The sequence below is a fragment of the Podarcis tiliguerta genome, assembly GCF_965153285.1.
Source record: "Podarcis tiliguerta genome assembly, chromosome: 2".
Taxonomy (NCBI): Eukaryota; Metazoa; Chordata; class Lepidosauria; order Squamata; family Lacertidae; genus Podarcis; species Podarcis tiliguerta.
Genome location: NC_139535.1, coordinates 61,039,208 through 61,098,491, shown reverse-complemented (window position 1 = coordinate 61,098,491; position 59,284 = coordinate 61,039,208). Strand labels below are relative to the sequence as shown.

The window sequence follows — 59,284 nt, the reverse complement described above, 5'->3', positions numbered from 1 at the left end:
TTTATAGGGTGCCTTTAGAGGGTACGGAAGCCATTCACACAATGACCCTTTATGACAACTCTAAGCTGAGTCAGTATTCTTCCCATATATAGAGAGAGGCTTGCTTAATGCAACCTAAAGAGCTTGCTATTTAGGTGAAAATGGAACAGAAAGGGTTTCTGGTTAGAGCTCATCCTTTTTTGCTCTGTGTTATCATACTAAAAACTGCCCGTTAAAGAAACCAGCTTTCCCACTGCAAAACTGTGTTATAGCATTAGAATCTGACATCCTGAATCCATTCTGTACCCAGTTGCCCTGGTTGAGGCAGTTTCCCCTTGGTGTTCACTTCATGCAAATATAGATTCAAAGAGAAGATAAAATACACAAGCACACAACACACACACACACACACACAGAGAGAGAGAGAGAGAGAGAGAGAGAGAGAGAGAGAGAGAACTTGGATTTTCTCTTTCACTTTTTGCACTGTGGATCAGGGGTAGCTAACCAGTGGCTGAACTACAACTCCCATCATCCCTGATCCCATAGCCCATATTGCTTGGTGCTAATGGGTCCAACATCCAGAGGACTATTGGCTCCCCATCTATGCTGTGCAGGGAATTATTTCTTACAGATGATGAAGGGAAATATCCAACACCCTGACACTCATCCTCTTTTCATTTATGGCAATTCAAAAGGCATCTAATAAATAGCTCCGGATAGCACAAAGACACATTTCACTTCGACATAACACTCCAGGGACTGTAGATCACAGGGGGGGTGGGGGGGATCACACTTTATTAGGAATAGAATAAAATTAATATATATAATTAATATCATTTTGCTGAAACAAAATGTCTCTAACATTTATACAGTAGGAAGATCGGCAAGCAAAAATACTAGGTGTTACTATTTAGAGTGATGTGTACAGTAAATTCTAATCAGGATTTCCTTCACCTCTTTCTTTCCTATGACAGAAAGAAAAGGGGGGGTTACAAGTGCCCCCGCCATAACATCTATGTTTGGGGTGGTATGCATTGATCTTGCCATGTAACGTTTTGTAAATTGTTATTCTTTTCTTGTCCTCTGTGAGGACAAGAAAAAAGGACCATCCTTTATGGTTACTTCCCAAGGAAAGAGTTTTCCCTGCCGAGTTTGATGGCATTAACCATTTGAGCAGAGGCATACCTAAGTTCCCGGGCACCCCTGGCAAGGAGCTCTATTGGCCCCTCTGAAGCCAGGAGATCCCATGGACCAGAAACTCAAAGAGTTTGCCTTTCACGCTCCACTATTGACTTCCTTTGTGGCCATCAGGGTCAAGTCCACTTTGCTCAGCTTCCCTACCACCACCTCCTCCACTGATCTCTCTGTTTGCCTACCCGCCTTTCTTCCACCCTCCACTCACTGCTTCCTCTTCTGCTTCCTTCCTTTTCGCTCCTCTTGCAACTCATGTCTTTCTTCCCTCCAAGCTCACACCGGGGGCCTGCCAAGGTGCCCAGAGCAGTCTGTGCACCTTGTCCAGCCACCCAAAGCAGTGGAGTGGCAGCCCAGGGAGCGTGCCAATGGGCAGAGCGCCGGAGTGGAGGGGCACGATTTTGGTGCCACCCTGGGCCTGCACCCTTGGCAAGGGCCAACCCCTGATACACCCCTACGTTGGAGTATTCCAGTTATTACAGCAGCATGTAACAAGCCATTTGTACCACCTCTTGCATAGCACACTTTGAAAGAAATGTTTATGACAATTAGGTTAGCTGGATCAGCATTTCAAAACAGTTTTTTTTTAAAGCAATCTGTGGTTGAAACAAGTGTAGGTTTTACAGAAATGTCAAAATAAAGGGCACCTTTGTTTCCTTAGGGATTATCATGCTGAGCAACAGTGAACAGTGGAAACCTTACTGACCAAAGTCTTTGCAGGTTTTACAGACTCTGCCTCAGCCACTTTCTATATGCACTTATTTTCTTTTTCATCCTACCTATTCACCGTATGGTGCACCCTCATAATTAATTTGTCTCTTAAAAAGCAACAACCATCACTTCCCTGTATTTCATCTTTCACTCATTCACATTCAAAGGTCCCTCCCATCTTAAAATGAAGCCTCTCCACTTCCACAAGGATGCTGCTGCTTTGTTGGAGAAACCAGCCTCCGTGCGAGGAGGAGATTGGGGAAGAAACCGTATATCGAGCCAGTGTGCAGAATGCCTATAGAAAGCTGAGCCCCAACTGCATCCAAGCTGTTTCATTATGCCATCAATGCTCTTTTAAGAGTAACACAGCTGACCACAACACATGCAATCGGTGGCCACACAGCTGTGATTCCTTCCGACTCATGTAAAACAGTGGTAACATCAGCAGTACCACTTATAGCAGAGTTTTTAAACTTTGATTTTATGCAACACATATTCCTCAAAAGCCTTTGCTGGTCACTATTGCCCTGCACCAGGAGTGCAACTCTTCTTCGTTTTTTTTTACTAAACTACCACATTTATAGCACAACCTTATTCTGGAGTGAATCCCACTGGCCTCAAGTGGACTTACGCCAAGGAAAGTGGATTGCAGCCAAAGATTAGCTATTCTCGTTAGCACATCCAGTCCATCAGGAATCATTTAAAAACTGCCTTGCTAGATCAGACTGGAGGTCCATCTAGTCCAGCAAGCTGTCTTCAAGAGTTGAGAGAGAGAAGCTGTGCAGCAACACCTGCTAGCCTGTTTGCAGACCACATTTACATTGAGACTAATGGGTTCGATTTCATACTGTGGGATCGAAAAGAGACAGGAACAGAGTTTCAGGCTCAGGAAAACAATGCAGGAAGCTGCCAATACTAAGAGGAGGGTAAGTTAAGGTATAAACTGAGTATGTGGCGCAATACACAAACAAATACTAGTTTTAACCATGCTGAACAGCACAACTCAGTGGAAGCATGATGTTTCCTTGGGCTAAACCACTGGACTCGACATGCAAATTAAAAAATATATATCCAGCATGGGAAAAGTATATTTTACTTCCTATACACTATACAGGGATTGGATTTCTCCTTCTCCCTACCCCCTTGCAAAAATTCAGTGTCTGTAACCTGTCCAGGCATTGGCCACAACAGCTGCTCTGCAAAAGTCATTTTGCACATAGAATGTTTCCGCTGCCACCAAATGCAGATGCCGTAAATGTAAAGCTGTCACATCACAGGGGGAATCAGCTAGATATAGGTTCTGTTGACACAGGGCTGCCAGTGTTTGCCACTGGAATCTGATAGTAGATCCATGGCAGTTGAATCCTTGAGGTCAGAAAGAGTTATTCATCCAAATGCTGAGTGAGTGAGAGGGAGACCCAGTAGTTATTTCCAGTGGTTTTCCCCATAATACTGGGCCACTGTCACTCCTTGGCAGTATCTTCCATACGTCTTCAGAAAATCCTGCTAAAGCTGCTGTTAGCTCAAGCATCCAAGTGTACATGTATTCCACGTACACAGATAAATGTGAATAGTGTCCAGGAGCACAAGGAGGCTTTTATCTGTACATGCAGACTCACATACGTATATCACAACTCCATTTTTTATGCTCTTGCACATGGCCATAGAGTTAGGCGGGCCTTTGGTTTTTAGGTAACCCAAGGCCTGTAGGGTCTGAAAGACAAAAACACACAAATATTACAAAAAGTGGCAGACAGGTCTTTGATCAACAATATACTATGGTGTTCAGCTCACAGAGATTTGAGCTGAACTGAATCCACCATCCCAATCCTCACCAACAGCAACTGCTGAGAACTCCATAGCCAAATGCCCGGTGGATATTTAAAATCTGGCCGATGACATTTAGTATATTTCAGCCGCATCTGCACAACACACTAAACTGTGGTTTAGTGCATGAGCCGCCAGTTTTTGGCAGGTCATCAGCAGTTACAAACTGTTGTGGGCTCCACGCCTGCCCACCCACCCGGTGAAGAGAGAGCTAGGCCCAAAGACACACACCTCTGGCTCCCTGAAACACGGAGGTGTAAGTTTTCCATGAACTTGAAGACCAGTTAGATCTCTGTGAACTTGAAGACCAGTTAGATCTCTGTGAATCGCATACATCAGACCTTACAGGCATGACAAAGATGTATACCTTCAAGGATCCCGCCTCCTTTCCTCCTATTTGTTCAGGGCCCGTTTGTGTGTTATGATAGGCAGGCGAAGGCAGCTTGAAACAGTGCCCTCACAGCACACAGGGTGGCTGCCGCAGAGTGAACCTCCCCAGTTTTGTGTGGCAAATTGGCATGTCACCACAAAGCTACCAATGTCAGGTGCTGGTGATGGCATGAAGGCGCCCCTGCAATGGAAATGATCTACCATGTGGAGCAGCCAAACATTTCTGCACTGTTATCATAGCAGATAAGAAGACCCTTCGAGGAGAGGAAAGAAAGGCAGCATTCACAACAGCTCTCGGGAATTTCACCAAAGAAGTTTGAACCTCTTTCTTACCCGATTCCTTGGGGAGTTGTTTCCCACCATCTGGCGCTTGCGCGTTCTGATTTTGTGAAATAACACACGGTGGATACCAGGTATATTCTGGCTAAAGTGAGTAAGACATAAACAAACAAGCATAAACATGGCGCACAGCTAATGCGTGCTTTAAAATGGAAACTTTGCTTCTCCAAACTGAATGGCCCCACTGTGCAAGTAGGAGGGGCACTGGCAATAGGCTAAGCAGAACCGTTCATACTGGGGTGAACATGCCCTGGGCTCCTTCGAGAGGAAGAACTTAATATGAATTCTATAACTAAAGAAAGAATCAGGACATGCAACAAAATTTTGAGCACAGATTCTGGTAGGCAAAGCCAACAATTTCAGATTTTGGAAAATAGGAGAAGCAGAGCTGCTTGTTCTGGGGATTCACTTGCACCTGGAGTTTTGCACAGAATCTGGGACAATCCTGAGACTCTGATCTTCATTTATTGTTTAAAGAGGCAATGGGTGGCTTTATACTTATAGCCTCCAGTTCCCAGCTGCCTTTTTTCCACAGCCCTGATGCCTTCTGATCTGGTTAACTCACAGGAGGGAATCGGTGGTAGTTCTGAACCGGAGGACGCTCATTTGGCATTGCCGCTGGTGGGTAACGGATCTGCTGCCACTCCTCGTAACCATGATACATGTGGGGCTGGACTGGAGTGGGGCACTGGAACTGGTACATGGGGCAGACTGGGGCCACTGGTCCTGGCTGCGGCTCTGGTTGAAGCCTGTCACCAGAATGCTGTAAGTGAGAAAGCAGGAGGCTGAAAATGATGCAAACACAGATAAGCCATACACAAGGCTAATGATTTACTACTGGAATATCTGGGCATGTGGAGGCGGAGGCATTATTGTTTTTGGTTATCCTGTACTTTTCATCCAGGGACATTTCATCCTGGGCTGACTGAAGGAACACCATGCCCCCTTCACAGTATTTCGATCTCACTGTTGCCAGGCGGAAAAAGTAAGAGTAGGCTGAGAAAAAGGAGTTACCTTTTAAATAAAAGCAGTGGGTAGTAAGAGAAAAATGACTCAGATCTAATCTGGACCTACATGTAGAAGCAGATTTGATCTCCCTGGAGAGGTAAACAGAAAGCCATCTACAGACAACTCTGACACTGTCAGTTTAATGGGATATCATGCCCTATAGTCTGTGGGCCAGAACCAGTCCTTACCAGCTGGGGTGGATTAAAGAGGTAGATCTCTCTCCCTCCCCCCCCCCCCCCGTGTGTGTCTGATTTAAAAGAGAGGTAGAGCTGGGTGTCGTCTGCATACTGATGAACACCCAGCTCAAACCCCGATGATCTCTTCCAGTGACTTCATATAGATATTAAAAAGCATGGGGGAGAGGACGGAACCCTGAGGCACCCCACAAGTGAGGGCCCAGGGGTCTGAACACTCATCCCCCAACACCACTTTCTAGACACGGCCCAGGAGAAAGGAGTAGAACCACTGTATGACAGTGCCCCCAGCTCCCATCCCCTCTGAACAGTCCACCTAGCCCTCAGTTCAACTGGCTGTGACCTAAATTTGGTATTGCCTGGGCAGTCCTATCTTTCAGCACAGTGCTTTTCCTAGCATGGCGTTCTGTACCTGTTTGTGCTGCTTGAGCAGCTTCTTGAACTTGTCCTTCTCTTCCTTCTCTTTACGATAGTCCTCTTTAAAAATCTGCATCTGGCAGGGAGAGAGAAGGCCACAGGTAAGCGAGGAGCTCAAGGCTTCCCTGTCAACTGCACGCTGGGAAGGAGGCCAGGCAAATCAAAGGAGACCATATACAAACATTGTGCTCAAATCTGCTAGAGCAGCTGAGCTCCATCCGAATCTAGGTGCCTTCGTGGAGCACAAAAGGCGGCACATAACACAGTTCTTTGGCTCTAGGCCTCTGCGTGGATATAAGGAGAGGTTGCCCCAGCATACTCTTACAAAGGTCCAGTGAGGTCACATGACTGAGGGAAGTAAGAGGCCATACTAGATTTTGACGGACATGCTAGACAGCAAGAACCACCTGGCTGAGGGAGCAACTACCCAATCTTACTTGAACACACCTTGTCTTTGCTTACTGGCATGCCTCTTCCCCCTCTCCCTCCAAAACAAATGACACAATTATCTCTTAAGGATAAAACAGGCAGCAGATGTGAGCAACCTGTGGAGCAGGGATGGGGAACCTGTGGCTCTCCATGACACTGCTGGACTCCCATCAGCCCCTGCCAGCATGACCAATGGGTAGGGATGATGGGTGCTGTGGCTCAGCAACACCTGGAGGGCCACAGGTTCCCCAGCCCTGATATAGGAGTGAAGTGACTGAACTGTGGTTTGTGAACTGCATCCAGATTCTGAAGAACTTCCAGAAGATGCCTTCGCTTTCTAAGTAAGATTTTGCCTCTTTGTTCTCCGGGCTACCCTCTGGGAGAAGGGGGCAGTCTTAGTGCAGCAATGCAGGATATAGCAAGGGATCCCCTGAAGATCATGGCTAGGCCTAGGAGAAGGCAACGGGAAGCAGGCTGATAAAGACGGGGGGGGGGATAGAAGTGGAAGTGCCTAAATTGGACACTGATGTGGGGGGAGGGAACATGGGAGATGAAACTAATGGTGGATAGAAAGGGTATGTAGCAGTCTTTTGGATTTTGGAAAGCACAGGGCAGCTGGATCAGTCAGCAGGCTGGGATTTCAGAGTGGCCTAATTGCCATCCCCTTCATTGCACAGCTTCCTTTTTGAAACCAGAATGTGCTTTCCGGGTTCCTACCTGGCTGTTGGTGAGCACCAACTGCTTCTGAAGCTTCTCCAGCTGCTGCTTCAGCTCCTCCTTCTCCTCATTCATCCTTTCTCTGTCGCTCCGCTCCCGCTGAAAGTCCTCCTCAAAAATCTTCACCTGGCAGGGAACAAGAGGCAGTGAAGTCCTTGGTTCACAGAGATACAATCCCAATGTATGGCAAGCGCCAAGTGTCCCAACGCTGATGTCAGGAAAAGGCAATGGGCACAACCGTGTTTTGAGCCCAACTTCAAAGACGTTAACAACAACAACAACAACATCGTACCCTGCCCATCTGACTGCGTTGCCCCAGCCTGGGAGGCACAAGCTTAGGAGGCAAAAGGGACACTGTATTTTCTGGAAATAACTTGGCGTCAAACCAAGGGGAGTCCTAGCTTCATGGAAGCCTGCCATACCTGTTGCTTTAGGAGCTCATTCTGGGTCACCACCTCCTGATGCCGGACAGATGCTCCAGGTTCAATGGGGCTGTTGAAGGCCGAAGGGGAAGGAGCAGAGGCTTGAACATTCAGGGCCTCTTCTAAGGCCTGAGGGGGGTCAGGAACAGAGAGGACAGTTAAAATGGTCTTTTCTCCACAGCAGCTTAGCATCAGTAAACAATATGTTTGCAGATATTGTAAGAGATTTAAGGCTATCTTACTGTCCAGGAAAGCTCATAACCTGGGGTAGGAAAAACTGGCATGGCTACAGAGAAGCAGAAGTATATTACCCACCTTATTAAGCCGTAAAATCTCCTTCTCCTGGTACTCCCTTTGCCTGGTGACTGGAGCCAACTGATCCTGAAGGAACTTCACCCTCTGTTTTAGGTCTTTCACCTCACCGGCAAGTCTCTCCTTTTCTGCCTGAGAAAGACAAAGTCATAAAAGTCAAGACAGCTGTATACCTTAGGACCACAGATCCTCATTCTACCACCCTCCCTCCCTGCCTCAAAACCAGAAGTAGAAAAACTGGAAATGAAATGAATGAGAATTGGGAGAAGATTTAAAAAATAAATTTCAGGCTCCTGCCTTGCAGATTCCTTTACCTTCTTGAGAACATACTGTCACAGACCAGGTGTTGCTGTACTACAACTCCCATCAGCCCCAGAAAGCATGGTCAACGGCCAAGGGATTATGGGCGTTGTGGTTCAGCAACATCTGGAGGGCCAAAAGTTCCCCACAGCTGCCACTGACTAATTGTCTATAACTGGGTAGCCTGCTGAAATCTCAACAAATGCAAGTGGCTATAGCTTTGCCATAATTCAACTGCCTGTCCATCCCTCTAACCCATGTCCTATCCTCTCTGGTCAAATATACTATCTAGCTCATCTACCTTCACACTAGACAGGCTCGGTATCCCATGCTCAGTATCGTTGGTCTCATCTTTTATAACAGGGATGCGGAACTTGTGAGTGGGACTACAACTCCCATCATCCCTGACTATTGGCCACGGTGGGTGCTGATGCATTTCCAGGGAGTGTCGGACCTCTTATCAGACTCACCTCCTCCTCTTCAATCTTGGATTTAGCCAGCAGGAGCTTACGGTCAAAATCCCTCTGCTTCTGCTCTCGTTCTGCCTCCAGCTCCCCCAGGGCTTTCTGGGAGTCGGCAAGCTTCTGTCGTAGATCTGTTATCTGCCAGGAGGGGAAGATGACATGAAACATGAAACAAACCACAGAACAGAGCTAGAAATACTGCAAACATTTAAAAATATGCAGTATCTCTTGTCTGACTCTATGAGAATACTATAGAGAAATGAGAATAAAAATGCTAATAAAATGGGACATCTCAGACAAAACACACACACACACACACACACACACACCCTAGAGGCCTTGCCCTGGTATTCCAATGTTTTGAAGTCAAATTAAAAGAAATATTGAGAGGACAACCGGTTATGAATTTTTATTGGAATTAAAACCAGTTCAACTGGAAATCTATCATGAAAACATGCCCACTCAATAGGTAATGATCTCTGGTTTATTAACAGCTTCTCAGCTTGTTATAGCTAAAAATGGGAAAAGTTCTAGGATCACAACGCGTAAGGAATGGGTAAATAAAATCTGGCATATAGCACAAGCCAAGCTAACCGAAGTAATGAGATTAAGAGATGGCAGACAACAACAATCTGCTTGTTCTGGCTGACTGTCAACAGTATGTTGAGTTTGGTGCATTGATGCAGGCCAGTAAGATGGAAGACAAACATTTATCATAAAAAGCATTAAAGCCAGAGAGAAGATGTCAGTGCCATAGAGAGACCCAGCTTTCCTTCTAGCAACATGCCTGTTTACATTCTTCCTCTCCGACAAGGCATATGAGAGAAACGCAAAGTTCTCTGGGTGTCGTATTATGTGAAATAACTATCACCTATAAAATTTGATTTGTGCAAGGCATTTGGTACCCTGCTATTACCTTCTGCTCGTACTGCTGCTTCATGGACCGGAAATGATGATCCCACTGCTTATTTACCTCCAGCAGCTAGAAGGAAAGGCACAGAGTTATCATAGGACAGAATCTCAATTCCCTACTGATGTAGCCAAAGCACTATATTGCCAGCGCTTTCTAGTCTGTCCAGCAACTCTCTTACAGGAATAGCCTCCTTCAGGCTCTGCATAGATTGCCAAACCTGATAGCACTCAAAGCTGGTTGACCTTGGGCCTCTCTTGAACAGCAGGAGCAGCTTTTCTGCAACAATAAATGCCTAGCAGCAGACCTGCTGCTGCTGATCGGAGGCAGGAGGAGTGGAGTGACAGTGGTAGATTTGGAGTTGAGCAGCAGCGGCACTGGACTGGCTCCACTGCTGCACCAATGCAGCCCCGACCTTGCCACCTCTTTTGGACACATGGCAGCGATGCTGCTGCCTGGATGCTACTGTTGCAGCTCCATCCCACCTGGCATCTCCAGTTAAAAAAGGTGATGCGATGTTAAAAGGGAAGATCTCAGCAGGAGACCCCAGAGAGCCATTGTCAGCAGACAATCCTGGGCTGAACAGAAAAAGGCACCTGACCCTGCTGCTAATGCAGGCTACCATTGTGGGATCACAGTTTAGACCACATGACAACATCATGGAGCAGCAGCTCACTCAATATGTCGAGGGTATGAATCAGATCTCGATGTTTCCAAGGAAAGGGGGGGGGGGGCAGATGTCAGGTTCCTGGAGATATGGGAGGCACTGTCTAGTCCCCACAAGAATCAGCCTGACATTTAAGACCGTCTTCAGAGGTCCTCATCAGGCTATCCCTATCTTCTCAAGTGAGGCAAGTAACTGGTAACAGGGCCTTTTGGGTTGTGGCAGAATGTAGGAAGCCAGACCAATGGTTCACGGAGTCCAGTATAGTCTACACCAGACATAGGCAAACTCGGCCCTCCAGCTGTTTTGGGACTACAACTCCCATCATCCCTGACCACTGGTCCTGTTAGCTAGGGATGCGTTGTAGTCCCAAAACATCTGGAGGGCCAAGTTTGCCTATGCCTGGTCTACAATGACTGGTCCGCCATGCTTTCAGACAGGGGTCTCTCCTTGCCCTACCTAGAGATGCCAGGGCTTGAACCCTGCAAGATGATCCACCTCTGTGGCTCTTCCCTGGTTCATTTCCCAGGCTTCCTTGATGCTCACCTCTCGGGGGTGAGGGGTGGGAATGAAAGCACTGCTCTTTGCTCTGACACTTTCAACGTGATCCGACACTGCCCTGCCTTGTGGTTTGTGGGTTCTCCGCTTGCCGGGGCAGTATTGTGACTCGTTACAGTTGTGAGTTGCCTCAGGAAACTGTGCATTTAAGGGGCAGGAGATGTAACATTTAAAATAATAAATGTGTGGAGCTCTCCTCTGGCCTTAGGTCACTTGGGGCAGGAGTCCTGCTTACCTCGTTGCGTTGGTGCTCGAGGATCTTCACTTTCTTCTCACTTGCCCCCAACATGCTTTTCCCTGTGGCTTTCTCCTCTGCGGCCCCCTTCTGAAATGATGGCACACAAAAAGATCATGAGAAGAGGCTAAGCCGATCATAGCAAGCAGCTCACAATTCAAGAGCTTCTCCTTCCCAAAGCCAGCATCCAAAGAACTGGACAGTAAGGCCTATTTTCTCCCACAACAACCACGATCCAATATACATTGGAAAGGCAAATAAGAGCAATCACTATTTAACAACCAGGGTGGTTTTACTGTCATGCTTAATGCATGCATGCATGCATGTGGGGGTGGGGAGTGGGGGTGGGGAAGAGGCTGGAGCAGGAAGTCCAACAGCCACTCCACTCCAGTTCTGCGCTCTTGAACAGTTACCCTGCAAGATCAGGCCCAGGGTAGCGGGCCAAGATGAACAGACTATCTGGTTTTAAAACACAGCTGGGGAATCTCCAGATGTGGTTGTACTCCAGTACTCCTCATCCCCAAGCAAAATGCCAAGGGTCAGGGATGATGGTAGGTGCAGTCCAACAACTTCTGGAGGGCCTCAGGTTCTCCATCTCTGTTTCAAAGGGAAAAGCCTCCCACCTGTTGCTGTCCAGCACATTCTACGCCTTCTGCCTTGACTCCTTCTTTGCTGCCCATCATCACCATCTTCCTGAGCTCCAGATTCTCACACCTACATTGGGAAGGAATAATATTAGCAAGATGAGCACCAGGGAAGAGAAATCATTCTTCTGGCTGGAGCTGACCAAAGACATTTTGCCAGCTGAGGCATGGCAGAGCCCCTCTGCCCCATGGTGTGTGCCAGGGCTGCCACTTACTGTAAACGCCATGGTGAAGCTGCTCCCAAGTCTTGAAAAGGTTCGCCACAGTGCCCAGCCATGCAGCTGCCAGCAACTGAACCTCAAATGGCATGGGAGTGTCTCACTTGTTCTGGCACACTGGCGGGAGTATGTGCAGGGGGCTGCTTGCTTGGCTGCCCCTCTGCCACCTGAGACAAGTGGCTCAGTGTTACTTATGATAGGCCTGCCTTAAAAACTCTAGGTTCCTATCTTAAAGGGAAAGATAAGGCTTCGAAAGGGCTTTCTGTCTCCACCCACTTCCCTTTTAAACCTCTGAGATCAGAGCACAAGGCCAGGCCAACTTGTCAACCATGTGATGTCATAAGGATGGCATGTGATTGACAGGTGGGCAGCCCCAGCCACCTGTCCTGTTTGGCTTGCGAGGCAGATCCTGCTAAGGATGCCCTCCCTGGCTACATACCACCAGTTAAGGGTCTTTCAGTGCCAATGAGGATCTCATTATTCTAAAGTAACATAACCTATGAAGGGAAAAAAATGAGTCTCTTAGTTCACTTTTATGTTAACAATGGCAGTGTTCAAATCAATACAGTGTCTACATCCCCATGGTACCTGGTAAAGATTCTTCTTTACTAAGATCTGCAAGTAAATTAAAAAGAGGACAATTGCCCCTGAAGTTTGAAATGCAAGACTTCTATGTTTGTTCTGAATTTTTGCTTGGTATGGTGGCTAGATTTTACGGGGAGGTTTTCCTGGCGTCAAAGTCTTTTACATTCTAAAGCTTGCACCCCCTCAGCAACAGAATGTGACGCAGTACAAGACTTCAGGACAAGATTTCTTTCCTGAGGGCCAGCTCTGCCCTTATAGACCACAATGGAGAACAGCTCAGAGAGCGCATGGAAGTCACAATCAGGCAGGGCCTCTAGAGGGCAGCATCTCATCTAGGAAGACCAAGGGACAACTTTTTAAAAGGTCTTTTGACTGGAAATATCAAGAAGGTGAAAGCCCAGCTATTCAGAGAAGCTTGGGTCTTCCCCAGCCAAAGCAATCAGGACACCAGTGTCTGCTGTCTCTAGGGAACTGCTGGTTGGGTCTTAGAAGGCCAAAGGACTTCATGATCTTCAGGCTAGGGAAAGGTGTTTGCCTGAGCCCAGGGGTGTTCGAAGTGTGTGGAGGGGCAGGGGCATGCATGCAAACCCTGCTGCATCCATGTTTCCAAGTCCACTTGCTCCTTTTAAAACTTCATGGCTTGAAGGAGGCTGCTATGCAGGTTTGACTGAAGGCACTTAGAGGCCTCTGTGCAAATAGAGAACCAGACTTTATCGGGAATCTGTCATGTAAATACTTCTAAGTACATTCCGTAAAATGAACTTCAGACGGTTGCACTACATGGCAACTTGAGGATGGGGCTTGCTTAGACAAACACTTGCAGAGTTTTGGGGGATTACTTATTGGGGGGAAAGGGCAACACCAAGGTGGGCCAGCACTGGTATTAGGGTCTCTTTTCCAAGGCTCACCCTGTGCTACCCAATGCAAGGAAATTCCCCTTATCCTTCTCTGGGATTTCCCACCATTATTGTTACTTTTCAGGGAGTGGCTCCACTCCTTCTGTTCCTTACTGCAAGGTGGGTTGGACTCCCAGTGCTTGGAATGAACTATTCAGATTAACTAATTCACCAAATTATTTTTTAAAAAAATAAATATCCGAATTACACCTGAAAGTAGTTTTGGGTCAACTGAACATGAATTAAATTTCCTTTGCAGTGAAATTTGGGAGATTTAAAAATCATTTTAATTATATATGTGTGCGCGCATGTGTTTCATTGCACATAACTCCGTAATTGTGGCCACTGCATTTGCCATTTTTACCTATCTGAAAAGTGATGCTGCTGTTTAAAGCTTAAAGATCAGAACTGTTGGGAAAAATAAAATGCTTGCATGTTCTGATGTTCTTGCAGTGTATTTTTTACTTTAGCAGGACAGCTTGCAAAATTCTGAAGGCTGAAAAATATATGCCAAGCACCATCACAAGCGAACCGTGAAATGAACTGGAATGGAATTAGTTCTTTTTTTTTTTTTTTTGCAAGGGATGAACTAGAATTAATTCCTTTTCTAAAATGAACTTTCTAAGCACCAGTGTTCTCTACCATAACTGCACTCATCTCTCAAATCCAAGTTTCTTCTGGGCTCTTTAATGCTTGCTCAGGGTGGCTGTACAGTGTGATGGGTCTTAAGAAATCTCCCTAGGAGCAGAGCAGGGCAAGGGGCGGGGGCCGGTTTCCACCAGCTTCAGGTTTCCAATATTAACTTCAGAGTCATCACACACAGACACACAATGAAAACGCCTAGATCACTGCTCTGCCCAGCATGACTGCATTCTCCTTTCCCACCTGACATGCCCTCACCTCAGCTTCTCTGAAACCTGGTTCCTTTGCTCTAGTTCCTTCTCCAACTTTGCCCTCAGCTCCTCATTCTCGTTCCGCAGCTCCTCACACAAGGCCTGTATAAAAGAAATGGGAGAGGGGTATGAGAAGCATCAGCAGTGGAAAGAGTTATATCATATTAGCCAAGGGCCATTTTCTTGGTCATAAACAGCTCCTGGAAATTGGCCACCTGCTCTTAGCTAGCTGTCGATGCTGAAATTTGAATTTCCTAGTCCCCAATCCCATGAACCCTTTCCTCAGATGTTGACAGGAATGCCAAAGCTATATTCCACCCCGTCTTCCTTGCTATTTATATCCCACCTTTCCTTCAAGGAACTCAGGACATAGACTGGGTCTCCCCCACCATTTTATCCTCACAACAACCCTGGGAGCCAGGTTAGGTTGAGAGATGGCCCCTGGTTCAAGCTCATCCAGTGAGGTTCATTTGCACTTACATAGCCTTAGTATGACACTGTAACAATTCTGGTTCTCTCTAATGTTGAGGAAAGATGGGAATAAGAAAGCAGGAATTATATCTGCCTATTAAAACTGCAGGGCCAAAGTAAACAGGATATTATTCATGTGGACCTTGCATGACTTTTTTTTGGGGGGGGGGACTAATAGTTGCTACAGGTGTGGGGAGATGGATTGGGATCATGGGGGAGCATCACGGTTCTGCCCCATCACGGTTCTGATCAGAGGCAGCTCCTGTTGCCCTGCCCTCCACACCTGCTATTTGCAATGGGGTGAAAGTCGCAAACGGTAGGTTGAAAGAATATCAGCCACTTTAGTCAGGATTAGAGGCAGCCTGTATTTGCACCTCTTTGGGACTGACTGGGACAAAAGGGTTAAAGTCCTCCAGATCCCCATCTGACAGCCCCCCCCCCCCCCCAGCATGCTGGTTATTTGTCATGGTGTTTTGCAAACTGCGCAATGCCAAATGACACGGAATAACATCCTGTTCAGTTTGGCCCACAGGACGCACTTCTGGGCATCACTGCCAGGGAATAAAAAGGAATAAATAATGCAATTCTCCTTCCTCTTGAGGACTTCCCTCGTTTAATTTACTGAAACAAAGTATAAATCACCCTTTAAATGGTCAATTGCACAATGGCTTGCCCCAGGGAAAAGTCTTTTAGTGGTGAGTTTATGACCTGAAAGGTTGTGGGGGGTGTCTGATGCCTTACTAAGGGTGTGTCATATCCTCAAAGTTTCCCTTCCTAGCTGGAAAGGGAAGAAGAGTTGACGGAAGAAAAACTAAAGTGAAGCTTCATTCAAAAATGCCAGTGCTTTCCCCATCGACAACATTGCGAACGGTGGTCAGGAACCTTTATGAGGCCAACAGTGTGCCAGAGCATGGGTGGCTTTAGAGAGTACTTGAAAGCAAAGCCTGGTGGCAACGTGACTGGAAACACACATATTCAACGGGGCTTAATTGCTGCTATCAGTACAGTAGTGGTTAAAGGTGGAACTGTGATCTTGAAGTTCCCAGTTAAAGACTCAGCTCAGCTGCAAACACACTGCTATTTCCCAGGCGTGGTTCAACATCCATCACATGGGAGTGAAAATACTGGCCACATGTTGTTGTTTTTAGAGGGGGGAGTGAGTGAAAAGGAAGGCAAAGAAATAGCCCTGGAAGGAGAAATTAAAATGTGATAAAATCACAGGGCCAAAACAGCTATGTGGCTTGTAATATTTCTTGGTTGGTTCAATAGCTGATCTTAGGTTCTTTCTTCTGCTTACTTGTATCCTGATCTCCTGTTTTGCTTTTATATGTTGGGGAAACCCAGCCAGACGGGCAGGGTATAAATAATAAAATTATTATTATTATTATTACAGTGGTGCCCCGCAAGACGAATGCCTCGCAAGACGGAAAACCCGCTAGACGAAAGGGTTTTCCATTTTGGAGGTGCTTCGCAGGACGAATTTCTCTATGGGCTTGCTTCGCAAGACGAAAATGTCTTGCGATTCCTGGGGTTTTTCCCCCCCCCGCTCCCCACCCCTTTTCTAAGGCACTAAGCTGCTAATAGCCTTTTAGCAGCTAATCCGCTAATCCCTTAAACCTTTAATAGCTGCTAATAGCCGCTAAACCGCTAATCCGGTAATGGGCTTGCTTCGCAAGACGAACAAACCGCTAGACGAAGAGACTCACGGAACGGATTCTTTTCGTCTTGCGAGGCACCACTCCATTATTATTATTATTATTATTATTATTATTATTATTTATCTGCAATGTATGTTGAGCTTACTTGTACTGAGTTGCACATTTGTTGTAATGGATGGGTGTCATGGGTGGAAGGCGTGGACATGTCTGGTGCCCTGTATTGCACCAGGAGCCGTACACTATGGAATAGAATCATAGAATTGTAGAGTTGGAAGGGACCGCGTGGGTCATCTAGTCCAACCCCCTGCAATGCCGGAATCATAGCTAAAGAATCCCTGAGAGATGGCCATTCAACCTCTGCTTTAAAACCTCCAATGAATCTTCCAAGGGAGTCAAACAGCTCTTACTGTCAGAAATAAAAATTATTTTTGTGGGAGGAAAGTGTTGTGGGTAAGTGCATCACATTGCACATGTGTTTTGGCCACTCACTGGGATCAGGGGTGGGGGGTGGGGAGAGAGAAGAGAGGAAGCCAAGACAGTTGCTCATGAAAACCGAAAAGCAAAATGAACTATGCACATCTACCAGCAGCCTTCGAACCTGAAGGATGGATGTTCTCTGCTCGTTCTTGTGCACCTTGGAGGCCAGCCGGTTGAACTCCAGAGCCATGCGCCCCAGGTGGGCAAAGAGCTGCGTTTTGTCCGACTCCTCAGCAAAGAGACTCAGCGTGTTCTCCAAGCGCTGGAGGTGCAGCATCAGGTTGCCGTCCTCTTTCTGAAGTGGCTCAATGTCCTGCAAAAGACACGGAGGCGCAGAAACATTGTAATCTGGGAGGAGGGCAAATAAGGGCTAAGTTTAGGCAGGCTCAGAGAAGCAGCTTGCCACCTTTTCCTTCCTTCATCCGAGGCCTAGAGTGGGCGACACTTTTGTCTCAGGATGAGTTACTCTGGACTTATTTAAAGAAATATCAGCTACAAAGTAAGCACGCTGGATAGAGTCCCCGTGATTGGGGGGCGGGCACGGTTTGCTTCTCCTGGACAAGGTATTTCCCCTCTGAAAATCTCACCCTGAAGCTGCACTTTGCCCCCATGCTTCAATGGCAGGGTGGGGGCGAACAAGATGGCATAGGAGGGAAGAGGGGGACTTCCCCTTCTCACAGTCCCACTCACCTGCCCTGGCAACCTTGAGTGGTGTTTTTTTCTAAAACAAATACATAGAAAGCTGCCTTTTACCAAGTCAGCCCCCTGGCTGTGGCTCTCCATGACTTCAGGCAGGAGTCTTTGTCAACCCTACTTGGGAGATGCCAGGAATGAACCTGGGACTTTTTGCATGGAAGCCAAATGCTTTGCCACTGAGCCACAGCCCTTCCCCAAACACTTCAGCTTCTCCAATCCCTTGGTCCTTTCGGTTGCCGTTGCCTGCAGCTCTTCCACTTAAAAAATAATAATAAATTCCTCTCTCTTTTTTAAGGTGGGTTGACCAGGAGTGTGAACAGTACAAAACTGCTCTCATTTTATGGTCTAAATGTTCTAAGCATAATTTAATGTCCAACTCCAATTCCTCAAAGGGAACCTAAGTTGGGCTAAAACACCAAGGCCAGTGTTTAGTCCTTGAGGCCCTGTATGAGAGATGATTCTAGAGAGATCCAGTGTCTTTAAGGGACTTGCCTTTGTCTGTGGTATTCTGCACCTCCAGAAGAACTCATTGCATTACCCATGCCCCTTTCACCTTTGCCCTGTTTCTATTATTGCTGAAAATTCCACCTGAATGCACCTTAGCTGTAAGCAGCAAATGGAGCCTGCCCTCCTATTAAGGCAAAGTAAGATTACTGCCTCAGGAGGCACATGCTAAGAACAGAAGTGGATGACCCCCTGGCTGTTCTTCTCTTTGAAGGACAGAGCTGTGTGTCTCACATGGCCTGTCCCACTCCACTTAATAGTTTAGTACCTGCTACCCTCAGGCGCAGAGTAAGACACCCCCTCATTGCTGGCACTGAAGAAAAATTCAACTGCTAGTCCAGTTGTGTATGTGCCATTTTTCCTTCACCTCAGACTGCTAAATGTTTTAAGCTAACCTTGCCAGTAAAAAAAAAAAAAAAAGGATTGCCAGAACTAGTTTGCTTCCAAGCTCCTAATGTCACCTAAAAGTAGTGCCTAAAAATAATCCCCTCTCAGTTTTTTCCAATTGCAACTCATTTAACATCTAAAGGGCTTTAAACCAACTTGGACCAAGTTCCTGACAGCCGTTTTGAGAGTGCTGAAAAATTCCTTTGACACTTCAACACAGAAAACAGCCAGCATGTAATGTAGGAGAACTCCAGGGATGCTGGAAATCTGGAGCAGAAATCTACAGATTTGGGTGGGTGTCTGCCCCCCCCCCCCGGCCATGCCACACACTTTAAGGACGGAAGATTCCGGCATATCTTCTGGGCTTGATTTGTGGCTGGGCTCCCCAGCACTCAGTTTCAGAGCTCATTTTCCATACTAAATATACGAAGGACGAATGAATGAATAAATGAATGAATGAATGATAAATAAAGTGTCTCTGATGATTTACTTGGTGTCTTTCCTTCACCACTGAGCAAGGCAGCATGTCTTTGGTCTGTATACTTGGAATTATGGCACATGGCTTTCTGGGAAGACAGTGTAGTAGCTTACATAAGAATAGGCTGAATCAAGCCAATGGCCCATCTAGTCCAGCATCCTGTTCTCACAGTAGCCAACCAGATGCCCGTGGGAAGGCTGAGCAAAAGAGTACTCTCCCCTCTTAAGGATTCCAGCAACTGGCATTCAGAAATGTTCTGTCTCCCACAAGGAGTCTGGAAATGGGAGACACTCCTAGGAACCAGCTCATCAGACCTGCCTTATACCAAGTCAAATCATTGGTTCCTTTACTTGAGCTTTGCCCTCACAGACCGACTGAGGATTTCAGGCAGGGTTCTCTTCCAGTCCTACCCAGAGATGCCAGGGGTTGAAACTTCTGCATGCAAAGCAGATGCTCTGGCCCTTCCACAAGCACAGGCAAAAACTTGACAACCAATGAATAACAACAAAAAGCTGAGCACACCTCTTTACTCTCTAGCAAATGCCTCTGAATAAGGACTCTATTCATTCCATTCTCTGTAATTTCTACATTGCTAATGAAAAAAAAAACACTCCTGCAACTTGGACCACCACTTCCACCTGAACTTCACTCCCCCTTTCCCCACCTCTCTCACTCCTACCTCTTGCTGTTCAGTTCCAATGGGTTCGATTCCAAAGTGCTGGCGGCACATGAGTCCCTCTGTCAGAAGCTCTACAGCTGAAATGCACCCACTTTATACGAGGCCCTGGGTTTATGGCACACCTGCCCTTGACAGGCAGCCGCAGAGCCACACCCTCCTCCCTGACGTGGTTGAGCCAGGCATAGTGGAGCACTAACCTGGTCTGGGTTGTTATGGCTGATTAGTTACTCGGTTGCCTTGGAGACGAAAGCCACCATTCACAGCCAAGCAATCCAGGTCAGGAAAGGGATGTCACCCTGCGTAGATGTAGCAAGCATGGCCAGATCAGGCTGCATGCCAGCTCAAAGAGTCACCTTGCAGGCAGCCCATCAGAAAGGAATCCTTGAAGGTAAAAGGCAGGGAAAGAGCAGCTTTCACCCAGGACTCATGAGCTGACTCATCCTCTCCGCCTCTCCGTGAACATGCCCCTATGAACTTGGTCCACAAAATGAAAAACCCCAGTCTTGCAAGAGACTTTGTCCATCTCTGTTGCTGCTGACTCATAAGGGAAATACACACAGGAATCATAGTGTGTCTTTGGTGCCAGATCTTTATTGCCTCATCTGTTTCTAGCTCAATAGAAGTTACATCAAGGAAGACAACTGTACTCTGGGCAGGTTCCAACCAGTTCTCCCATAGCAGGGATGGGGAAAACCAGAGCCCTGCAGGTGTTGCTGGACTACAGCTCTCTGACTACGCCACGGCCAGTCGTCCCTGCCCATTGGGTGTACTGGCAAAAGCCTTTTTCAAGAAGCAAAAGACCTTGCACTATCTTACTCTGATGGCAACAGCTATCCCAAATATCTAGGAAAATGTTTCAGATGCTACTTGTAGTAATCCTGGTTAATATTAAAGCTTCAGTCTCATTTGGGAGCAGTAGCAGTACTGTCAAACCTTGGTTGTTGAACATAATCCGTTCCAGAAGCCCGGTTTGACTTCCGAAACGTTCGACAACCGAGACGCAGCTTCCGATTGGCTGCAAGAGCTTCCTGCTCTTAAGCAAAAGCCGTGTCAAAAACCAGAGCATTTACTTCCGGGTTTTCGGTGTTCGGGAGCCGAAACGTTAAAAAACAGAGCCATTCAGGAACCGAGGTTTGACTGTAGTAGAAATTGCTTGTGAATCAATCTCCCAGCCTGCTCAAGGTCTAGATGCTTCCCCCTTAAGTTCTCTAAAGTTTCTATACTTCCCATCAATTGCTTCTACACCTCCCCATGAATTCATTTCAGTAATACCATATTGCACGACAAGCTTGATGCCATTTTTGCAGTCACAGCTCTTCCGGTTGTATGCACTGGTTTCTGCTTGTGCTTCCTGCTCACAAAACCTGGGATACCTTTTACCTGGGGGCAGTCAGATCCTGAGAACGTCCAATGGACATTCATAACACAATTTATGCTCAGATTAAGCATTATAGATTCAATGTAATAGCATCACAAGTGGCACAGGACTGCGCAGCCTAAGGCAGACGGTGCACCTTTTGGGGCATCACAACTTTTACTGGTTGCCAGAAGAATTCATAAAGCTTTGTGATGTACCAGAGTTCACCAGCTGCTGTTTCTGCCAGCAGCAAAGCATGGCAGAGAACCGCTCACAGCCGCCTAACCACACCAGCTTGGAGATGTGGCAGGAGCCACATTGGCTGACACAACGCCAACTTATCTGGGGGAAAGGCTCTTTAATCTACTGCAAACCCTGGGAAGCAGTTACTACAGGCAACTAACAGCAAGCCAAGCTGTTGACATTACAACAACCACCCCCATTGTGTGCCTTAAATATGCACGGCTGTTTGCCCCACCTAGTTCCTCAAGCACTGATGCTGGGCCTGTTCCACACCTTCTCCAAATCTTTTTTTAAAGGACATATTTTTATGTAAGAGCTGTTTCTTTTAGCCTTCTGTTTCTTGTGCCTCGCCCATGCTGGCTCAAGAGCAACGCACGAAGGGACTTGTTCTGCGACAGCTTTAAAATAATTGAGTTAGGATTCCCCCTTCGCTCTGCATAATAGCCCTAGGAAAGTCATGGGCAAGATCGAGGAGGAGGCACTTGGCTAGGGAACAGAAGTCACTGGCTAGGGAAAGAGGGTCTGATTCTTGCTAAGAAACAGCTATTTAAAATTATTTCTCTGGAGGAAGAGTCCCTTTTCTCCCTCATGGTTATCACTGGTTTGGACAGGAATGTATACTTTGTTCTGCCACTGGCCAGATCCAATTTCAAGCTGGGTTGATGTGACAGGATGGAGGCAACTCACCACCACAAATGAACAAGGCAGATTGTTTGCGGGCTAATGTTTTAACAAAATATTTTCATGTATCTATTTATTTATTTATTGAATTTATATACCGCCCTATACCCAGAGGTCTCAGAGTGGTTCACAGAAAAATAACCAAAACATAAAACCACAATATATATAATCAAGATTAACCCCCCCCCCAAAAAAACCCCACATTTTAAAAGGGCATAGGATGTCAATTGAATCAACCAAAGTCTGGTTAAAAAGGAACGTTTTTGCCTGGCGCCTAAAGGTGTATAATGAAGGCGCCAGGCGAACTTCCCTGGGGAGAGCATTCCTATTTAAGAAGATAGGCTTGAGAAGCGAACAGATAGCCAAATCCAGAGATATCTGTCAGATCTCCAGAGCTCCTCGCTTATGAAGGTGAAGTGAGAGCTCTCATTCACTGCATTAAAAGATTGTAAAACTTTCAGAGAGGTAGGGTGCTATTTAAAGCAGGTACTAAAACCACCGCCGACATTACACTGGTTCACGTGATCTAGAAGGATTCGCTAGATTGCTCCAGTCAGTTTCATTTCATCACTTGGGTTTTTTCCCAGCCCCTTTCCTGAGAAGTGCTGTCTGGATATAAGCGGAGTTCTCTGCCATCCTGTTGGCTGACTGCCCAAGCCTGTGAGCCTGCACATCTCTCAGAGGAGAAGGAAGTAGCTGGCCACCACACAGCTTTGCATATGTGAGCAAGAAGGGGGGGGGGGGGAGAGAAGCCTCTTGACAGCAGCACTTTCAGATTACACTTCTCAGTAGGAGAGTTCCCATCAGCTTGTTCTGGGAAAGAGGCCAAATGAAAAAACTGCGGCACGTGCCTGGTTTGTGCGGTTACAGCCTCTGCGAGTGGCAGCGCACCAGCGCAAGGAAACTCAGCTGGTGGCCCAAGTCAGGTCCTGAAACAATCACCTATTTAGGGGCAAACTACACATACTGCAGGATGCGGGTGGCGCTGTGGGTTAAGCCACAGAGCCTAGGACTTGCCGATCAGAAGGTCGGCGGTTTGAATCCCCGCGACGGGGCGAGCTCCCGTTGCTCGGTCCCAGCTCCTGCCAACCTAGCAGTTCGAAAGCATGTCAAAGTGCAAGTAAATAAATAGGTAGCGCTCCGGCAGGAAGGTAAAGGGCGTTTCCGTGCGCTGCTCTGGTTCGCCAGAAGCGGTTAGTCATGCTGGCCACATGACCCGGAAGCTGTACATTAGTTCCCTCGGCCAATAAAGCGAGATGAGCGCTGCAACCCCCGAGTCGTCTGTGACTGGACCTAATGGTCAGGGGTCCCTTTACCTTTTTTACACATACTGCACTCAGTTGCAGAAGCAGCAACCTGGAGCAGAAAGTTCTACAAAGAGGGAGCAGCTCTCTCTTTCTTTCCAGTACCAATTTCCCCAGCATCAATAACTTCCCAGCTGATTTTAGCTCTATGAAGGAGGAAAACAGAGGGGTATGGATATAATCATACTGGGACATAAGGAAACTGAGGGTTTTGTGAAAGGAAAGGTCCACAGCAAAAGGATTGAGCACCCCTTCTGCGCCACAAGATCCGTGGCTACAGATTACAGCAACTCATTGCTGCTTCCAGTTCAAGACCACAACATGGGGAGGGGAAATATTCCAGTGACTGAGCACCCCTTGTCGTTTCTTCCTCAGCACATCTTTCTTTCTCCTGATGTTTTCTCCATGTGAAAAAAAGAAGATTGCGAGTGGCTCACGGCAGATGCCTCTGTTGTTTCTTTTCTTTTGCTTAAATTACTCTGTGAAACGCGATATAAAATAGTTCAACTGCTCTATAAAACCTGCTGTCTAGTTTAGCTTTCATCTTCTGGAGATCTTTATATTTCCCTGTCTCTGAGCAATCAAACCACACAAGGAGATTGTATGAAAAAAATACATCGGAACTGAACGCACAAACAAAAAGTTAACAAACAAAGGAACTTCCAAGACAACACGACCCATAAAACATTTCCCCCCGTTTTGCGTCTCAATCTAAACAAGCTGTTTGGATTAACATACCGATTTTTCGGTGCTTCCCTGGGAAGACCTTTTATCCTCAGCTCCAACAATTTCAAACTCAGATGAAGATCCCTGTAGAGAAAATGAATGAATGTAGAGTTATATACCCCAAATTCCAATGTGCCACTTACAGGAAAAAAACAGAGCAGGGATTAAATGAGTAATTTGGGTTTCCCCGCTGACTACTGAATGTGTTTAAAAAACAAACAAACAAATATATGGTGTCCTGCTTACTTAGAAACAGGATAAAAAAGCAAAATACCTGCAACAAAATATTGCCATAAATCCTCACCTCCCAGCATACTGATCTTCAAAAGGTGGGTTGCTGCCTGATCCAAGATAAGTCGCAACAGGAACCACCACCACTATGCAAATATGCAATTAAAGATTAAGAAATGGATCCCCAAATGCATGTTTGGGTCAAAAGTGGGTCCTGGGTCTGATAAGGTTGAATATACCTTTATATACACTGGTCCAATTATGCCTTCCTCCATGATAATATGGGCTGTCAAGGGTTCAAGCAGGTTTTTGCTTTTCTGTTAAGTCTTTCCCACCTAATCCTCAACTTTCCTGAGCTCCTGGAGGTCAATCTAGTCTTTGCTGGGCTCCTTTGCAGTTTTGTTTGCTTTTTTATTTTGTTTGTTTGTGGTTCTGCAAATCTCTGGGTTTCTCTGAGTGCGCCAATAACTCTCTAATGTTTCTCTGTGACCCTCTATGGCCTCCAATTCTGTCAGCAAGAGGCAATGCGTTCAAAGTCAGAGAGGAGTGGGACTGCATCTTTCACTGGATGGAGCCGTTTCCAAATGTTGCTTATTTCTTTGATCTAAGAAGGTCGTGTGGGAAAGGAAGATAGCATCTTACACCCCAAACTGGAGGCGTAGCGAGGTCAAAATCTACCTAATAACTATTAGAAACCACAGCAATCTGTAACTGTCCGTGATACAGGATGAAACAGAGCTACATGTTTTCTCAAATAATACAGTATTCCAAACTACAACACTTTTATGGGAAGGGCTGGAGCTTGGCGGCAGAGGATTTGCCTCACATGCAAAAGATCCTGGGTTCAATCCCTGGTGTCTGCAGGAAGGGCTAAGAAAAGTTGTTTCCTGAAGCCCTGGAGAGCTGCTGGCATCAGTGTAGGGCATGGTGAACAAGATATGCCAATGGCATAAGGCAGCTACCTCTCAGAAACAATCTAAGAGGGATCTCTTTGTAGTTAAGTAGCACTCAACAAAGCCAGGCAGTTTGGGATCAGACACTGAACCATGGAATGGACTCTCCCTGCAGCCTCACAAGACTTAAATAGATGTAGCTTGGCTCAGGAATAAAAGCACCAGCCTTGGACCTCAATGACTATCACAGGGCGGTTTAAAAGAGAGTGCCCTTTCAGCTCCAGTTCTGCAAAATAGAAAGCACCTCCCAAAGTACTTGGGATGATCAACTTTACCGTAGAGCATGTGGCTCATTAAAAGTGCTATGCAGCAGTCTTCTAGTTCAGAAACTTCCTTCCAGTTACACAGACAGACTAAAAATGCCAGAGTCCTCAAACCTGAGTAGTTCATTGGAAGAAAAAGTCATTCTGATATCATTCCCCTCACTGCCTTTACAATGTGTTTAGCATTCTCGCAGCCTAGTTCTATACATATTCGGAAATACTTGCCGCTGAATTCATTGGGACTTACTCCTGTGTCTGCCTAGCAGGGCTTGCAGCTTTAATCATCATTTTTATTTTTATGTATTTTTTAAATATACATAATATATGTATTATTTTTAAATATTTATATATTTTTTAAATATACTGGCTATTTAAAGTCTGATTTCTTACACTGCTGGGTGGCTTCTGTGTGGGTTTTTCCATCTCCTTCTGATCTTCACCCGGAACCTCTGAGGAAGAGCAAAGATCTGGGATTCCTCCTGGGAGGAAAAGAGAAAAGAAGCAAGTGAACATTTCTCACTGCAGAGATCCAACTCTGCCAACAGAAACAACAGCAGCAAAAGTACAAAGAAGAAAAGGGAAAGTTGGGGAAAGGAGAAAACAGGTTGCTAGGCAGGATAGAGATCTCCCATTCTGCATTAACAGGAAACAGGTTCAAGAGCAGGAGGGCTGGTAGCAGCTATTACCTGCCTAAAACAAATCCATTTTATAACCAATTTAAAAACACACACCAGAGAGTCTACAAGAAACAGTACTTGCCCTTTTCCATCTTGTTTTAAGTCCCCATGTACAAATTACACATACACTCCCCCCCACGTCAAGCCCCACCTTCCCCGTGCAAGAACCAGTAGCTGGTCTCTGGGGGCACAGAGGCGGCAATGTTTGGTGTGCGATGCAAATGTATATAAGTGGCCTTTGATGAGTGTCAGCTGGAATTTCCCTCTTTCCTCCTGGGCTCAACATACGGTAATACTGAAAGATCAAAAATCACCCCTCAGCTTTTCCATTTGAAGCCCATCTAGTTCACAAGAGGGGTGGTAGGTGGGAGAACAGAACAGTCACTTTTTTAAAGCGCACTGCATCAGCCTTTGCCAAGCTGGCACACTGCAGATGTTTTGGACTAAAAGCTTCATTAGCTCCAGCCAGCAACAGGTTGATGAAGGTGAGAGTGTACCATATCAGAATGATATGGTGCATATCAGAATGACAGCCACTTTTTCTAAGGTTAAAGGAGGCTGCTCTCAGGGCTTTCACGCTCAGATCGATCAAACGTGTGATCCCAGGTACACTGCAAGGCTCCCACTAGTCCCAGCCAGTAAGCTCCCTCTAAGTAGCACCCCCAATAATGGTCTAAACAAATAAATCAAGTAATTGACCATTGGGTGCTCTTTGGTATGGAAAATTCTACCACCCAAGGCAGTTGACCAAGCCCTGAATTGGGGGTATGTGCGCAATGTGTGTGGCATGCACATAGTTACACCCAGACTTTGCTAGTATCAGGTGGGACTCAAACGCAGACCAGCAAACCCAGGTTGTGCAATTACAGTTGAAGGGGAGATTTTGCACAACAAACCCACTCTCCCCCAGAAGATGGACCTCCCCACCAAGAAACAGGAATGAATGCTCGATAAAATCAGTCACCTGGAAGCACCCATGATTTTTTTGAGACTCAAAAAGAAAACTCACCGGGACGGGGGGGGGGGGGGTGTCTAGGAAGCTGGCTCAAACCAAGGCATATGTGTCTACCTAGCCCTCTACTGTCTATTCTGACTGGCAGTACTTCTCCAGGGTCTCAGACAGAATGAGCTCCTGCCCCATCACCTGCCTGAAGATGGAAAGGATTATTCCTGGGACCTTCTGCGTGCAAAAGTGTAGGCCGTGAGCTGCCCCCTAAAACCACACAGCCCTCAAAGAAGAAAAAAGTGTTTGAGGGCAGGGGTGTGGAAGGAAGAGTTCTGTTGCAGAAGCAAAAATTTATTCAAAACCTTTGGTTACTGGTCATTTGATCTCATGTTTTTCTCGGGGAGGGGAACAGCAGTGAACATGAGCAAAAAGCATGGCCAAAACTTCCCTCATGTTCCACCGTCTAAAAGCTGTTCGATTTATTTTTGCATATGCATAACCTGCCCAGAAAGTAGCATGCAACAAGACAGGACTGATTCAATCCAAGGAGGCTGGGCTGTAGCTAAAACCATGCGAATGGAGTTCTACCCACACAACGGAACCTCCCCTTCCTCTCCTCTCGCCAAGCATCCACAGAATCTGCTCTGGAGGTCCCACAACCTGCTGCAGCAGATTTTGATGGTGCACAGGGGGCTGCAGGGGAGAGGAGAGGTGCAAGTTCTACTGTGAAGTCTGTTGCATGAGCCGGACACCCCTAGGAACTAAAATGACAGATTCAGGCTGCAGACCTGAAGATGCAGGTTGGCTGCATAGATGGCCCAGTGATATCAGAATGTATATTTTTTTGAAAGGGCTTTTTACACTTAATGCAAGACAGCTGACACCAGCACTGGAGGCTTATTACTCTTCCTTCCAACTTCCTTCCTTCCTTCCTTCCTTCCTTCCTTCCTTCCAACTTGCAACTCCCTTCCAACACGCAGTGAAAATCTAGGTCTGCCAAAGAACGTGTTACTGGGACATGCTAAACAGTTGGTCCTTTGATGCTCATACCTGCCATTTCCGCAAGTTTGTCAAGAGAGGAGGTGGACCTTAGCATTTCGTTGTCCTTCACTAGGTCCTCCACTTTCTGACGCAGCCTGGAGGCTTCTAACTGAGACTCTTCCAATAGATCCCCTGGCAAAACAACAAGGGCACAATTTAACACTCCTTTGTATTTGCAGGTTCTTTCTTTACAGCAGCACGTTCAGCATAGTTATCAGAATTAGCCAAACTCTAGCAATTCTAGCCTAACTCCACTGCATTTCAGTTCTAATGACTGCTTTATACACAGTACTTTTACCACACAGAGAAGATCTCTGTGCCATGGGGGGCAGGGGATGGAACTGTGAATGATGTATATAGCAGCCACATAAATTTTTGCATAGATTAGGGAGCAGGCACGAGCATGGAGATATTCCCAACTGTAGGAAAAAGTAGTCAGCTGAACTGCAATGTTTTGCCTTGTCTACTTATTGGCGAGCACCTCAGCCACACACGTGCAAAGCTCAAATTTTATGTCAGTATTTTGGGCTTGCTAAGAAATGTATCGCTATCAAGATCTCATTTTAAAGGGCTTTGGAATAAAGAGCAATGAGTGTTTAATATGCATTGGTGAAAGCTTTTGGAGGCACAAAGAATTCTCCTTTAGGCTAGGTAATATGAACTACCCCTTTAAAAAAACTAAAAACTTTAATAGAAGTAAAGAAATTCCTAATATATACCTCCAATTCAAAACCCTATCTACAGAGAGGTGCATCTGTGGAATGAAACGCTGCTGAGTTGGAACCCATTGACATATTCAGGACTGTTTCTCAGCCTCTGAAAACGATTATGTTCTCAGACGGCAAACAGTAAAAGATTCTTCATGTGATGCTACTACATCCGGGACCTGTGTACAATTTTCACACTTACGATGTTCAGCATTACTGAAAAACCCTTAAGATCTTCCACTGGCTGCCACAATATTTTAAAAGGTCCATATCCCACACACAGCCCACGTGTGAGCAATGCCGGTAAGTCATCACCTGGGACGTCTCTTGAACAACATGCAGACAAGAGGCAAAGGCCTTTTGAGCAACAGCAATAACACAGAGAGCACCCCCAGAAAGACTTTAGCACACAAGGGGCAGCAGGTCCAAATCACAGACTTGGCCTTTAATGCTCACCACCAGTGAGACTAGGAGGCTACTCCCAATGGAAGCTCACGTGCTGCTACAACTATGCCTCTATGGTGCCACAGAGGTTTTAGAGGTTTCCTGCTAAGTACACAAGAAAGCAGCTTCTTTGAAGTTTGTCGCAGACCTGGGCATTCTGGAAACAGCAACAATGAGCAACTTTTGCTTTTCCGCTTCCATGTCATCCTCACCGTTACCTAGAGACTTAATTCCCTGCATCTTCTCCTTCAGCCGGGTATTTTCCTCCACCAGCCGTTCAAAGGCAGCAGATGCTCCCTTTTCCATTCCCCCACCCGGGTCATAGATACGATAAGGCCCCTTTCCTTCCATGGGTGCAGCTTAATACTCCAGTTTCCTGGTAGCTGTGCCTGAAACAATGGAACAGGAGGTTAGCATCCCCAGTGTAAATCCTTTAAGAATGCTAGAATAACCAGAGGGATTTAACAGAAGGGAGAGATAATAGTGTTCATCTGTTACTGGGACTTCAGGGGTTTTCCAGATAGGGTGGCCTTGGTCAGAGGCTACAGTTTCCATGACTGATATAACGCTCCCATTATTTTTAACCTTGGTTAAGGGATTATGAGCAGGTGGTGCAAGTGTATATCCTCTTGCCTTCCTTTGCCCCATTTCCCTTGCTCTTCCTGAACCCTGTCTGAACTGGCTTTAACCAATAATTTTATATATATATATATATATATATATATATATATATATATATATAATATTTTATTAAGATTTTCACAAAATAACAGAAAAAACACACAAAAAAAGAAAAAAATACCAAAAATAGAAAAAATAAGAAACAATTAAAAACAATTCCATCTTTCAGAACATATCTTACATTTGCTTGTTTCTCGGACTTCCCCACACCTCCCCTCTTTGTATTCCAATTCGGTTGTTTATTCAGCAAATCCTTTCCCTCTTTACCTTTATCTTAATTATGGCCTTAATATATTTTAACTTTAACTTTCCATCTGTTAACATTCCATTTTTACATATTCTTTCATAACATTATTGCTAAAAACCCCTTAACCTCAATCCAACATCATTCTATCATTCATTGGCTTTAACCAATAATTAGTCCTAACGGAGACATCGATCTTAGCCAAGACTTGAAATATTGGGAGTGGTCTATATGCATAAGATCACGGCAAAATATGGTCCTTATGATACTCTGCTGAGCACTGTTCTTTCATTATGCTTGTGTTTGTAGAGAAAGGACCGGCACCCTGATTGCCACAGCAAATTTCTCCATTTCTGCAAAACAAAAGGTTTTTAAGCAGAGGTTGGATGGCCATCTCTCATGGATGCTTTAGCTAGGATTCCTGCATTGCAGGAGGTTGGACTAGATGACCCTTGTGTCCCTTCCAACTCCAAGAGTCTGTGATTTTATGGAAACACCACAGCAAAAAGAAAAAGGGGAAAAAATAAAAAAGAGCTGGGATATACAATTTAAGTAACATATTTCTATACCATCCTTAATAAAAATAGATTTCAAGGCATTGTACAACAAACCAGAGTACTAAAATTAAAACCAAATAAAAAACCCACTAACACTGTGCAGCCATAACATATTTTTTTAAGCAGCAGATAAAAAGGATAAAAGCAGGCTGAGTGAGTATACAAATTAAAACGCCATGGTAAATACAAATGTCTTGACCTAGCGCTGAAAAGATTGCAAAGTAGGAGCCAGGTGTACCTTTTATGGGAAGGCATTCAAATACCTCTCATTTCTTATTACAGAGAACACTACCACTTGAAGATGAACTCCTGTTGAAGATCTCAACACACGCAGGCAGGTATGGGGGAAGAAGCACTCTTGCAAGTATTAGGGAATAATAATAATAATAATAATAATAATAATAATAAGGAGTTAAAATTCTGGCAGCCAAATTCTGAACTAATTGAACTTCTGAGTAATCTTCAAGGGCAGCCCCAAGGATTACCAGACTATGGAACACTGTAACCAGTCTATGCCTGTTGAGGAATGGCACAGCTGGTAAAAAGGTAGTCTGTGGCAGCAAAATCATCTGGACTGACTGGTAGAGACAGAAGTGAATCTAAAAGCGCACCCAAACTGCAAACCTACTCTTTCCGGATGAATGCAGTCTCAGCCAAAACATCATGGTCAATGATATCAAATGCTACCGAGAAAGCAAGAAGAACCAATAGGGTTGTGCTCCCCTACCTTTCTACTCACAGGCCATTCACCTGATTGTGGATAATCTATACTCTCCAAAGGATGCATGCCTAAAGGTGCTCTCTGATATACACTCAAATGATACTCCAGATAAGACAGAGGTTTAGAACGACAACAATGTAACTGGTTTGCCCTAATCAGCATTGGCATGTAGCCAAATATGATTCGCTTTGTGACGTCATCACATTCACTACCAGATCACTATTTGAATGAGATGGTGTAGTTAAGGAAGAATATAGGAGGTAGCAATCCATTATGAAACACACACACACACACACACAGAGAGAGAGAGAGAGAGAGAGAGAGAGAGAGAGAGGTAAAATGAGATCCACCAGTAAGTCTGTGGGTGCCTTGCAGTAGATTTAAGGGTTTCTAACTTTTCTAATGCCAGAAACAACCAGCTAAAAGGCCTTTTAATTTCAAATTAGGTTGCCGATAAAGAACATTTGGGAGAAAACCAGGACTGGGTTTTTTGTGAGAAATAATGTATAAACTTGGTTCTGGTACTGCAATACTAATGCCCAGTCTGAATATGTGCTCAGAGGCATCCTGCTTACTGATTCTTGGTGTATATGCCTGCCCACTTGACCCAGTATTTTACTCTGGTTCATACATCTCAGTTTTCAAGCAAAAATGAACAAACAAACGAACGAATGAATAGATCTACTCCATTAGCACAAGTTGACTAGGTTGGGGAGAAAAATGCCCAAAGTGATGGAACATTCAGATCTAATGCACAGAGTGTTCAACTCCCCATGCACATCTTGTGCTGCAAAATTTAATCCTGCATCATTTAACGATGCTCATCACGCACCAAACAAATGAGAGTTCAGCTAGGTTACTGCACTCTGGGTCAACAGAGAACAGAACTAGGTCAGCAGGCGTCATTAAAAAGTGCACACACATTCTTCTTGAATGATGTAGGAACAGCTCCGGGATATTTAGTGTGCTGATACAAACCTTACTTCAGTTCAAACCGTGTGAAAGAAAGTGTCATAAATAGATAACAGACCAGTGAAAGTGTCTGAAACTAGAACAGGCTTGCTGATGCTGAATAATATACATATCTATTAAATTATCAGTACGGGAACAGAAAGGAGGGGTAAGTACATTTAAATACTATTTCTTAAAACAAAAACACTATTCAAGGATCCACAAATACACTGACAAATGCACTATCATTTTAAGCTGGTAAAGGCAGAATCAGGGAAAGGCAGCACCCTACTCCTCATCTGGTGCCACACTGGTCACATCCACACAATGCATTCAAAGCACTCTCATGCCACTTCAAAAGGCATGGCTTCTCTTAAAGAATCCTGGGAACTATAGTTGAAGGGAATTGTAGCACTGTGAGGGTCTCCTAACAATGCCCAACACCTTTATAGTTCCCAGGATTCTTTGGGGGGAACCATGTAAGAATGCTCTAAACGTACAGTATGGATGCACTAAGTCACTAAGTCTTGCAGACTCTCAGGAAGCAAGGAGATGACTCAGTGCTTAGTGCATCAGGGATTATGTTCCCTGAGGGTCACTGGAATTTCTAGAGTTTGCTGGGTGATCATGCTCCTCCTTTACCCCTGGTTCAAGGTATGGCTAGGGCTACCACCCAGAATTTTATCCTCCTTGAAATGCCCCATGGGCACTGAGACAAGTTAGACATGGCTGGAATGTGGGAATGTTCAGGGAAGCAGGAGAGGATATAATGCTTATTAATATCCTTCCTAATTTGTGCTAGCAAGTTTCTTTACTTAGCAGATTTTCCTATTCCCCTTTTAAACACATAGCGGGTAGCTGGTTGCAGGCTTGTGTAAGCCTCTCACTATTAGGTTCCTGGTAAGTTCCCTTATATCCCTCTTAAAAGAATGAACTCGTCACAATCTTGTGTAAATTATATAATAGTATACTCACATTCTGTTCACAGTTGGATCCCTGAAGGCAGGCTTAGTTACAAAGTATATTCATGTGGAGCTATCCCACATGGGGATAATCCCAGTGTCCTCTGCTGGCTAGCTGAAAAGCTGCTCCAATAACGGATGAAGTCAAAAAGAGAAAGAGTACTGTGTACCTTGCCTTTTTGTTACCTGGAAAGGTAAGGCCACGCCCACCTCTAGTCACATGCAAAGGAAGTATGTCCCAGCCAGGAGGAAACAGGAAGTTTTCAACTGGCTGGACCAAACATTCCCCTCCATGTCCACTCTAGGAAAACAAGGAATGTTGTACTTGACTGCTACTTATGTATCACATCCCACATGGAAAGCAATGCATACCCTTTTGTTGCGTTTTTATGCAGAAGCTGGATGAGCACCTATCAAAGATGCTAGAGCAACAGATAAGGACATCTAAAGTCCCTTCCATCGTTAAGATTCTGTGAAATCTCTTCTGCTAGGACAACTGTGATTCACTTCTCAATTCAGAATGCATAGCTTCTACGCACCGCAGATGCCAAGGCATATTTTGAACTTTTGACAAGCCATTGATGGAAAAATTTTATTTTCCCTGTGCTGTTTTGACCCAATGAGCAAAGAGCTTCCTGATTTTCAAATCAGAGGATAGGATTGCTGCAGTCCATGAATACAGAGCACAGCAGGTGAAGTAGAAATTAAAGCAACACGCAATGTGGAGGCAAGAAACAGTCCTCAATAGGAGTGTTACAAGCCTGCCACTGTCTTCATCAGTAACACATTCAAGGGTATGTAGATACAAGACCATAATAAGAGCAGTGCTAGACCAGCTGCCTGTTCCCTATAGCAGCCAATGATTCCTTTGGGAAGCCTACCTGGGAGGAAATATATATCCATCATCACAAGCAGCCATTGATGACCAAAAACTCCATGAACTTCTCTAATCTCCTTTTTAACGGTCTAAGTTGACAGCACAATAAATTAGTTCAAGAAAGATGCCTTCTCTCCTCCTAAAAGGGAGAAGGGCTTTTCCTGCAAACCAATGCTTCGAAGTTAGAGCTTTTTTTCTTTAGCTTCAGGGAAAGAGTAAAAAGATACTGCTGTGAGACCCAACAAAAGCTCACAAAATAACAAACTTTATAGTGTGATTGACTACTGGGTTCTGTACAGGACTTCGTAATTTATTTGCAAGGCTACATTTCATTATTTAAAAGCATCATCACATTTCTGATTATGGACTTGAGGTGAATTAGTATGCTTCATCTCTAGTCTCTAGATAAATGAGAATGGTAATAGTCCCTCCCGAATGCAGATTGCTATCGTTTGCACTGGGAATGTCCCGATTTAAAGATACTGTATTGGCATAAAAACATAAATACTATCTCTGCAGGGACTTGTTACAAAGTATCTTTAGAACGGTTAGTCAACTTGTTGAACTATTTCAAAGGTGTCAGCCTGTTGCGTCTCAGTATATATATAGGTTGCTTCTAGAAAGCTGACACAGTTAAAAAAATTGGAAGACCCCAAATCTCCTTCAGCTTTAGCTTTGTAGGGTTTTTTGTTTGTTTCCATACAATTCTATGTGCAGAAATGAAAATGCTTGCAGCGTGTGTATCCTGATGGAGTATACTGTGTAAATATATATGTGTGTGTATATACTATCTTGAAAGATGAATACACATGGCACCATGGGTGAAATCCATTAGTGACCATCCACTCACAGAGCAGATACTGCTGGCAGAAGGGATTCCCCTTTTCCTGTTTCACCCAATGTGGCTGGCAGCAGATTCAGAAGAAAGCAACGTTCAGTTCTTCCTCACATAACCCACACTCACCTTACAAAATTCATTCCCGCAATATGGGGTGATGGACACCATCTGCCTCACGGGAGGGATGAGTTTCCAGTATTAACTTATTGCAACATTATTACCGTAGTTTGATTTCACTCATAAGCCAGCTTGATTTGTATTTTTCAAGGTGAAATATAAACAATTAGAACCAATGAATAAGCCGTGAGTTGCCTAGTCAACAAGAAAGAACAAACTACTGATCAGATGTGTGGGGGTGGAGGAGTCAGGAGTTAACTGCTCTGAGGGTTTTCACAGACCCATGACATTAAATTCAATGACGCAAGCATTTCCATATACATATAAAAGTACTATTTCCCCCCCATTCATGATCTGCATAAACCCCTCTGCCATACACTATAGTTCATTAGAACTCCCGTCACCCTGCCCCATATCAGCAATTTTGTGCATTCTGACTATGGAAATAATCAAATTACTCAATTTGGTGCAGGCCATGAGTCCTGGATTCCAGAGAATTTTGCAGTGTTGTGTGTTTTGTTTTGTTTTGAAAAGTTTCCAGTCCTCGTGTTACACGTACTAGCACCAATTCTATAAGATATGTTTGTTTATTTAGGGCAGCGGAGGGAGGCTAATCAATGGCCTTCCAGGCCATCTTCCAGGCCACAATGACAACTCCCATTACCCCTAGCCAGTGTGGCCAATGGTGGAATTTGGAATCCAACATCTGGAGGACTGCAGGTCCACCTCTGACTTAAGTGATTTGTGCCCTGCTCTTCTTGATTTTAACAATGTTTTCTACCACTTTAGCTCCTCCTGGAGGCTGCGTTGGTAGAAAGCATTGCTAAAAACCAGAATAATGAAAACACAGAGCAGAACAAGCCTTGTTGAGAAAGAATCAGTTTACTCATCTTAACCCTTTGAAGCACAACTATATTTAGATATCAGATCACCTCAAGGAACAATATTTGGACTTCCAAAAAACTTTTGATAAAAGCCCCTCATGAGTTCACAGAAATGGGTAATGTGATATGCTTTCACAGGGATCATTCAGTGGTTAAAAAATAATTGGATAGGTCCCACACAGGACTTTGAAACTGGCGCTATCTAACTTAGCTGCAAGTTATCCAGAGTTGGGGTGAACAATGAAGTTGACCAGAATTCAGCACAGTACTACTGTTATTTAGTTGCAGGCGACTAAGAAGGGGGGAAGGTGGTAACAGCAGCAGCAATTCCTCAGGCAGCACGCCAGTATTTAGGTCTAGCATTCTCAATCACTATAGGTCTGTCTTCTTAGCACAAAACCATCCTTTTTATCCTTCAAAGGCAACCAACTTGCGGAAAATGCTTTGCCACACAACCTGTGTCAAAGAAAAGACAGACAGATGGCACCCTCCAGCTGCAAGAAGGAGACAGAGCAGGCAACCGCTACTGCACAACAAAAGCCTGCAAGGTCTCATCTCTAGAGGTGTTTCCCAGTTTACACAACCTGCCTGTCAGGAATGCTGGGGATTTTCCAGCCAAGGGTTGAAACCTGGCATAATCCAGGACCAGAACAGCAATTAAATGCCTGATGGTTAGGAACATGGGGGTTTTTCTTCCCACAAAGGAAGGTTCTTAAAAAGCTAGGTGAGAAAACATTGTCATAAATGTTTTCCATCTGAGCATGGCTCTTTCAAGTAAGTTTCCATTTCTCATGATACTAACAGTTCTCCTGACACACCAAGTAAAAACTAACTCCTATTTATTTATGATCTCGGCACCCAGTTACAAAAGTGAGTTGCATCCTGTCTCTAAACTCATGTGCGCGCAAGTCCCAGTTCTTTCAATGAGAATTGCTTGCACGTGAAAACGCAGAGATACAACAATTGTTAAGCATTCTCCCTCCACTGTTCAAGGTCATGTGACACCCCCTCAAGCTCTGAGCAAATATATTATCTCATCCTTCCACTAAGTGGTAGGAAATACTTCCGAGGTAGTTTCTGTAGGGGCCATTTTTTATGACGAGGGTGTTTTTCATGCTATCAGCAGATTTACAAAAACACAAATACCTGGGTAGACAATACTCATATTTAGGGATGCCCCAATTTTCACAAAAGCGACATAATGTCCCTGGGACACACCCCTCTCCTTGCTCAGACTTCTGTCTTTGTAGGCTACATTTCAATTCCAAAATCACTTTTTCAGTCACCAAGGACTCATTAACAAATTATATTTATCTATCAGCTGTGCAAAAGCCAGGATGGGGGACAGCATTTTCCTCACGCAATGGCCACAACAATATATTTAAGATCTCTTTCTGTCCCTCTATACAAAAACACAGACGTGTCCCCCCCCCCCCCAACGCAAAAGCCACAAGAACGCAAGATGATTTAAGGCAGTGCACAGGGGGTTGAATGACTCCAGGCTGCTGTTAAACGCCTTTGGTTTCCAAACTTCTCATTTGCCATGAATTAATGTAGGGAGTTTCCCCTGAAGGAAACCACCACGTCTTTTACAAGAAAGACTTCCAAGGGAATGTTTCGGAGGAATGGGGAGAACTGGAACAGGAGAAGAAAAATCCTTCTTCCAATACATTTCCCTTATGTTTGACCTTAGTTTGAACATGTTGATGGGGTGGGGAAAGAGGACACATGTGACTAGGAAGAGAACGACGAGGGTCTTTGGAAAAAGAGCAAAGATCTCTTTAGGCCAGGATCCCATAACTGGGGACATACCAAGCTGGGCACAGGAAATTGCCTTAGGGAAAGTCAGATTACTGATCCATCTAGCTCAGTATTTTCTCCAGTGACTGGCAGTGGCTCTCCAGGGTTTCAGGCAGGGCTCTCTCCCAGTCCTACCTCAACACAGGGGGCGCAGGTTAATTCTGTGTCCAGAGCGGCTGTCTACCAGCTCCACCTGGTACGCAGGCTGAGACCCTACCTGCCCGCAGACTGTCTCACCAGAGTGGTGCATGCTCTAGTTATCTTCCGCTTGGACTACTCAAATGCGCTCTATGTGGGGCTACCTTTGAAGGTGACACGGAAACTGCATTTAATCCAGAATGCGGCAGCTAGACTGGTGACTGGGAGTGGCCGCCGGGACCACATAACACCGGTCTTGAAAGACCTACATTGGCTCCCAGTACGTTTCCGAGCACAATTCAAAGTGCTGACACTGACCTTTAAAGCCCTAAACGGCTTCGGTCCTGTATACCTGAAGGAGCATCTCCATCCCCATCGTTCAGCCCGGACACTGAGATCCAGCACCGAGGGCCTTCTGGCGGTTCCCTCATTGCGAGAAGTGAGGTTACAGGGAACCAGACAGAGGGCCTTCTTGGTGAAACACCCTCCCTTTAGATGTGAAGGAAATAAGCAGCTATCCTATCTTTAAAAGACATCTGAAGGCAGCTCTGTTCAGAGAAGTTTTTAATATTTAATGCTGTACTGTTTTGATTGAACATTTGATTGGGAGCCGCCCAGAGTGGCTGGGGAAACTCAGCCAGATGGGCGGGGTATGTATAAACAAACAAACAAACAAACAAATAATTATAACACCCCAGGATTGAACATGGGACCAACTGCATGCAAAGCAGATGCTCTACTACTGAGCTACAGCCCTTCTAGTAAGGTAGCGCACCAGCTTTGCTACATCCTTGTCAACTTTCCAGTTTTTACAGCCCTGGGCAATGGTAGGTTCTTTGAGCCTCCATAACATGGCTGGTCAGCTGCATTTGGCCTAGTGGTCCAGGTTTGACTGAAGCCCATGCAGTTTGCAGGAGGGCAAGCAGATACATGGTGGCCCCATCCTGCTGTCAACACTGGCCCATAGGGGTGGACAGGGGCATAGCGGGAGTAGTTTAGTTAAGTAGTTTCTACTTAACTAAAAATAGAAATAGTCAGAAAATCCTAGCTACTCCCATGGGGATGGAGAATATAAAGATCTGGTCACAAAGGTTCCTCACTTCTGCATTAGGACTTGCGCCTCCACAACAGAACTTCCCCTCCCTCTCCTTTCTCTGCATATCCCCACAAATCTGCTCTGGAAGATTATGGGAACTCCCAGAACAAATCTGAAGGGGAGAGATAGGAAGCTCCAATGCACAAACGAATTCCTCAAACTAAAAGGGACATTATTGTTGGCTACAACCAATTTTAAGCAAAGCAAAAGATGAACTCAAAAACAAGAAATCCCAGAGCACGCCAGACATAATTGCATTTTTGGAGCCTTGTCACAAATTTCACTTTTGTGCTCCACTCTCTTGGAGTGCACTCTCTGTTGTCACCCCCCCCCCACTCACACACAAATCTTATGCATAAATACAGACTGAGAAATTACATGCAAGTATGTCAAGAAGTAGCTATTTTGGAAGTTTGCAAAATGTGTTTGGCATCCAACTGCACAGATGCTCTGGCATGTATCTGGGGTGTGGGTGTGTTTTAAGTCTTGACCAACCACAGGAAGATTTACACTTCATTAAAAGAAGCGTAGCTTTCATAACTTACAAGCAATTTGGGCAACATATTGTAGCGCAATGCCAAGGGGTGGGGAACCTCTTGGAAATAAAAAGCCTTTTCAATTCTCTGTGATGCTTGCTTTAGTCAGCAAGCCAGTGTGGTGTAATGGTTACAGTGTCAGACCAGGACCTGGGAGACCAGAGTTCGAATCCTCACTGAGCCACGAAGCTCACAGGACGACCTTGGGCCAGTCACTGCCTCTCATCCTAAGCTTCTTCACTGGGTTGTTTTGAGCATAAAATGTGGAGGCGGAGAAATGCAAACACCATCTTGAGCTCCATAGAGGAAAGGTAGGATATAAATGTAACAAAGAAAAGGAATAAATAAAAATACTTGCAGCTCGTGACCCTCCTGCAGTTCGAGAAGTTTGGCAAGAACTAATGGCACAAGAAACACACACCCCTCTCTCTTTGCCTCTCTGCATTTATCTCATTGGCACATGACATATTTTTTTCGGGACTTTTAATCCACCGGGCACCCACTCTGAAAGCAGGTCAAGGTCAAAGCCTGACAATTCAGGCCCAGCTGACAATGAAGCAGAAAGCTTATCAAAGCAGTGAGACAGAGTCACTGGCTCACCAGGTGACACATGAGTACAGTGTCTATTTCTGGAGAATCGCTAGCAGCTGACAGGAAGCTGATTGAGAAAAGTGGTGTGTGTAGGTCTCTGAACGTGCTGATCACACACTGCACAAGCACCACCCCCCAGGAGCAGGGAACATTAATCTCTGCCAAATCTGAATGTATGTTGTAGCCAATTATTTTTTTTGGGGGGGGGGGGAGCAGTTCACATGGGGTTGACCCTGACAACAGTCCAGAACTGGTAACTGGTGCAGGGCCCTGCCCTAGGCATTGCCTTGGGGTCTTCACATACAATGTCAATTCTCAGACAATTGTTCTGACTGCTTATTGCCTTCTGGGCCCAATTTAGGGTGATGATGCTGGCTTTTGAGGCCCTAAAGGACCCAGGCCCAAAATACTGAAGGAATGCCTCCTCCCATACCAACCTGCCTGAATTTTAAGATCTACAGAAGATATTCTTTTGGTGGTCTCCACACCTAATGAGAATAATAGTCTGGGGCCCCACAGGGAGGCTCTCTCTATGGCAGCCTTACACCTTTGGAACACCTCACCATGCCATTGCTTCTGTTTCAGTAGCGGAAGAAAAACAGAATTGCAGAGTTGGAAGGATCCCAAGGGTCATTTAGTACAACCTGCTGATTGCAGGAATCACAGCTACAGAATCCCTGGCAGATGGCCAGCCACCCTCTGTCTAAAGACCTCCAATGAAGGGCAGTCCATCACCTTTTGAGGTAGTCCATTCCACTGTCAAACAACCCTTTGCCCAGGTTTTTGAGAAGGGGTGAGGTGTACTGGGTGCCTATAAATTCTTGTCCCTGTTGGTCGCATAATTGGGAATTATGTATTTTGTTTTATATTGTTTTAATTTTATTTATTTACTTGGTTTTGGAAGTGCATGGGTTGTACTCAACATACATTCCATCAGTGCAAGGACTTCGCTTTACACAATGGAAGGTTCTCCTCCTCTCCCTCCCACACACACCCCTTAAATCTGGTCTGAGTTTCCCCCCAGCCTTCTACAGAGGATTTGGGGATGACAGAGGGGGAGGTGGGGAAACTCCGCTTGAGCTAGTGGTAATCCTTGCACTCACACTTCCTTTAGATGAACACTGCCTCTAAACACTTTAATATATATTATATGTATTATATTAAAATAATAAAGGAAAGAAAATCTAGCCAAGGAAATGGGCAGTATAATATAGAAAACAGAATAACCAATAAGAGTCCACAGCATCCCAGTCACAAGGACGGTCAACTTCATTCTAGGAATTTGGCCATTTGGGTGACTACATTTGAAGAAGAATGTAATTCACATCATTAATCTACCTTTCTGGAGACAGGATAAGCTATGACCATGACCACAATATTCACAGGAGCCAGATTAATTTGTTGAAGGCTAATAATAAGTCACATCAGGAGAGAAAATGGGGTTTCCCTTTTTTTAAAAAAAAAACACCTGTCTGCAGGTACAGTATCTTCTTTTCTCTATGCTGATTTGTGATGGAGTCAGCATTCATATGCCCATCCTGTTCACAAATGAAGTGGGTTTTTTTTTTGGGGGGGGGGGGCTTCATTCTTAGTAGTTAGGTTCTATCCTAAATTAGCTATCCCAGAATATGAGAAGTGGACAGCAGAAACACCTTGAACACATGAGAAGCTACTGCAGTCATTGCATTACTCACAGAACAACCAAGGAGTGAGAGGTTTTCAACAGGTTGCCAATGGACAGCACACACACATTGCTACAGCATGAGCTGGGCTTCTTAATGCTTTCCTGCCACCCAACCTTCTTGTTCTAGATTCCACTGTTGCTAAATCTGTCCTCCCATGAACTTTGTCTTTTCGGGCGTCAGTTGTATGCTGACATAGAATGGGCCAGTAAGTGATACTCATGCATATGCAACAGAGAGTATCTGGCTTTTGTAGACCAGAAGAACTTGTTCATGCTGTGCTAGAGAATGGAGAAAATCTCCATACAGAGAGTTCTACATACCCATCACATTCCCTTTAAGTAGGGAAAGGGGGGGGGGGGAGTTGCTTGCATACATCAGGGACTCTAGCACTCAATCCCCAATTGGCTATGCTGGCTGGCACCGACGTAAGATGGAGCCTAGCATCATTGCACAGGATTGTTCCACTGGAAGTGTTTACAGGCCCCAAGGCTGAAACAATTGTATCTGTTTTGGTAACGAACTGGATATACAAGTATAATCTAGAACAGCATTTCCCAACCTGCAGGTCATAAACCCTGCGCAAATGGGTCACATGCTTTATAAGCAAACCCAAAATAACTATGGCTTGTAATACTTAACTGATACAATTAATAACCCTTACAACTCTTTTGCTCGGTTGGTATATCATAAGGCTACTTTGACACCTGTAACAAAATGATAGAAAAGCTCAAAAAAGCACTTGGGAACTGCTGGCAGTGATGGCACGCCACAAAGTGCTCACACAAGGAGGAGCCCTGAGTGATCACCATGGCCTTTGGAATCTGAGCACCAGAAGCGAGCTGTAACAATCCCACAAAAAACTCCCTGCGCAAGGATCTCATGGCGAACCATCACTGAATCTACTGCCAGGTTAGTTAACAGTTAAACCAAGGGTGAGTTGACGTTTGTTACATCTAACGCTGCTTGTGCAGCTGTATTAATTTAATAATAATAATAATAATAATAATAATAATAATAATAACCAGCTTATGAAGCAATATCCTGCAAACTGGTGGTTGGCACTCTTACATCCCTATAAACAAAATAGTGAATAACTGTAAATATTTTAACAAATTCCATGTTAAGCAAATTTTTGCTTGGATGTCTCAAGAACAGGCAAACTTACAGTTGAAATGAATGAAACTGTTGGCTGCCAGAGACCTAAGCTCCAAAATTCATCTGACAATAAGTTGATAGGTAAATTTGAACCCATGCATCACCAAGCTGAAAAGGCTGGGAAACGCTAGTGTAGAGAAGACTCAAGACTGAAATGTTAGTGCACAAATCCAAATAAATCCTGGTTGACAAACCAGTACTCCTCAGATGAACCACTGCATTTCAACTGCTATAAAGAAACTCTGGGCACAATCCACACAGAAATGCAACCCTATGCATGTTTACTCTGTTTAATGAGGCTTATTCCCAGGTATGTGTGCACAGGTGTACAGCCTTAGTCAATTCATTCATGTGTGAGTGTGAATGGATCAGTCAACTAAATCTTCATAAAATCGTCATCTGGTAACTAAACCTCCATATTTGTGGGGGGGGGGTTTACACTTTTTATGTACCTGTGTGTACAAGATATGGACAAACATCTCCTCTGTGATGATACCTGCCATCTGTGGAATGGCAAGCAGATGCACAAAATACTATCTGGTAGAAAATCAAATCAATAGGTTTTCAGGAGAGGGACTTAAAGAATTGTACATCTTTGTACAGTTCTCTCTCTGTGTGTGTGTAATTTATATGGAGTGTTTTAGACTGCTATCCTACACCTACTTACCTGGGAACAAACCCTGTGGAACTCTGTGGAACTTACTCCTGAGTAGGCATATATAGGAAAACATTGCTTGTACTAGTACAAATTTTCTTTTCAGTTACCATCAGCAAAATTTTGTTGGAAAGGCAGGATACTAAAAATGCTTAATAAAATTAAGAATACGCTTTCTATGACAACATCTCAGCTGTGGAATGCGCTCCCCAATAAGGCTTGCCTAGCGTTGACCCTTATGTATTTTACGGTAAGTATTTTCATTTGCCCAGGTCTTATTTACTATTTTCTTTCAGATTTTTAAAAATTTTAGTACCCTATTTGCTTTAAATTCAAGATGTGTCGCTGCTGCTTTGAAGATTATTTTGTTTTCACACTTTATTCATCTGAAGACTTTCAAAGCAGCTCGCAATTAAAACAACAACAACAACCTTAAATGCAGGTCTAAAATTTTTTTTGCAAGTCCGACAGGGTTGCAGTTTTCTGACATTCATACTAACACTTAGGTATAGAAAACAAAATCGTAAGAGGGTCAATGAAGGGAGTGCGGAAAGGATATGACACAGGATGAGGCTAAAAAGTGCATGAGGCTGGGTGTGTGTTAAAAATAATGGAAGATGGATCAACATTGCTCCGACTTATGCTGGCAAAGATCTAGTATGCTGATATTTGGATGTAACTGCAGCAGTTGGCAACATGCTTCCTTCCTCCCACAAGTCATGCCTTGCTCAACCTGAAAGAAGGCACACTGTACACTGACCTTTGCATTGAAAAACCCACATGCCTACGCACACAAGCATAGCAAAACTCCATGTGCTTCAGAGCATCAAATGTGGCCAGGACCTGTCAAATCTTTTTAGAATTAAACTTGCAACTCATCTCTGTTCCATCTGGTAACAATAGATAATAAAAAACTAAAGCAATTATTCTATTTACACAAAGAGAGAGCAAAATGCAATTCAGAGAACAATTTTAATTTTACTAAAGAGATTGTAGTTAGAGAGAAACACATTCACAAACTTTCAATAGGAGCTGCAGCTTCCCTTGGCTGCCGGGTTTGAAATAGCAGGACGCCAGGAGCATTTTGCGCCTAAATATTCTCCATTTGGGAGCACCTCAAAAAGTCTGGATGCCGGTTTTTGTGCCTGGCTGACACTCAAGGATTACTGAAATGTATGTGCTTTGAAGCCTCGGAGTATATGTTAACGACAGACAATATGTAAAGGAGTTTAACAATAAAGAGTAGTGTGTTTCGAAAACTAAAGTTTGGTACCGATGTTTTTAGTGCAAACACCAAATTAAACATGTATTAACAATTTCTGCTAAAATGTGATATTAACAATGTGTTATTTATGTGAGTTGTGTATTAGTTAATGCTTATCAAAATAATAAATAAAAAGTGTTGCTGCCCCCCCATGGCGACTAGACATTCTGTTTTGGCGCCCACAACTCATGTCCCAAAAGACATTTGGCTCCTAGTTAATCTATCCTAGTTTCTAACACTGCTTGGCTTTAGAATTTTGTTTATCGGACATCCCTAATAGAACACAAAGTTCAGAAAAATGTCGCAGAGAGAGAAGCAGATAATTGCATTAAGCACTTTCCCAAAGTTTAGGTCCCGATGCAATGGATTCTAAACTAGACTGCGGAAATTGTGGCTCTCCAGATGTTCCTGAACTATAACCCACATCAGTCCCAGCAAGCATGGTGAATGGTGAGTGAAGATGGCAGTAGCAGTTCAGCAACATCTGGAGGGGCATAGGTTCCCTCCAGGCCTCCTCTAAACCTTCACCTTCAAACAGAAAACCACATGGGGAAAAGAAAAAGAGCCTATCCTTTTTGTGTCAAACAGAATAGAAACAGCCAGCAAGACCACAAGTTCTGATCAACTTATCAAACACACCATAATGGTATTAAAATTAGCACCTCTCTTTGCACATTTATAAGCATCACATTTACCCCTCTCCAACTCTATGCAACTTGCAATATACAAATTCTGGTGGTAATTGTCAATATAGATCCTCCAAGTTTGCTGCAGGCAAAATAATCTTCAATTAACCATTTAAACATACCACCCCCATATTAGACTTTCTGAAGTCACTAAATATTATATACATCACTTGGAATCACATGAGCTTCACATATATTCTACACATATATTCATTGAGAAACTGGTGGAAAAGGCTCCAAGACAATAGCTATTACTGACAAGAGCCTAGAAGCAACAATAACACACTTCCCTCTCTCTTGGGTTCACTAAGCACATGACTGCATGTAACAAAGCTGGGTTTTACCTTCATTAAAGCTATAGCTTAGAAACTCAGGATATCTCCATCAGAATGCTACCTTGAAGTGAAGCCTTCCAATATGATTTCATCCACAAGAGGAGAAACCATGAAGTCAGCTTTCCTTACAAGAAAGTACAGATACATAATTCAATAGTCAAAATTCCATTTGCTACATGACCAGAGTTAACTACTCATGTAACAATCTGATTACCTGAAAAGAATGCAGGAATACCAAACCATTCAAGTTTGGGAAGGCTAGGTAATTCACACAACCAACAGCATCACTGGAGGAGACTAGCAACATTGACATATGTAATCTAATAATGCCACCATTGGGATTGCTTACTCATCACCAGAATTTCAACATAGTATTCCATTATTACAGTGGTAGCATTTGGTCATCTGTACAACATAAGTGCCAAGAACATACATAGCTTGGGGGAATGTGTGTCCCTGAGATTGCTCATATTGCTAAAGATCTATAGGAAGAAACAACTGGTTCTATGTTCCAGAACTGAAGCAAACACATCCACAAAAACAGCTTCTATTTTATAAACAGAAGCTGTTTAGATTATATTATTTTAGATTATATTAGATTAATTAGCAAAATGTTAGCAGACATTTGTAAAGGCATTTTCTGAGTTGCTACTTTCTGCACACTGCAATTCTGTATCACCTTCATGTTGGTACACAACTGATCTATGGGTTTGTTTGTTTTGAATGGTCTAGAAAAAACCAGCTAAATATCCATTCACAATGCCCAGAATACGCAGTTATTTACAAAATGTGCTTCCTGCTGGAAGACCACTTCAGCAAATTTCTCATTGGAAAAGTTTAAGTGGAAATACCTTTATTCCATTTTGATGTATTTCAGTAGCAATTAGAAAAGGAGAGTAGACACTATGGGGGCATCTAAATTTTTTAACATTTACAAATTCTGCTGGCCAAAATACCTCAGCATGTATCAGCTACTGGATTAGGGCAAATAGCTGGTGAGAATCATTTCTATCCTTTATTTTTTTCATCAGTCAACTAGCCAATACATAGTGAAAATTTTTAGAAGGGCATGCCTACTCTTTCTCAAGAGTAGGAAGGTATTGTTTGGAACTAGACATATGTTAACAACACTCCTATTCTTTTGATTCCTGTTTCATTTAAAGTTACTGACAATGAACCATGTGTCATTATTTGGGCTTGAAAGGTTGCAATCCAATTTCATGCATGTTTATCCAGACATAAGTCACACAGGAGCATTTACTCAAATAAGCATGCATAGACCTGCAGCTTTAGACTCACTATCATGTACAAAGTGAAACAACTAAACCTTGGCTTCATTTTCCCCAATTGCAAAACATGGATAATACCTCCTTGCACTATTTTGAAAAAGAAAAGTAGAACACAAAAGTGATATAAAAAGCCAGAGTAGCATGATAGCTATAGTGTTGGCTTCAATTCCCTGCTCACCCAAGAAGCTCACTAGGTAGCCACTATCTTTCAGTCTAGCCTACCTCATAGAAGTGCTGAAAAGATGAGATTGTACAACACTCTGCATATCAGCCAGAGCTCCTGGGGAGTAGGGTAGGACAGAAATAAATACATAAAGTTAAGGCTACAATCCTAATCACATTTATTTGGGAGTAAGCTCCACTGCAATCAGCGGAGGCTACATGAACAGGATTGGGCCCTAGGTGTCATAACCTGGGACCTAAACATTTGAATTAGCACCTCCCCGTGCATTGAGATCTTCAAAGGAGGTCCTTCCTTGTGTCCCCATCAGGTGTTATTAGTTATGTGGCCATGGTGACCCCCCCCCCCTTGGAATGCCCCCCCCAGAGGTATGGTTGGCACCATACCTTTGAGAATTGAAAACATATCTGTTTGATCAGGGTCTTGGTGTTTCTAAGTTGTAATACAGCTAGTCAACTCTATGAAGAACGTATTTTGTTTATACGAGTAGTGCAATAGTGTAAAGGTAAAGGGATCCCTGAACATTAGGCCCAGTCGTGGCCGACTCTGGGGTTACGGCGCTCATCTCACTTTATTGGCCGAGGGAGCTGGCGTACAGCTTCCGGGTCATGTGGCCAGCATGACTAAGCCGCTTCTGGCGAACTAGAGCAGCGCACAGAAACGCCGTTTACCTTTCCGCCGGAGCGGTACCTATTTATCTACTTGCACTTTGACATGCTTTCAAACTGCTAGGTTGGCAGGAGCTGGGACCAAGTAATAGGAGCTCAGCCCATCGTGGGGATTCAAACCTCCGACCTTCTGATCGGCAAGCTGGGCCCTAGGCTCTGTGATTTAACCCACAGTGCCACCCGCATCCCATGTGTACTGTAGTCTTAATCATGTTTTCTTCATGTTCATAGATTTCAATTCTACAATGGAAAGGATCCTGAGGATCATCTAGTCCAACCCCCTACAATGCAGGAATATGAAGCTGTCCCCTGTGGGATTGAACCTGCAACCATGGTTATCAGCAGTAGCATGCGGTCAATGGACTAGGGGAACTAGGTTAGTCCCTTAAATGTCCCGAGTAAATTAAAATATTAAAGCCTGTCACCTCATTCCCAAAGCCCAGGAAGCTTTTGCCCAGCTTGGGGGGGGGGGTGATGGCCACATGCACACGTCACCCTGCCCCCTCCATCGCCCTCGCAAGCTGGCGCCTCTGGCCCTGATGAAAAATTTCACTGCATGCCACTGGTTATCAGCACTATGCTCTAACCACATGAGCTATCCAGTGGTATTTTTTAATCTTATAATAACAGGTCTTTGTTGCATAGCATTGTATTTCAGTGCTTATATTGATGTGCCTATGCCTTCATTAAGGACAGACTAAAAATGCATTAATAACATATGCATATGTTCAGCCACGAGCAACACTCAGCAAATCAGTAAATAATTTTACTTATTTATGTGGAATCGCAGTCTGGAACAATCTTTAAACCCGAACGTGTTTTTCTCAGCACAACCTAAGGCATGATCACTCAGAGGTTAATCCAAGTGAATTCAATGGTGCTTACCCCCACATAGAAGATTGTAGCTTCATTAAAGCAAAAGATATGACCAGCGCCGGATTTGCATATAAGCTAAACAAGCTATAGCTTAGGGCCCCATGCTCTTGGGTCCCAAGAAATTTAAAGGGGGAAAAACTGGATGTACATATCCTAAATATAAGATAAAAAACAAATAAAATAAAACCTACATACAGCGACAGTGTTTTGTGTTGTGTAGGCTCCTATGATGTAAGTAATGGGCCCCGCCTGCTAGCCTGCTCCCTAAAATATCACTGGTTTGCTCATTTCTATATATAGGGTGCCTACATTCTGCTATTTATAATTATTAGTAGTTTGCATCATATATTTACACCTATTATTTCATATTATAGCAAGTTTCTAGAGACTAGATTATGAGTCTTTGTAAATTGTGTTTCTAAACAAACTTTTGTTATTGCCCAATGCCAATGTGTTTGCATGATTGTTTGTTATGAATAAAAAACCATTTTAAGTTAGAGCTTAATAATTATTTCACTATTAATATACTTCTTCTTAATTGTATTTCACTATTAAAATACTACTTCTTAATTGTATTTCAGTTCAACAACTACTTCAATAAAATACATATTTTGTTATGTGCAAATGGCTTTAGATACCTATTAGGTCCATAAATTACCATATATAGCATATATTCAACACAAAAAACAGCGACAATTTGTTGCTGACAAAGGACAGCTGGACATATAAAGGGCCCCATTAGCTTCAGTAGCTTAGGGCCTCATCAAACCTAAATCTGACCCTGGATCTGACCTCCTTTAACAACCACTATCCTGCGAACATGACCTGAGCATTCTGTTACTGCCACTGTGGAGAGCCTTGAAAGAAAGAAACCCTTCAGTCACTTCAACAAAACAGGGGCAATAAACCCCTCAGCTAAAAATCGCGTTTGTTATCCAGCACTATGGAGTGTGTGACAGGTTCCCTGTTGCTAACTCCAAAGGAGATACACACACCACACAGGTGCGTTTGTGAAACCTTGCCTTCAGCACCAGCCACTTGTGCCTGCGTCCTCTTGCGAACGTTGCAAACGACTCCTCTGACGGAACACAGAATCCACCAGGCACTGGGAGAAACGGGGTCTCAACTTTTACAGAACTTCAACCCCTGACACCTCCCCGCTTTGGGGAGCGGGGTCTCCGTTCTTAAGGTGGGCTGACCTTATTTTCATTTGCTTTTCCAGGACCGGAGTTCTGGGGCACAAGGAACCGTGGAAGAGGAGGCGCACCATTTGGTCGCCCCCCTCACAGGAAAACACCACAAGCCCGTTGCTAAGCATCCATCCCCTCCGACCTTAAGCGTAAAGCATCCCTTCTATCCCCACAGATACAAGGAAGGGTGGGGGACCGTTTCTTTCCCCGTAGGAAAGGAGAAAGGAGGCTGGCTTGGGGTAATGGATACCCCGATCCTACCTGCGGGAGATCCTGCGACAGGGACCCAATCAGCTCCCGGATCTAGTGGACTCTGAGCCGCGGGCATCTCCCCTTTCCCCCCGCCCTCCCCCCTCGCGCTCCGCTTCCTCTCTCTCTCTCTCCTGAGGAAGGAAGCGTGAGTCAGAAGGACCGCCCACTCTGGAATTTCCCCGGCGCGTGATTGATAAGCCGAGCGGCTAATCAGCGAGCTGCTTCCTCCCAACCGCCCCCGCGCGCACGGACGGCGTCTCGAAAAACCTCAAGAGAGCGAAGGGAGCCGCCAGCCCAAGAAAGGAAGCGGCGGGGCGAGGGGAAAGCCCGCGCGGGCGAGCTTAGCTGGCATCGCCGACCAGGGCAACTGCTAGGCAGGTCGCTTTCTAGCCTGATCCCGTAGGTTGCTGACTTAGGAGTGGAACGGGATTTCTCTTATATTTGACTTTCTTCTGCAATGTTTTCTTCTGGATTTTTATTTTTGGATGTTTTAATGCAGGTTGTAAACTGCTTTGTGATCCCCCCCCCTCCTTAAAAATAGAAACGGTGCAGAAATAAAGAATAATAATTAATGAGCAAGCTGTGCAATTGCCTGTCCTTTCCCCAGGTGGTGTACGGGGGATTCGATGAAAGCTCTCTATAAAATAGTCTGTTTCCTTTTTAAAAACAAAGCTTTACTTGGCCCAGTGAAAGAAGTCTCCATGAGATTTTTCTTCGATTTTTTTAGAGGAATTGCAGAGCAAGAGGGCCACCAGGCGTCTCCTTCTTTGGCAGTCACTTGTAGCTGAGTAAGCTGCTGTACACACGGTTAAAAGTGAGTCCATAAGTGACTGTGGAGGCCAATTCTGGATCCACATCTCCTTCCACAGTGGGGACATAGGTTTCCAGGCGGGAGTTGATCACGGTGAGGGTTTGCCAAGCATGCCTTCTTCTTAGCACATTTCTCCCTTTCGTCCTGAGTTCGAGCGTCTTCAAAGCCCATGACACCTTTGGTAAAGTTTGTTCTCGCAGACCAGTGTTTCCCAGTTGTCAGTGTTTATACTACACTAGTGGCTAAAAATGAAATCAAGTAAGCTTCCAGATTCCACAGGATCCTTCCTCCAAAACGAGCATGAAATAAAATGGGGGTGCCCTTGGGGGGGTGTGAGCCTTGCTGCAAGGGTTTTTATCTAGGCCTATAACTGGTGTAATAAGCTGGTTCTTACAGGCTTGGCAGGGCTGCCTTTCCATGCTGTCAACTAAACAGTGCCCCAGACACACTTTATCTTTGGAGCAAGGTTTTCAGTAGCCCCGGTCCAAAAGCAGCATTGCAACCAGATGTAGCTGGGGGTGGGGTGTAGATGATCTGCTGGCCATTGTCTCTTTTTTAAAAAAAAATCTGCCTGGCCGCAGAGAGAAGGGAGCTTCTGCACATTTGAGAGTTGCAAAGGAATTTTGGCAGTGCTGCTTTATCATGTGGTGCAGGGATTGGGAAAGTGGTGTCCAAAGAACTTTCCTCATTTGCACAACCCGCTGGAGGTGCAGGAGCCCTGCCCTGCTGCTGCATGGCATCTGGTCACCTGAGGAGCACCTAGCTTCTAAATTATATGCATGAATGAGAGAGAAGTCATGAAAAATGGTGGTGAGAAATGGGGTGTGGTTCTCATGTTGGGTTTTTGAAAAACAGTACTTGTATTAGAAAATCAACCTTAGAACTGTACAGCAAGCAGCTTTTTCTCATACACACATAAACAACCTGGTCAATGGAAATAGCAGGAGGAAGAGGAGTCTGTCCTCTTGGCCAAGAACTGCTGTCAGTTCTTCTCCGCCATTTGGATCCTCTTTTCCTCTCAGAGCAGGAGATGTTGCTTATCATTAATAATGTTCAGTGCTGGGTTGATGCTGGTGTGGGTAGGTTCCCCGCACAGTTCTTTTACCCTGCCCTTCTTCTTGCCAGAGTGCAGGATATATCATAGCAATCTTAAAACGATATACAAATATCATAAAGCAGTAATAGAAATTCCGATCAGTAACAAACATTAAAATACAATTAAGAGGATAATAAATTATACTGAAAAGTGCAGGCAACTACTGCTGAGCTGAATATATTTTATGTTAACATTACAAATGTGAAAAGACAACCAAATCTCAGTCAGGAAGGACAGTGCTATAGGTGAGGGACACTACCAAGAAGCTTGATGTAGGATTTTGAAAGACTACCTTCCACCAATGGCAGCATGAAGAGGGCAGATCTTAAAAGCACGAGCTGGAAGCTATGCAGGTAGGTGCTCCTTCAAGCTCCCATTTGGGGAGCCTTCAACCCTGAGACATGAATTAATGAGTTCCTCTTGCACTTCTCAGAGCCAAGAGTGTTTTTTAGACCCACCAGTAAATCTCTTCTCATCTCTTCCTTTTATTCCAAGCCCAGTGGTTATCAAGAGTCTCTTTTTATTCCCCGTGCTTGTGCCATAGGTAAAGTAAACAACCCCCCCCCTTCTCTTTAGCTGACCAGCTGGCCAGTTTGACATCACCAAGGCTGCTCAAATAAACATTGGTTTGTTCATAGAATCCCAGAACTGTAGAGTCGGAAGGTACCCTGATGGTCACCTACAACATCCTACAATGCAGGAATCTCAACTAAAGCATCCATGAGAGATGGACACCCAACCTTTGCTTTAAAACCTCAAATGATGGACATTCCAGATAGTCCTTCCAGATAGTTTGTTCTTTAAACATGGGACTCTCACATGATGTGTTTCCTATACTAGGTCAGAGGCACAGAACCAACAGTATACGTTCTTCTACCTCACAAGCTGGGAGTGGGGAGCCAGCAGGGAGTAGAGAGAGATTTCAGCTTCTTGTGATCAAATTCTGAGCTATATACCACAAGCTACGTAACCCCCTCCCAAACTCCCACAATGTCCAAAATAAGGAGTTAAAATGTCTTCTTTGACTACTCACTCAGATAAGTAAGAGAGGGGGGTCCAAAAGATCCTTTCGGGGTGCTTTAATCGAATGTGAGGAAGAAGGCACGCCTAAGCTTACTTTTAGCTTAGGAGATGGGGAATTCCCCAGCGGAGGCCATAGACAGCTCTTCTTCGGTGGTTTTTGAAGAGGATCCAAAAGTAATTTAAAGGGCTCCCCTCTAGCCCAGAGGGGTATGCTGAAGTACGTCACCATTCAGTGAATAATTCACTGAGGAAAAATGTGATTCACTTTTGGAAAGACTATTATTCCATGCCACATTCCTTAAAGGGCAACGTAGTCTAACCACAAAGCTGTTTTATTGTTCCTGGGGAGTCTGCGTGATTGATAGGCCTCTATAACCAGGTATTCCAAATCCTTTGGAATACAGAAATAACTACCATTTTAATTTTGTTAACATTACAATGTGACACGGGAGATCCATGACTGAGGGTGCATCCAGACTGCAAATATTTGAGGGGTGAGATTCAACCACATACCAGCAAATCCAGGTTTCTCAGTTACAGCTGATAGGGAGGGTCTTACACACAAAAAAGCCCCACTTCCCCCAAAGACCAGACTTTTTGTGATAAGGAAAGTGATGGGGAAATGCCCTAGACAGTGTGGGATAATGCCATCAAGCCTCCCGGTGGAGAAAATAGGGGAAGGATTTATGTCATGGAAATGGCAGGAAGAGAAAGGATCAAACCCTTCCTCAGGGCCGCTGATCAAAAGCCTGTTGCTGCTTTAAAAAAGAAGTTCAGAGATCCAGTCGCAGATGAGTCCAAGCCACAATCATTTGAGGGCCTGAGGCTCCAGGGTTGCCACCTGACTTGTATTCCGCCGTCATTCCATGTGGCTGACAGATGGCAATTGGGAAAAATGGAAATCCATGAAATGAAGGGTCATAAAAAATGGGTGCTAGGAAGGGTGGGAAAAGGAAGGGGGGAAATCCCATTTGTCCCCCACTCCTTTGCATCTCTGGTCTTAGAAGAGGCTTCTCATAATTAAATGATTTTTACTGTTACAGTCTTTGGCCTCTGTCAAATCACAGCAAATAAAGTCTTTGTTTTCTGCTAGAAAAGTGGGGACATTGGCTCGGCATTCAACCCACATAGCCAGGATCTACCTTTTGCAGCCAGTGGCTGAAGATTAAGCTTAGGAGCAGTGCTGGTAGAGTGTAGACAGCAACCCAGGTATGTTCAGATCTCCTGGGGAAGCTTGACCCTCCAGATGTGTTTGGACTGCAGCTTCCATCAGCCCCCCAGACAGCATAACCAATAGTCAGGTCCAACAACTTCAAGAGGTTCCACACCTTTGCTTTACAGCACAAAGTCTGCTGGTGGATAACACAGCTAGGGTGGCCATGTGTGTCAACCTTTACAGATGGCACTGCTCTCTTTGAAAGGGCTATCAGGAAGTTAGTCTTTGAAATCATTCTCTGTTTGAAGGGCTGTCCTACTGAAGTCTATTAAAAAAAAAAAACATATAAGAAGGGAGAGCAGGAGCCTTGAAGATGCTCATCAATGGTTAGCACCTGGACAGCAAATTGAAAAGGCAGATAGGCCACTTTTCTATTTAAATTACGGAAATGATTTCTAAATGTGCAAGTGTACATATGAAGTAGTATGTGCAGATTTGTGTCTATTTTTGTCCTCGTTTTGGGGTACGTGTGCCTTCTTTGACAATGCAAAGCAGGCCACACTATATATGCACAATCCAGAGTAAACTTCTTTTCAGCAGTGAACATATTCTTGCAGAGGTATTTCTGTGTGCATGTCAGTTTCCCCACACACATGTGCATGTATACCACATTTATACAGATGCTTCCAGCCTCTGAGAAATAATTAGCTAGACAGATTTACCCACAAATGCCTGTCTTCTTTTTCTTTTTTAAAAATTTGTTTATTTGGTTTTTCAGATTAAAATTTTAGTCACATGTCCAACATACAACATTAAAACAAGATCCCAAGGAATCTCTTGGACTTTCCTTCTCCCCTTTGTGCATCCTGTTATTAATAATTTTCTCCCACATCTTTCATAATAATCCAAATCTTTTATCTCAGCCCCCAATTTCATCACATGGCATGATCCATGGAAACTGGGGCAATTACAGGGCAAAACTCCAGGCAAACAGTTCTTTTTCCTTTCTTTTCTGGAAGCAATTCTGAGCACTAAACTTCCACTAGATTCCCAGAAGTGGCTTTTACGTTGCGGGAAAGATCACATAAAACACAAAATTATTGGATAAGGAAACAATGGGGAAATGGAATAAAGTGCTGTCTGAATGTAGCCTTGCAACTTCTCTATGGTGCCAGAGGCAGACTGGAAACACCAGTTGTTGGACACACACACACACACACACACACACACACACCACAGCAGGCCAGATTGGGTGACTGCTCGGATGTAACCAGCACAGTTGTCTGGTCTGTCAGAATTAACCGAGACCTGTTCCTGGTAGGTTAGAAGGAAGCACTGAGGCATGTGTCTAGCTCTGTCTCTGAAAGCAGTGGGGGAAAGCTACATTGTTTGACCTTTGCATTGGCTCCTATTTCTCAATGTCAGACAGTGTTGTGCCTAACAGCTCTGAGGTAAAAGGAGCAGGCAGGAAGAACAGGGCAATGTGTGCAGTTCAGGTGAATGGATGTCAAGACGCCGCCACATTCCACTTACTTATCAAGGTGGCGCATACTTCTGAAACATAAAATGGCACAATGCTTTCTGGGTGACCTAGGGCTGCTCATTGTCTCTTCGCCTAACCTGAATCACAGGATCGTTGTTGTAAGGATAAAATGGAGACAGGGAGAATCATATCTGCCCCCTTGGGTTTCTTGAAGGAAAAGGCAGGATAGAAATGTAATGATGAATTAAATAAAACACAAAATATAAGATTAAAATATATGATTGTAAGAGGAAAATTTTACTCTCTTCAAAATGGTGCAGTTCATTACAAATATAGGTTTTCATCCTCAGTTGCCTCATGTGAAGGATGAAGGATGCAGGTTCCTGATGTATTCCAAAGTACTTTATTTCAAACCTTTGTCTTTGCTTACAATTGCCATTTTCTTCTGAGTTTTGTCCATTCCTACTTTACTCAAACTTTTATAACCACCACTTTCCCCCTCTCAGTGTTTCTCCCTTCTCAATCTCATGCCATGGCCACTGCTGTAGTATAACCTGCCTTCGCATTTGCTCCCCAATCCTGCCCTGACTTCATGCAACTCCAGGATTGAAATCCTCCAATGGGGCTTGCGTGATGACATTCTTACATTTTTGTTATATATAGGGAGAAATTCACAACTCAAAAGATGGCACAAATTTGCCATAATGCTATCACCACCACCATGGAATGAAGCATTAACATCCTTCGTAATCAGTTTGATTTTGGAAAGAAAAGCTGTCTTCTGCACAACAGGATGGATGTTAGGTAACTCAAAAGGGGCTGAACCCACAAAGTCAAGAAGAAAGCTGTTTGCACTGCCTGCCAGTTCACATCAGGAGTGGGTTTTGTTTACCCCTTCAGTTTGCTCTGTTTGGTTGCTCTGGTCTGAAAGAAAGCAGTGAAACAAAATGATGACGCCTTCTGAGCCTAGGGAGGAAGTTTTGGTCAAGAGAAGGGGATTTCCAGAACACAGAGATATGCAAATCATGTACTTGGGTTAACCTGAGTGCATTCTGAACAGGCCCAATACAACTGACTCTTGTGAACTTATAGAAGGTGGTCTAGTGGCCCAGGGGAATGAAAAGAGTACCACTGAGGTAGGAGAAAGCAGGATTAGAAGTCCAAGGAAGGAGGAGAATTGGGAAATCAGAACCTAAAGCACTAAAGGCAACATCACTACCAGACCCACTTGAGAGGAACCATCTATGCAAAAGCTTATGGCTACCACAGATGAACCATTCCATTTGGGCATTTCTGCAGGAAACCTTACTCATGTTTTCTGGAGAAACATGGGCCTTGAGAAAATTCATCAGCTCCCAAATGCTCAATACTTGCACAGTCAGGCATAGTGGCTTATGTTGCCATCATGACATCGTGGGGGCATAGCTGGGTGGCAGAAAATGATCCCCATTTCAACCACTGACATTTCCAGGTAAAAGTGTTTCAGACAGCAGAACTGGACAAGGCATCTATCTGCCAAATATCTCATGGAATTATTGCCAACTGGAGCAGATAGGAATAGCCTGATTCAGTATAAGTCAGCTCTCAATTGCAATGTCTCCCTATAGTATCATGCTGTTTTTTGTTTTTGTTTTTAAATTGTACAGGTGTAGTTACTGATTAGAACACCCTATGCTCAACTTAAGGAAGGGGTATGGAACTTAATGGATGGGGGTCAGATTTGGCCCACCATGACTTCCCCCAGCCATGCCTTCTGTCCCCAGGCCCCATCCCTCACTGGCTTTGCATCTCAACTTCTTTTACTGTATTTATTAGGACAGGATGTGGGGAGGTTCTGCACTCCTGATTTAGGGCCTATTAAAATGTTTATCAATCTGCATGGTATAGGCCTGAAAGGCTTGCAGATGATGACCCACAAGCAGTGCATGGCAAGCCAATTGAGCACGCCTGTTTTGTGTGCAAAATGGGTGAAAGATTCCTGCATTGTAGAGGTTTGAACTAGATGATCCTTGTGGTCTCTTGCAGCTCAACTATTCTATGACTCTATGGGTGGTTCCTGATGCCCCTAGGAATCTTGGGATGTGGTTCATGACATGACAGAATTCAAATTAACCAGAAAAGAAGGTTTGGGCCTATGCAGATCTTCTTCTTCTTTTAAAAAAGTGTGTTCTGAACTTCTTAAATTAATCCATGTAACAAAAAACCTATTGGCTTGGGTATTGCACCACCCTGTAGATAAATTAAAAGTCATTTTTAGCATCCAAGGTAGATTTTCTGAAGGATTTTTTATAATTTTTATTTGTGCCTTAGGGTGTGAATCTCATGCTTCTTTGGAGGAATCATGATATTTTAAATGTAGGGTGTGCATGCAGCATCCATTATTAGAGGGGCCAGGTAAAAGGAATGGAGAAAAACATTGAATAGCTGTACAGGAGAGGGAATTTCAGCCAGTGCTGTTTGTCCTGGGAGAGACACCAGATGAAGTTCCCATTTCTTCTACACAACCATTAAAGGCACAGGAGCTCTATCTTCTCCCCCACGCCGTCTAAATACTTACAGTGGTACCTCGGGTTAAGTGCTGAATTCGTTTCGGAGGTCCATACTTAACCTGAAACTGTTCTTAACCTGAAGCACCACTTTTGCCTCCCGCTGCCACCGCACAATTTCTGTTCTCATCCTGAAGCAAAGTTCTTAACCTGAAGCACTATTTCTGGGTTAGCGGAGTCTGTAACCTGAAGTGTATGTAACCCGAGGTACCACTGTATTAGCTAGAACATGCTGCCTCCTGACAATCTCTTTCTTTCTAATCAAATTCAACTCGCTGATATGGCTCAGCTCGCACACCTTCAGAATCTGCCTTATTTATGACCTAATGCTTGGTATCATCAAAGCATGAAAGATGAAACCCTCTGGGCTGAGCAGGTATATTCAGTGGCTGGAATGCATTTGCCAGGGTGAGCAGGTTCATACATAGTAAAACCCTACAGGCAAGATATGTGTCTTGAACACCTTAAAAATAGCATTTGAACACCCCCCTCCCACCCCGGCATGACTAGGTGACAACTCTTGTAGTAAGATTCCGAAACAATGCATGTGTTACCCAGCAGCTCTTTGCTATGTTTCGGCTCCTGTGCAAAGATGATGTTATCTTGTGAGGATTATATGTTTCGTTTGCTCTCATCAAATAAGAAGATGCTAAGATAACTCCCAAGTTTTTCTCATCAGAGCTGATATTTACAGAATCTGTAGCTTGATACAGA

The 59,284-nt window shown here is 44.4% G+C and overlaps 1 protein-coding gene across 10 annotated transcripts; it reads right to left on the bottom strand.

Annotated features, from left to right (window-relative positions):
- Positions 1-759: 759 nt before the first annotated feature.
- On the bottom strand, positions 760-53,623 carry TNIP1 (TNFAIP3 interacting protein 1). 10 transcript variants are annotated; one of them, XM_083423054.1, is made up of 18 exons: positions 53,396-53,623; positions 29,445-29,615; positions 28,085-28,207; positions 25,802-25,890; positions 23,977-24,048; positions 17,031-17,222; positions 14,311-14,405; positions 11,691-11,781; positions 11,068-11,157; positions 9,617-9,682; positions 8,707-8,838; positions 7,940-8,068; positions 7,625-7,753; positions 7,203-7,328; positions 6,052-6,132; positions 5,003-5,200; positions 4,432-4,522; positions 760-3,594 (listed from the first exon to the last, which is right to left on the bottom strand). In XM_083423054.1, the coding sequence occupies exons 2-18, from the start codon at positions 29,575-29,577 to the stop codon at positions 3,551-3,553; spliced, it is 1,881 nt and encodes a 626-aa protein (XP_083279180.1). In that variant the 5' UTR covers positions 29,578-29,615; positions 53,396-53,623; the 3' UTR covers positions 760-3,550. The 10 variants fall into 10 exon arrangements, with proteins under 10 accessions (XP_083279180.1, XP_083279174.1, XP_083279178.1 ...); XM_083423048.1 differs by having other exon boundaries at positions 17,016-17,222; positions 29,439-29,615; positions 53,396-53,532; XM_083423052.1 differs by having other exon boundaries at positions 29,439-29,615; positions 53,396-53,532.
- Positions 53,624-59,284: the final 5,661 nt, after the last annotated feature.

What these genes read in the sequence shown, in the direction of transcription:
- TNIP1 (XM_083423048.1), bottom strand. Translation starts at nt 29,577, where the DNA reads ATGGAAGGAAAGGGGCCTTATCGTATCTATGACCCGGGTGGGGGAATG. An exon ending in CAGGTTTCAGAGAAGCTGAG is followed by an intron (nt 11,782 to 14,310) that starts GTGAGGGCATGT and finishes TTCCCAATGTAG; the next exon opens with GTGTGAGAATCTGGAGCTCA. An exon ending in AATGTGCTGGACAGCAACAG is followed by an intron (nt 11,158 to 11,690) that starts GTGGGAGGCTTT and finishes CCATCATTTCAG; the next exon opens with AAGGGGGCCGCAGAGGAGAA.